The sequence below is a fragment of the Struthio camelus genome, chromosome 6, assembly GCF_040807025.1.
Source record: "Struthio camelus isolate bStrCam1 chromosome 6, bStrCam1.hap1, whole genome shotgun sequence".
Lineage (NCBI taxonomy): Eukaryota > Metazoa > Chordata > Aves > Struthioniformes > Struthionidae > Struthio > Struthio camelus.
In genome coordinates this window covers 42,230,577-42,302,665 of record NC_090947.1, presented here as the reverse complement: position 1 = coordinate 42,302,665, position 72,089 = coordinate 42,230,577, and the positions used below count along the sequence as shown (strand labels likewise).

General features: G+C 39.9%; 1 long non-coding RNA gene across 1 annotated transcript; it reads left to right on the top strand.

Annotated features, from left to right (window-relative positions):
- The first annotated feature begins 29,063 nt into the window (after positions 1-29,063).
- On the top strand, positions 29,064-44,995 carry LOC138067677 (uncharacterized). Its single transcript, XR_011141995.1, has 3 exons — positions 29,064-31,221; positions 43,992-44,060; positions 44,858-44,995. It is a non-coding gene; the product is annotated as an uncharacterized lncRNA (long non-coding RNA).
- Positions 44,996-72,089: the final 27,094 nt, after the last annotated feature.

Sequence of the window (72,089 nt, the reverse complement as noted above, 5' to 3'; positions counted from 1 at the left end):
AACGCGGGTGGGAAGAAAGGGTTGGTTTGGATTTCCAAATCCCCAGCCGTATAGCTTAGGTTTTCCAAAAACCAAAGGAAGTAGTGAGTCAGACCCTTATCCCATTTTATCTGGGATTTAGCAAACCTTTCTGGATTTGGTCCACCTCTGATCAACACCAGTTCCTCTCTGGAACGTGCTCATACAAGGTAGCTGTAAAATGGGTGGGTTTTGTTTTTGTTTTCTTTTTTTCCCCTCTCCTTGTTATTTCTTGCAGCTTCACTTCCTTCCTATTTGCTGCAGAAGACCGTGATAATGGTCTCTTTTAACTTTTGCAAAAATGTGCCTTCTGTAGAGGCAGCATAACTGAGGAGATTGGGATCTGGGGAACAGCTTGAGGAGAAACCTCAGATGGGCTCCCCTAGCCAGAGTGGCTTGTCATCTCCAAGCTAATCTTCTCTGCTCCTGCCTCAGCCTCTGAAACACCAGCTCTCCTTTCTTACGTTTCCAGCAGCAATCAAACTTGACATTTCTCCTCTATATTGTACTACATTTCAGCCTGCACTTCCAAATATGCGATCCAAAATTCATTTAGGTCAATAGAAGGACTCTCATTGCCTTGAACGTACTGGAGATCCGGCATCCTCTTTGCACTGGATCACAAATGCCTACTTTATATTTGCTAAGCTAGGGAGAACATACAGACTTCTGCTTTCTCTGGTGCTATTTCCAGGACAATGGAACAACTCTCGCTGAAAAAGATCACTGGTAAAGACAATAATTATATTTGGGGCCATTCTGGGAACTTACTTTCTCTTTGGTGTTCTTTTATCCTTGTTTCGCTTTCAAAGGCTGAGACAGCTGAGCCGGCTGCTCTAGTTGAAGGTGCAACGGCGCAGCCATTTCTCCTGCCACATGGAGAGCTGCGGCTCTGGTGAGCCGTCGGGCACTCCAGGACCATGGGCAGGTGTAGTGTAATTACCTTACTTGAAGTGGCACTCATTGACACATGATATTTTGTCTAATCCTCTATTGTGCCTCACTGCTTCCACGTCTCATAGCTACCCCTGTGCTTCAGCCTATTCTTGACTGTCAAACCCTGGACTTTTCTGTATAAACTGATTCTCTAAAACTATCAGAAAGTAATTGTCACTGCTGTACAGAACTAAGGTAGGTTTTTCTTACAGTAGTGGCATGGCAAAAGAAAGGGAAAAGAAGTGCGGAGCGCTTGTTTTATTTTCAGAATTGTTTTACTGAGAAGGATAGCGGCTCCAGAATTGCTCTAAACACACTGGAAAGCCTCACAGTCATGGCAACGTCACAAGCCTGAATGCTTGAACCCATCTCTAAACAGAAGTGACTCTTCAAATCCTCTGTTGAACGAATCATGTAGTTTCTGTATTTTTTTAATGTTGGGGTCATACTAAAGATAGGGAGTAATTCCCCCCAAAACAATGGCTGGACTGGGTATAGCTAGGTGGACAGACATGTATGATTTAGGTCTATGAACAAAAAATGCTGCATTAACTTTGAAATTATGTAACACCATGGTTGTGAACTTATTACAGAATTAATTACCTTACTTGAAGTGGCACTCATTGACACATGATATTTTGTCTAATCCTCTATTGTGTAGAAAAATGCAATATACTGCAATATAAATCTTAGTTGTATTATTACTTTAAACAGCATTTTAATCAAAGGTTTTTGACAAATGTAACTACAGACTGATAACCGCTTTTGTGCCAATATTTTTATTAGGAGTTTGTCAATTTCACTATCGTTTCGCTCTCATAGTGAAAGAGCAAATTATCGCCATAAAAATCCTTCGGTCCTGAATCCGTGCAGTTAATACTACAGATGTCTAATCCTCCCTGGCTATTGCCACATTAGGCACAAAAACATAATTTAGAATTAAACGCGGTGAAAATCAAGATGTTGTGATGTCAACACAAACACATGGGTCAAGCAGCAGAGTTAATGTAAGGTTACATTTCACTAGCCTCTGCTATCGGTGCCCAAAACATCTTCAGCAGCTGCCGGACCTCTCTTCGGGGTGTACTTGAAAGTACTCTTTGAGGAAAGGGGTTTCTAAACAAACACCCGGGGTGAACTCCAAAAGGGACCCGTCAGTGAGGGCAATGAAGCAGCAGAAGCCAGACTGAAGTGAACAGAGGCATATAATTAACATAGTATTGTCAAAGAGATCTTATAGTTTAATTTTAGTGGGGAAAACGTGGTATCCCAGATACCATGATATGGGTGTTTGTTCACAGCTACTGTACCTGTCAACTATTATTATACTGAAGCTGCCCTGTTCCCTGAGCTGTTTTGATTCCTTAACAAGCAGAGAATTTTCTCTGATGTGCCATCTGTATGGTACAGTTTACCAAAACAAAAATTTCTCTCAAATTTTTAATATTTTTCAGTCAATTCCAGTAAAATCCTATATATTTTTGTAATGCTTACAAAATAATAGCAACTATGATTTACCACATGTGCCACTATTTCATTTGACACTCCTCTTCTCCCACTGATTTTTCTTTCCAGCACAAAACACAATTTAAATGTCAACTTGAACTAAAAAAGTTACATTCCTGTGGAGATTGCTAATATCTCACACAATCTCAAATAATTCAAACGCTTTCCACTTCTTTAACCATTTTATTCTGCTTTAGTATCCCATTGTGCAGGTTCTAAAAATAAAAAATGGTGTTAGGGATAGAGAAATGTGCAGTTTGTTTACATGTAAGTGGCAGGACAAAATGTCCTTTTAGTTTAAAAAAGAGATAGTCACAATGCATCACAGAATTCAAAAGTCATATACTCAGCACACCAGTGCACACTGAAAGACTGTGATGGCTTTAGCAAGGTCACAGATAGCTGCATAAAATGAGTGACAAAAGTCAAGGGAAAACATGGTAGGAATAGAAAAATAGGGAAAATACTCATCTTATGATTCGTATCTGCTTGCTGATCCACAGACACCGGGGAGGTCCATGGCACAGCATGTGTGCGTCTACTTCTTTGTTTTTTCAGGAGACTTCATGCTTAGGCTGCTCACTAACGATTAAACCCATGAGGGTATTTTGAGTCTTATATTTTAGATTTAGGTCTCACTTAGATTTTCAGCACCCCCTAGCAAAGTCATCACCCACATCTGGTGATGTTTAAAGTTTTGATAAGCTTGTCTGTCTCCAGGTCAGAACTGATGGTGGCGAGCATGGACACGGCCAGCACCAAGGTGCTCAGGTCATGCCGCAGTTGGGCTCTCCCTCCTGGGAGGTGACACGGGAGACGTTCTCAGATCGAGCTCACTGGCCAGCTCCTCATGTGGAGTCACCAGGAAGCAGTGACGCTATCCAACAGCCCAGCCTCCACGTAGGAGTCCAAATCCCTTCTTTTACTACAAAATTTGTAGCTACCTTTTCCACTTTAAAATGCCCTGTTTACAAAGCCAGAGAGTTTTCATCGTCTTTCTCACCTAAAGACCACTTTTTCCCTTCGTTTCCTATTTAGGCAGCTCTCCCTCATCTTCCTGGCTTTCTAAATGACATTCTTCACTCCCTGCAAGGTTGCACGACAGCCATGGAAAACCTAGGGAAAACAGCCATGTGCTCTCCATTCAGGTAGACTCTTGATATAAGTTAGATATCAAAAAGTTTAGCATTGTAAAGACTGAGCCCTGAGATTTAATCCTAACCTCTGTGTCTCAGTTCCCTAAATACAACACTACTATTATACCAGCGCTCACCAGTTTGTAAGGATATACACGCTAAAGATTGAGGCAATCAATATCTCCACAATTAGTGTTATAGAAATAACTTAGACTATGCTGTTTAAGAAGAAATAAAGCAAAAACAACTTTGGTATTATAATAAACCAAGGATTCACTTCTGCTTGACTTAGAAAGCATGGGATTGTCAGAAAGCCAAACGTGCCTCCCTTAGTCTAAACGCAAATTTGATGTGCAATGCAAGAAAGACACTGAAAAACACAATGAAATGTAAGAAAGAGTCTAGAGTTCAAAAGGAACTCCAAACTAGCCTAGAATTATCATGGGGACTAGCTGCTGGGAGTGCAGTGCCAAAAAGCCGTTTGAAAAAGTGTCTGTGACAGAGGAGTGCTCAACCAGCCTGTGTGGGCCTTTCCTACCTTCTGAATAGAGAATTTCATTATAGGTAGAAAAAAAGCCAGCTGTGCAACAGAAGTCTCGATGGTATCTGCAAGGATGGAAAAAACCTGCCATGAAGAAAATGTGCCACGGGAGATTTGCAGAAGATATTGATTTGTGAAAATATTGAAAACATGGACTGAAGTCAAGTTCTATAAACTCACACTGACTTCATGGAGTACTTGCACAACTGAAAATTAACTCTTCCTTTCTCTCTCTGGAAATCTCTGCATTATACAACTACATAAGACATGTTTAAGGAGTTGCAGTTCTGCTTGGATCAAGAGCCCAGCAAATAGGCTCCATTACAGTCTTATAAGACTCTGGATTCTGATTAGAATTCTTCAATTATTTAAGTTACTGCAGTTTGGTGAAACATCAGGAGAGAGTGTGTGTTTGACTTCCTAGACTGCACAGTTTGTATACTGATAAAGAACTTGTTTCCTTTTTCAAGATATTCAGGATGATTTCTGTTCTGGCTTACTATCCTGTCTTGCCCCAAGTTACTGCTACTAGACATGGCAAAAAACGTGCAAGTACGCACGGGAACAAAAAACTCTGGATCAGTAGCGGTCATAAGAGATTCTGCAGTGCTGCTTGAAGGAGTAAAGGTTTAAAATCCAAAAGAAGAGATAAATAGCACAATTTCATCTATGTTAAGTGGATTTCTTCCACCTCACTGTAAAAAAAAAGTCACAAACCCCATCATCAACTGGATACTATGTTGGTGGGAGAGAGCAGGAGGGACTCACTAATGCATTACTTCCAGCTTAACAGCTCTGCTATTCTGTTGACCTCTGTGGATATAAACCAGCAAAATCAGATAACCAGCAGTAAATCAAACCCAATATCTAATTATTAGGTATAGATCTTAGGTACCATCACTGCCTGTTCAAAACTCACTGGAAGAGGGAAGCTCTTCTCCAGCCCCTACAGACTTCCAAGAGCCTTGGGTCAGGTCTTTCTAGAGCTGCTCCTTCCTACTCTATAAACGGATGACAATAACTTCACACAGCTTGTTTTTACCTAGGCGAGGTGTTGGAGGCAGTAATTAATTACTGTTTGTAGAACTCATTGAGACTGTTAGAAAAAGGCACTAGAGAGAAAGTGGTGTTATAAATTATTACACTTGAGAACGCTCAAACTCTTCAGCATTCCTTCGCTTGCTTTCTCACAAACTTGAAGCATTTTCTTTCCCTCTTCTGAAACAAAATTTGCCCTCTTGACATGCACAAACCATTAGAGAGGCTGCATTTACAAGCACCTAACTATTTTCTCAAGTTTATTTTGACATTGACTTTTAATCAACTTGATGATGATTGAAGAAGGCAGTCCAATGTTTCACTAAAAAGGAATATTAAAAGTACATTGATTGTGTGTACAAAGATATGCAATTAAAAAGTATAAGCCAAGTGCTGTTATTTAACACTCGACTTTACTTATTTTCAACTCCTGTCACCCTGTTGTGTACACGGTTAAATATGCAATACTGTATTTTTCAAGTAAATCGGCTGTAAGCAATTTTATATTTTAATGAAAATAATTACAGTTTGAGTAATATGAAGTGTATCTGAAGTATAACCCCCAATGCTACTTCCCCAGAATTAGCTGTGATATAAATTATCATGATTTATTATGGTTACTCTATGCTTTATATGTTTGTAGGGGATCCTGGCTAGCAATGATGATTCTTAACTAACAAAGAATTGCATTTCAAAAGCAATTTTTTCTTGGATCTCTTCTGTAATTCTTCCACAAAAGTGATATGATTTAACTATGCTGCAGTATGTGATATTGCAAAGATGGCATTATTGTGCTGTCATTTTGACAGCTTACTTTAATTTACACCATTTAATGGATGAATACTTTTTTTTTTTAAAAATCTGGTGTTATTCTTTCTTAATATACCATATGCCATCGATCCCATGTGCACTTCTTTGCATAAGCATAACAAATTGTATAGTGGTATAAAACAATGTATGTGTCATATACAACCTATCTTCTAAGTGACACATCAGAATCTGAGGCCCTTTTTGTTCTTCAAGGATACTGTGAATCTTATGGCATTTCTGAGCTCTGAGTTGAAATATGTTACACAATACATCATATAGCAATTGGCATCTGTCCACCTCAGAGATGGGCACGTTTCAGATATACTGCATAAAAATAAATTTATTTAAGTCGTTTGCCTTGGTACAGGCAGCACTATAGAAAGTGTAAAGAATATAATAATTACATTTCTGCAAAAGCTAATATCTGCAGTAGCTGGTTTCAATTGTAATCACTATTTAAAAATATTTAGTCAAATCTCTCAAAATCTTTTTCAGTTCCCAAACATGTTTTGCCAGCTAATAGTAAGTAACTGCTCATCAATATGAATAAAGCTCGGACGATCACTCCCTCTGTCTTCTTTTGGGGAACGCAGACTGATCATTCCACTTTCAGTGGAGTTAGGAGGTGACCTCCAAAGGAAACCAGAGGATATACCAGTTTGATCCAGGCCTGTCACTACTTCAGTCTTGAATGACCACAGCAAATCTCAGCTTAACAGAACTTCCACATCCAAAATCCTCCTCCTCTGTTTTGGCAGTCTTCCTAAAGAAGACAGAAGCTCGCTCTATCCATGTTACAAAGCGGTCAGAAGTTTTGTAGCTGCACAGGATGCCACTCAGCTCAGGAGAGAAAGTCCTCCTTCTTGGGAGGATGGATTAGCTTGAGCTCAAGTACCACGTGAAAACATTTACATAGCTTCTATGTCAGTGCTGGCTTTTATCTACCTTGCTTAGGCCTGTCTGCAAAAACTGTGTTGACATGTCTACCAGAGCCTGCAGCTCTGGCATGGAAATAGTTGCCAATGGAGCCTTCAGCAAATACACTGTGGGATATCCTGTCAGTAGGGGAAAATTTCACAGTGCCTTTGGGGAATGGTCTGATTTAAGCAAAAAGCTAATGATTATTTAGTAACAGGGTGAAGAGCTAGCTGACAATACTTTAAGAAATTAGCTTTATTTGGTAGATCATTGTCTACGTTCCAAGGACACTTGAAGGTTAAATAATTTTTTAAAAATAACAAAACAGAAATGAGAGTCTAGTCATTCTGTTCTATTACAAAGTATTATTTCCGGACAGAATTACTGCAAACAAAAATGCAGCAACAGCTAAAGATTTTAAGAAGGATGTATCCAAGGTTGAAAGCAATTTTATTGATGTGAATTGAAGAAATACAGCATACCTTTGTACTCAGCTCTTAGATGTTAGATGTTATATGTGACACCCAGTATGACATTATAACCAACTGTATATGTCACAAAAATACAAATATTCCATGTGGAGTAAAGCTGAAATGAATTAATACCTCTGTCAAGGTGTACCCTGATATGTATTAAGCCATCATTACTTCAGATTCCAATGCACACATTTCTACACTTCACATGACAGAGAACGTGCAAATGTTCCAGCTAAACCAGGAAATAATTTATTTTAAATTGCATCAGACTGACTACCAAAACATTTGGAATAAGAAAACAGTAGCATATTTATAAAACTATGTGCTTATTCGTAAATGTTAATTTTTATGGAAAAATAAATAATTCATATTGTATGTTTTGTATTTTTTAAGCCAAAGCAGCAAGGAGTTCATCTATGACTAACCTGTGAAATTTTCAGAAGTTTTATGTGACAAGAAATTAGGTATTTGCCTGCAGTTACAGCTGAAAACCGGATATGGACAACTGATACATTTCTATTGTGCTTACAAAACATAATTAAGATTTTAAATTATCTTCAGATACAGATTAAGCAACCTACAGGACATTGAACAGAAGATGAAACAACTGACATGAACAGATCATTTTTCTACATATTACTTTGAGAGGCCATATCAGGTAGAAAATATTGGAGCTAAACAACAATGTATAAAAGGCAGCAGATGCTATTGCATGTTAGGCAGCTGCTTTCATCTGTAACAGATTTCTGGTTGTTATATGTATATTTTGAAAAAGATATCTTTGATATTGGATTTAGCATTTGCAATGGGCTTCACTGTAGGGATAGAGAAGTTGCATCTTTTAAATCTCTGGTAGAAATTCTACAATTTACAAGGGGCAGTGAGGTGCCAGATCTCTCCCTCTCCAATAGTAGGAATAAGTGGAGAGAGTTCACACGTTAGAAACACGGCCCTTTGACCTCTCTGATACTGCATAACCCTCCTCAGTACCAAGCAAGGGATCATCTTGCCTGCCACCTGTAAGATGGACCTTCCTTATGTGCGTGAAAAAGGCACTTGTGTATCTCTGAGGTAGACCTCCTCCTTCCCTACTGAAGAAAATAAAAACAGACTAAGGAAAAAGTTTATAGAAAACTAATGAATTTGAAGGCAAAAAAATATATTTTCCCTATCCGCCTTGACAATTTAAATTTCTGTACACTTCTACTCATTTCACTTCCTTTCTGGGTAGAAATAGAGCTCTAGAAAAATGTAACAGGCTTAGCGCACCTAACAGAAAGGAGAGGACTTCCAAACACTGAGAAAAGCACAGAAACAGACTGACATAATATCATATTCATTTCTGCTAGATTTAGTTGGTCAGCCCTTTTCCTCGAGTATACAATAGGTATACACACAACAATCTATAATATGTACGTATGGACACCAGCATATTCACAGCAAATGACAGACCAGATATAGTAAGAGTAAATTTAAGAAGTTATAAATGTTTTTTCATAATAGAATGTATTCAATATTATTGCTAGTGTAAGAGTCCACAGACAAAATTTGAAAGCTTCTCTCTTCTGTCATGTGACCATAAAGCAATGCCAGTAGGAAAGTCATTTCAGTTCAGCTTAGCAATGACTGTGTTGCATTGTCATTAGAAGGTGATTAAAAAGGCAAAACAAGTTTCATTATGAACCTATAGGGAGAACCACTGCCATCGTGAAAATCAGTCAAAAAAGCTCATTCCTGTCAGTAGGCCATAAGGAAGGTAAAACGTTTGCAATAGAGGAAGGACATGGGAGGGGGAATGAAGATGACCGTGACGTTGTCAGCACAATACATCCTGCCTGTCACATTGAGTGGGAGACTGAGGTCTTGCAAAGCCAATACTGTACCACCACTGCAGCTGCGCACAGTCCCTTCTTCACGGTTATAAAATACAAATATAGCATTACATTTCTGCAAGGAGCCTACCACAGAAACAGTTTGTTCAAAGACATGATGAGATTTACTTTTCAGATAGTCCTACAATCTTATCTAACGCGGCACATGAGAAAAAATGTATCCCTAAAAACATTCAAAATTAGTTTTTATACCACCCTCACAGTCATTACTCAGCCATTCTGAAAGATAAAAACGTGCTGAAGAACATCACTATGCGTCACAGCGCTGGTGAAAGCCTGTGCAGGAATAACACTGCTAGCTAACCGTTTATCAAACGCTGCAAGGCCTGCCAAATGCACAAAGCCAGATTTGCCAATGGTCTCCGTTCCCTCTTCAGCACTGAGCCAAAAGTGCAGCGCACTGAGTGTGCTCTGGGTGTTTCAACTCGGTCAAAAACCTGGCCACAAGATTTTGAATCAAAGCGTTAAGTTTTAAGCCATTCTGAAAATCTGGCACTTACTGAGATGTGTAAGTACTTATGGCCAAAATATGGCCATAACCACTAAAATATACAATTGCTGTTCATAATCAGTAGTACTTACTCACACAAAGTTTCAGTGGCTTCAGTCATAGGAAACACTAATTTGATCTGACACTGGAAAGCATTTCTAAGACCTAGGAGACAACAATAACATAAATATTATTAAGACAGAGCTTTCTTTCTCCAGCAATTGAGACTGTATCACTACAACTTCAGCAGATACAAACCAGAACCCATGTTACTTCTATAAATATTTCTGCACCACCTCACAAGTGTGGGCGAGTGAGAGAGAGGCTTCTTTTATTCCCCGCAAAGAATGAAAATGTAACGCAATGGTGAAAGCAAAGATGGCAGAATTCTCAGTCAGAATATAGTAGTGTATTTGCAAAACACGAAACAGTCGCACAGTGCCTGATATAGTACAAATGAATTTTGGCTTTATGAGATGTGACTTTGCTCAATCTCAAAAAGCAGTCGCACAATTGCAATACTCAACGCCCCAGTTTCAGAACGACTGCTATGGACTCAGTAAAGGATCAGTTCTGTAACATGTCAGCTAATTAATCGGTGTGCATCCACTGGGTGATAGTTATACTCGAAATTAAGCATATCTTCAAATACTTGCTTATAAAGGTCTTTTGAGCGTAGGCTCAGGGTCCTGGGTTAGACCAGACATAGCAGAGTCTTACAATATTTTCTTAAAGTATTGCCCAGCCTTGGAAACATAGCTTAGTGTCTTGGACTCTTCTCATAAAGTGAAAAGGGCCATGTGTCTTGTAAAGACTAGCCCCAAGGGAACTGAGGTAAAGTATTTTTGTAGTCCTAACACAAATTTTCCTTGTGTTTATGGCTTCATTATTTTAGTGGGTGTGTTATTTCAGTGTGTTTTTCTGCTACTTATTTTTTATCTTTTTTACTGCTCTTTATTCTACCCTTTTCAAATCAGGAAAATGGACTCAACAGATGATGCAGAAGCCTTTAGAGCAAAGCTACTGTTTTTCATTTCTGTTTCCCGAAGCTTGAATAGTTACATGCTTAATGTGCTCAAAGAATATTTCTGTAACATTATAGTATTAAAGTTACTGTTAATGATGTCCGGTCACTGCAAAAGCTTCCCTTACCAAAAGAGGTGAACGTTTCTAGTTATGTAACTCAGTTTTGCACTAAATGTAGTTAAAGAGTTAAGACAAAAGGAATCAAAATAATAGAACTGGCAACAGAAAGATTGTTTCTGATTAGAGGGAAAACCCAGGCTTAGGTTGTGGTTATTTTGCAATTGCAAAATTTGATCTTCAGTAATATCTGGCCATGTGGAAGCAAAAAAAGAAGAGACAGCCTTGAAAATTAACACTTAGCTCTTTTAAGGTAACTTCTTCTAAGTAGTGGTCTCTACAACTATGTAGTTGATCTCTACATTGGTAGAGACCTACCTACCTACCTACCTAGCGACCAGTTGAAACTGGTATAATACATACTGTCTAGGGAGTCCATCTAGCCTTGTTTTTTTTTTTTTAACATAGAGTGACATTTTTGCTTGATGCCAAAGGTGTCTGAATTCATACAGCTTTAACTAGAATGCACAAGATAGCAGCTACTGGTCAAGCATAGCTAAAAAGAAGTATTTTCTATTCTGATAGCCCATCCAAATTTCCAGTTTATTAATTATCACATTTACTTTACCTAATGTCAACTCACTTGCCAGATCTGCTTTACTGGTTGCTTATTTGCCTAATTAGAAGTAATTTGCTTATTAACTGAGCCTGGAAGTTGCCCATACGGTCTGTGCTTAGGGACTCCAGTGATCAACCCAGTTGCTGGTCAAAGTTTTGCTAAGAAGGAACACTTAAGCAAATTCCATGAGCCACTGCCCGAAGGCAAAATGAGTTGACAGTAGGGATGACTAGGTAAAGCAATAGGAAGCCCTAAGCTTTTCTCAAATGTCAACCAAAACCTTGAGCCAAATCTTTTATAAGATGTGAAGTTCTCTTTTTTTTTTTTTTAAATTTGTCATAGTCCTTTTTTTCTGCTTTTTTTCTGTGCCAGAAAAAAGAAATACCAAAATATCAGGACAAAAGGCTATTTTTGGACTTACGACATGAGAAAATCCAGGAAGGAAAGGAGACCTCATGAGAAAGCCTGTTTTCACAACATTTTTATATAGCGTTCAAAGAGCGTGTGTATGCAAGGGCAGAACACGGTGCATCAAGCTAACAAAACATAAGTGAGGAAACAAAATGTACCATAACATGATGAGTAACTTTGCTTACCAAGTCAAAATAGTTGGTATGTTGCATTAAAACCTGGCAGATCTGTTGCGTTCTTGTCTCATGATGCGCAGATTACATCTTCGCTGAGAACCACTGCCCTCGCACAGCAGCAAGAGCCTGTTAACATCGAGTTGTCCAGTGTTCAGCGGGAGCTCGCCTGCCTGCAGGAGCTCAGCAAAAGCCATGGCTTTGCATGGAGACAAAACACCAACTCGGCAGCTCCTGAAAGAGGAGCTGAGCTCCTGTGCGTGCCACGAGGCGCTGGGAAGCCAGCTGCCTTCTGCTCCCACACAGCACCGGCACCCAGCCCAAGCAGCACCAAACGCAGACATTTGGGGAAAAGACAGACAAGATATTACAACTAGTCTCTGACAAGACAAATTACAAGTAGTGATGCAACCTGTTTGCTAAAAGAAAGTGGTGCAAAACTGGTACAAAACTCTCCTCTTTAAGATATATCTCAATATCTCTCTTATTGAAGTATTTAGAAAATCAGATGGATAGGTATGCATATGGTATAATCATAGGAAAAATTCAAGGTGAAGGAAGAGAGAAGTATGCTCAAAGCAGAGCAGATTAGCAGGTTGCAGCAGTTGTGTTCTACTGTTTCAAACAAAGCAAGAAATGCAACAAAAGTATTTACAATAGATTTAACACAGATAACAATTAGGTAGGAAATAAGATAATGTGATTGACACCACAACTGAAAGCAGCCTGGCATCAAAGAATATCCCTTTGTTGAATTATTACAAAGGGCGACTGATGCCCCTTCTTCCTCTACTCAAACTAATGCAATGTGATTGAATTTGCCATAGATGTGATCGGACTCAGCATGGACCAAAAAAGGTACCCAAAGCACATCACAAAAATTAATGACAAATATAAATATAAAGTCTATCACTCACTGTTTTTCTGTAGTTTTGCTTTGTTTTCCTTTTGTTTTCCTTTAGTTTTGGAGATTTAGAGATTTAGAGAATGCCTGAGATTAAAATTCTCCTGTGCACAGGACTATACTTTGCACTGAACCTATGTCACATTATTTCTACTGAAATAACTCAGCCTTTATGAAATAACCTAACTCTGCCTCCAGGCCCATTTGATTAGGCAATCTTTGTAGAGCGAACATCAGCTAGTGGAAAACTAAGGAGTATTTACAAAAAGACAAATTTGAAATGGCGACCAAAGGTACCTCCTTACAAATGCTTTGTACTATTCTCCTAATTCTTTCATTCTGCAGAGACTAGCCCTGAGAGCTGACCCAAAGTTTGGGCAAGAGCGCTTAGGATGGGCCATAAATGAGGTAATACTGGGAATCGGGATCCAGCCATGCAACCAGACAGACCTTACCGTACAACATCAACAGACAGGTAGGCAGGTAGCTCCCTTCTCCTACCAAGGGAGCTTCTGAGCCTGAGTTTTCATACCCAGCGCAGGGCTGAGGGAGCTGTTGCAATCTAGTCATGTAGGAGGACAGCAGCCTCATAAAAGGGAATCTTGGTGTCCTTTCCACCTACTCATCTAATAATTTTCCTAGAAAAACACCCCTTGTGGGAATCCACGCCGCACTGTTGCCTAACAATCTGAGAGTTAAAATACTGATTTTACCAATGATAACATAGCTTGAGACATTTCATCAAGCATGCGGTTTTTACTTCAGCTCCAAAGGACTTCTCTGAAAAGTAAAAGCAGATCAAAATACTAAGATCACTACAGGCCTGTTTTTGAGTAAAGTAAAATAGTAGAGCAAAGAAAGTTTTTTTATTGTTAGCACAATAGAAAATTTAACACCAAACTTTAAACAAATTGTGCCGTTTGCTTTTGCAGCAGCAAAGGAGTTTATTATTTCACTATTTCATCTCACCTTGTGTCATTAAAATATAGGACACAAGTAGTAAAACACAAAGTAAATATGCACATATCTTTACACCATGTAGTGTAGCTATAAATCTTACTCTTTGATAACAGCTGTACTATAGCAATCATTTGAGTAGTGCAGCTGCCACAACAATATCAAATTTTATAGTTAAAAAGCAGTCAAAACTTTAATGGTACAGTGGAGGTAGATATATATTGTGCTATAAATAAACATTATCTAATGAAGAAATGAAGCATGTTTATTTTTCCTTGACATATCGTTCAATATCGTATATCTTTGCTCCTGCAAGCTGCTATAATAGCAGCCATTATACTTCAGCATGTATAAAAAAAGTCTACAGTTTGTACTAATTATGTTAGATTTAAATGAGGGATGGGAGAACTTCAGACAGTGTGGCCTTATAAGCAAGGCCTTCATCTCGTTAAAGCAATATCTTAAAATGTTATCAGAGCTAACATGTGCTGGCAGAGGTTCTGAAGTGTTTGGGAATGCAGTGAGAAAAGAGTGGGTTTTCCCCTTAGACGAGTACTTTTGCTGTGTTTGTCTGACATGGTGTAATTGATCTGGTGAGTAGGAGACCATGAGAACTGACGTATCAGTTCAGATGAGGAGCTGCTGCCACAATTATTCAAAGCTATGAAAAGCTTTTAAATGGATACGAACAAGAGAGCAGGTCTAGCAGAAGCAGCCTCGTGTCCCTCCCAAGGCAATATGTGCCTTGAATACCAGTTTCCACTGATTTACTCAGTTGCTGGGATTACTAGCATGCTCATGTTGAGACAGAGAGACAGAGCTTCTGTCGCGTTTCTGGAGACGGTCACCTACCTGCTGAAGAAAAGGTGTATGAGAGCATAGAAGCATGGAAGGGACCTTCAGCAGACATGCTAAAGATATCCAGTTTTGAAGAGTACACAGAAAGTGAACTCATCATGCTACATAAGAAAGGTCCATAAAATATTGCCTAATGCTCTGGTGTTTGTTGCTGTAAGTATTTGCACTTGAGCCTGCAGTGAACTGCCTAAACAAATCTCCCAGTTGCTTCCAGTGACCACATTGTGAGTCACTTCCACGAGCTGTCTGGAAACCCAAGAACCAGATTCCCTTCAGCTAGCACTAAATTGAGGGTGCGCACCTAATGCATTCCCACCTCTAACGGGGGTTCAGTCCAAGGCACACACTAGTCTTAGTCCAAGGCTAACGCTGAGATGCAGGCAGATGTCAGAGCCCCAATACCAGCTGTTTTGCTCTGCGGATCCACCCCTACTGCGCTGCACCAGTTGCTGACATAGACATAGCCTAAGACCACTAAAAAAGACCAAGGACCTCAACTATAATGTCACAAGAAGAGGATGACAGAGCGGGGAGAAAGGGGAAGAAACATCCTGGGTTCCTGTAACACTAGGGAATTGGGTAAATAAAATTAGTGAACTCCATTCTCCTAAAAATCTTCCTGGGGATGTGATATAGGGGAAGCTGGGCTTCTCCTCTTTCTGTCGGGCCCTAGAAGCATCATTTCCAAGAAGGATGATTATGACCTTGCAAGGAGTTTGTCTCCTTTTCAGTATGGGTTACTGTGAAGGTGACACACTGACACACAACGGGAGCCACAGAGATCCAGGGGCTGCTGATACACTGGAGATCAAACGCCCGACAAACAGCTCACCGCAGTTAAACTTTGTGTGCGCCCACCATCAGAGATCCTCAGGGTGCTTCTGCTCGCCCTCAACAACGCATTTATCTGAAAAACCCCATGAGATGCTATGAAATAAACCCAACAGATGTTAGCAGAAGATGACAAATCCTAGATACCTTTTTGTCACGTTGCAACCTATGCAATTTGCTCCATGTTTACAAACAAATTGTTACTGCAAAAGATTAAGTCCTGGCATTTAGAGAAGCTCTAGAAATTACTCACTCCCCTGGAATTCTGCATGACAAATTAAGACTATGCTTCAACTCCTAATAAATGTAGCTAGAGCAGAGTTTCATAAACATTCTTGAGATTTCTTCTGTAGCAGCTTTATTTTGGCTCCCCACTTTTCCTGCTTAAACAAATGGAAAGGTTGGCTGATATTGTCAAAATACAGCACTTCTCGTGAACCAGGAGTCATTTATTAATGTAATTTATTGAGCCTGCATTGTAAAACATAAAATCATATTTCTACAGGAAAAAAACCTCATTACCCTAAGCTAAGATTATTTTCTTTTAAAAGACAAATTATTGCAGTTGTGGATTCTGTAAGTAAGATTATGTGCTTCCAGAACTGGCCTTTCAGAGGCCAACAGGGTAAGTTTTAATGAACCGTGCAATGTTGGGTAAGAGCAGAACAGATGTTTGCACAACCATCAGGTAGACCTTTGTTTATATAAATACACTGTGGTAGATAATATCTAATACCTTTCTCATGGTTTAAAATAACCTTCTCACTAAAAATACAAACAGGCCTTTTCCCAGTTGTGAACATGCTTAAAATCTAATTAATACACAGCCGATTGCAAACCCACCAAACCACTCGCACCGGGTCGGGCCTGTCATCCAGCGTCACCTCTTTCCTGACACAGTCTTAATCTCCTCCTTTGTCGTTATATTGCAGTTTTTGCTCTAAAGGTTTCTGCACTAAAAAGTGGGAAGGTGAAGCCATAGTTCAATTCAATTTATTTTTATATTGCCTCTCATACAAAGTCTTTCGAAACGCTTTATAGCGAGAGATAAAATAATCATATAACACTCGCCGGAATTCAGCAGAGTGACTTTCATATAGTCATTCAGGGTGAAGCTATCTACCAGGAAAGGGCTGGGAAAATGAAGAACCGCAGCAAATTTAGAAACAGAGAGTATATTAATAAATACGTATTTGTTCTGCACTGTAGAGTAGCGAGATGAGGGAAGCACACCCCCATTAAGCCTCTCTCATAGAAGGAGGAGGAACCCTTACCTTAGGTAGGATAGCCTCTCCCAGCCTTGAAAATACAAAACGGAGGCACATGCAATGAAGGAAACACGGGGAGCAGAGCTGCTTGTGTTGTTAAGAGAGGCATCATCCAACGGAGTGCTCTACAACTGTTTTGGACACAGAAATGTGAGTCAGTTATGTTTTTCCCCCATTTGTAAGGTGAAATTTCCATTCAGAAAAAGAGAAGAAAAATATAGTCTGTTTTGAGAAAAGAGAGGTAGAAGTGCACTGAGTCACTGCCATTTGTCATCTGCAAACACAAAGCAGGAGTATCCCCGCAACCGAGGAGGGAAACGTTTCTGCAAAAGATAAGGATTCTCTGAAACTTATAGTAGGCAGGGAAGCAAAAAAATGGTTATGGCAACCCCATTATTGTATTTAACTTAAATAATTTATAAACATCTAGTGCCCAAAAAATCACCATACGTTGGTAAATACAATGATTTATAATGACAAGCTGGAACCAACAGGCCAAGTACACGTGATGCAATGGCATTACAGTGCAAACACCAACCCGTGGGCAAGGCTGACACAGAAATTAATGGGTGCAATGTATTTACTCGGGTAAACTTATTCTCATTGAGTCTAGAAAAAAGGCACAGAAAAACTGCCTTTCAGACAGGCTCCTAAAATAGCTCTATCCGTATCCAAACTGAACCTGCATGTCAGAACACTTATCCCAGTTTACTCCTATGCAACCTCAGACAGCACAAGAGAAGGATTTTCCAGAAAGCACCTTGATCATTAAACAAAGGCTATACACTGCTATAAATGTTATAAATTCTCTGATAGAGTCTTAAGTCGTCTCTCTAAGTGGACTTGGAAGTTTACTACATCTGTGAGGCCCATCATTTTCAGAAGCCCACACATAAGGAAGCCTGGTAAAAGAGCATTTAAGCAAATACACGGGCAAAAGTTAATAATTCTTCATACCTATCTTCTTGCCTACACTGCTCAACACAAGCCACATCTTTATAATGCACAATAAGAAAACACAATATATAGTAACTCATTTTCTGACCTTTTAATATTTCTGTCATTGATTGTCAGAACTGAGGACTGCTCTCTATCCTGAGGTGATGGATTATTTAATTAACTATTGACCTTTTCTGTATCAGATGTTGACAATGAATGCACTCCTACATAAGCTGTCTCCTTTAGATGCTGTTTAGTTCTATGCTGTTCACTGATTTGTTCTATATTTGTTTTTAATCTCAATATTTCTATCATGTTCGTTGAAAAAGAAGTCAGAGTCTCGTACTTAGTTAGGAATACTTTTATTTCCTTTATTACCTAACTGTTTGGAATTTTCTTTTGAACATCAGCTCTGTTTATTATAATTTATATGACTATTAACCTACTAAAGTCTTTAACAGATAAAACAATTTCTGTCGCTTACCTATTATGTAGGTTTTTTGGCCTGCTTTCAGGACAACTTCCTTTACACCAAGAGGAGAAAGAACAAACACAGAATAAGGAAGAGCTGATCATCTCTGCATGCGGGTCAACAGGCTTTCTAACTTGGATTTTGCATCCTGGACTAAAAATTATTAGAGTCACTTGATATCGTTATTTCCATCTGGCTCCAGCAAATGTTCCAGGCAGGAACAAGACGTTTATGCTGAGCACCTTTAAAAAGCAAGCGTTTCTCTACTCTCTAGCATGTTAGGCAATGTAAACCCTTGTTTATACATGGGCAAACTGAGGCTTAAGAATTTTTCCCCCCAAAATAAAAAGAAAGGATTCAGATCTTCATCCTGGAGCCCTGGGATCCCAGTCCTCTGTTCTCAGCAATTACATATACTGCTACAATCTTTTCATAAGTGAACAAGGTCTTTTCCTCCATAAGCTTGCTATTGGAACCAAATACTGAACAAATGATCCATGCCTCCAGGTTGTCAGCGAGATTTACATGTGACTCACACAGTGGTTTGGGTATTCCGCTGTGATTTTTCTCCAGAGCTCCGAGAGCTGATTAATCTAACATATTCCTGTTAGAAACTGTCCAGCATTTCTCCAGAAAAACAGCTTGCAGTCTCACACACCTTCACAATAAATATTATCTATGAATTTCATCCACTCACATAGAAAAAAACTTTTTTTTTTAAACCAAACACAGTACCAGATAGATTTTTTATTTTTTTTGGTTAACCAGTCACTAACATATTTTAAAGTGTTCCATTTCCCTAATTATTTTGGTAATTATAAAGCCCTACAAGCACTTCATAGGAATAGAGGAATTCCATAATGCATGCCTGCACCAGCAGAGGAATTAAAGATTAATAAATTTCCAGAAAGACTGTTTACAACAAATCATCATACTCCCCCCCTCATTTTTTTTTTCTGTGAAATTAGCAGTAGCACGTAAAGCAGTAAATATTCCTACCAGTGACTGATTCTGTAAGTGGTTTTAATCAGAAGCTTTCTTTTTGCATCAATCAGCTTTCCTCGTAACCTAAGCAAGACCCCTACATATGTCATCAATATACCCAGAGAGCGAAGTTATAAGTCTGATTTTTTGTGATGTTAATGTAATATTATGATAGATATCTATTAGCGGATAGAGCGGAGTAACAGATACACTCGAACATCTTTGACAGCGGATGCTCTTTCTTTGTCAGTGTCAATCCGCACCGGAATCACGGGGAATGAACAAATGTGACAGGAGAGGACTGCACCAATTATGGATGAAGGGATACTATCTACTCCCACTGTTTGATGTGATTTATTCGACGGTCCTTCTGCATTTATAGAACAGCAGATTGTAGCTGCTTATGAAGTGACAAATAGTGCTCAATGACATTGACTGACTTGTCTGATCAATTTAGCTCGTCTCAAAAGTAGCCATGAATTGCTGTCCCTGTTGAGTGACGGTACATACGGTCCTGATTCAACTTTACCAACACGCAGTCTCAAACGTCAAAGGAAAACTGATAAAAATGACTCCTTTTAAACAAATAATGCTACGGTCCTGTACAAGAAATGAAAAATAGTAACCTTTCCTATAGCTTTCCTTCGAAATACATCTTATTTAAAGAATGTTTTGTCTTTGAGACAGTGTCAGTGGAACATTTTTATTCTCTTATAAGTTCTTGAATATTTGTTATATTTTGCTGTAGAAGCAATGTATCCGACTGAAGGGGAAAAAAAAAAACTGCAGTTTTTCTGCAGGAAGCTACAAAGCAACTTTTCATGTTTTCTAGTAAAGTTGCCAGCTCTCATGATTTTATTGAGTCTTGAGTCTTTAGATTATTTTTTCAAAGGCGGAGCTCCCGGAATCTGGTGATGATGTAATTCAGCTTTCATGTAAAAATAAAAATAAAAATAAAAATAAAAATAAAAATAAAAATAAAAATAAAAATAAAAATGGAAAGGAAATTCCTGGCTGTGTGGTCAGAGAACAACTTGAAAACGTGATTTCAATGAGCCCAGTAGGCTCCAAACCCAAAAGAAACTGTAAATTGACTTATAAATGATGAGGGTTTTGTTCTTTGTGGGTTTCTAAAAGTCATCTTAGGACTATAGGAGTCTGACAGGACTTTTTAACGCTTGGGGTTGACAGCACAGGAATTTCTTAGAAGTCTCGCTCATTTTGATAGAGCCATTGCATTAATAACCTAATATTGAAATCTGTTGACCTTTCAGAAAGTGGCAGGCCTTCTGGTAAAAGGAGTTACTAACCGTGTAAAGGTGGCAGAAAAAGGCTGTTGGGTACTGTATAATTCCTGCTGCTGTTATTGAGCATTGACACAGCTGTTCTGATAATAATGGAATTATACGATAAGGTGTTACTAGGCATGAGTAAAGACTGCACACTACGGCCTTTAAATAAACATTGCATCAAAAACTATTGAGGAACTGTTAACAAATTGCATTTTATCTAGCACTAGATCAGTATTTTATAAAGTCATAATTTCATGCTACACCTTATAAATAATATTCAGGCTATTCCTCATATAAAGCAGGCGCATGAGTTGCCTGCAAATGGTAATTGCATGTATAAATATATACAAACTTGTGAGTGGGTCTACACCCACATATCAATATATATGGACGTACATACGTATAAATCAACGTCTGCATGTGGGGGGTGCATGTGTGCAGTTCAATATATATTACAATATTAAACTGTTATCCATGCGCAAGTATATTTATGTATATATTTCAATTTATTAGAGCTAGGCAGTCCTTTACAGACTTAATAAAGAGCACCAGCATTATAAGCCAAGAACCATTTTTCCCTTTCCCTGTATTATTCAAATTTATTAAACAATATTTCACATTTGTTTGACACAATGTCAAACTCGGGACTCCTAAAGAACTGCTGCAGCTTTGGAACTGTTATGCTTTCTTGGACTTTAATCATTTTTGGCACGGCTCCATTTCCTGTCAGAAAGTGAAACAGCTTAGGAATGTCATTTTCACGAAAGAAAACAGAGAGAATCCGAGAGGAAGTTCTCCTCCACTCCAGAGCCCCTAAGATACTCAAACACACTCGCAGGAGGGCTGGAATACATCAAACATTAGCAGAGGGAAAAGGACACACTTTTCCCACATTAAAATACATGGATAAAGTTGAACTTTTGCTAAAAATAGTTCCCATGACTAATCCTATTAAGTTTTTAAAAAATTGGGCCGTATCTCCCTTGAAGTCAAATTATTTTTTAACTTCAGAATGACATTAGAAAAAGACTCTAAAGTGCCTTTGCTTAAGTCAAAGTCCCTGGAAGATTTTTTTTTTTTTTTTTAAGTGAGATATGAAAAATGAGGGCAGGAGCATGGATCACAGTACTGAAAGGGCAATTTACCTATTGAAGAGGTGGGGAGTATCAGTCTCTCCCAGATCATCGCTTGTGATTTACTTCTGAAAAGAAAGGCTCCCTAAGGAGGGAGGAGGTTAAAGGGAGCAAAGGCAGACCACCGCTGGGCTGTGCCAGCTCCGTGCCTGCAGAACGCCGAGCGCCGGTCCTGGGGCGGCGGCGGGGGAGACATGGCTAAAGCCCGGCAACGTTTTTGGACAAGAGCCATCTATTTTCTCCATTCAGAAGGCTGTTGATGTCAAGCCATTTTGAATACTTGTTGTGATGGGGAAACATGCAATGGCCAGAGAAATTCAGAGAAAAACACTCCACTAGCAAAGTTACCAGTTCCCACTGTATCTGTCCACCCTGGCAGTAAATATAACTAAGGACTAAGGACAGCCAGAAGATCTATGTACAAATGATGAATTCTATTTGAGGATCATCTGGGTGGTGTTGTTTTCTTTTTTATATCAGTCTGAACACTCCATTTCTGTTCTGAGGCTTATGCCTTCTTCGTTTATGCTCACATATTGGACGGAAGTCCCAAGCTGTGGTAACAACACAGTTATTTCAGCAGGAGAGCAGGAGGAAGCTAGTTGGAAAGGAGGGAAACACCCCGTGTGCTAAAGGAAAAGCCACTTGCAGCAGGACACCGAGAGGAAAAGGATATTTAGCTCCTTTGAGGAATGTGACCTTAGTCCAAACAACACTCTCATGTGCCCAGGAAAGGCAGGTAGGTTCATCTGATTCTGTTGAGCTTTTTGTAGAATTTGTATTGGTTAAATAAGGAGTGACTGGATTTTTGGAGCCTTACAAAAGTTCTGCCTCAGTTCACTTTGGCTGCGATGTGTCTTCACATCCGTGTCTGACCCGAGCCCAGAGGGCCGCAGTGCACTCCTGTTGGGAACGGCGTGCAGGGCAGCAGTGGTCCACGGAGGTCCAGACAGCTGGGCCCTAGGAGCCTCTCCTGGGAAGGCACAGCAGACAAAGCTCTTGGTCCAGAGTTGTGCACTGGAGAGAGCAAGCCTTAACGACAGGACAGAGATCCCAGAGTTTTACGGTGCTTGGTCCAGCATGCCGGGACCCAAACAGAGAAGCTCCAGAAGCGAGCATCCAGCTGGGGAAAGCTTACCAGAGTGCGCGGCATGTCTTCAAGGAAAAAATGAAATTCCAAAGGGAAACCAGTATGACAAATACTTGTGCTACGAATGTGTGCATGCTGCTAGGTCAGGCGTGAGAAACGGCAGTATTCAGCATTAATGAAACCATTCTCCAGCTGAAGCACTGGTGAAGAAGGTTAGAGAAGGGAAAGTAACAGGAAAATAAGTTAATGAACTCAGTTAGAAATAAATCTGCACTTCCTACAGTTTGCTCTGATATTTTTCTATGAATAGATTAGTGCTGAGCATGAGAGGGTGAGGAACGGAAGGGTCACAGGAGTTGTCTACTTTCATAAACCTTCTCAGCTCACAGTTTAAATGCATCCTCCACCTACCTTCTCAGTACTAAATATGAATGCACGCAAATCTAATAAACACGCATTCAAATTTACACACGTATACGCACACGCATGCCCTCAGTAAAGGGAAAGAGCAGAGTACGTTGCAGATGAATACTCTCACATGTGCTTTTCCTCTCTCACACACAGAGCGAGTCAGGTACAAATGGGTGGTCTGAACATGTTACACACGCACTAGGGGACTGTAAAAACTCTCAGCGTCGGCCTACATCTGCTTGCATTGAAGTCTCCCCTCCCGTCACTTCAATGGAAGCAGAGTTAGGTCAATACCGAAACACTTGCGAACATTTCTCTCACTGCGTCGCTCCTTCCTCCCGCCTCCCTCTCCCCAAAAATCTCCCCCTCTGCATTGTTTTTCTTTCTGAACCCAGCTGAGCTTTCATGGTGTTCTCTGATGTTGCAGCTAGGCATAACTAATTTCTCCTTCCCAAATATGCACAATAGGTACCTTAGTTCTGCTAACTCCAGTTGCCAGCACTGCTTCCAGTTATCTAGACATTACCTTGCACCTTGAAAGACCTGGCCGCATTATCTGGCTTCGCTGCTAAAGAAAGAATCTTTAATTCAAAACTAGGACAAGACATTTGTTTGTTGTTAGAAGTACAGCTTTGTGTTTGCACTTACAATAACGACTTGTAGCAAGTTAGTCACCGAGGAACATTTCTAGTCATTTATTTTCCAGCACAGACTACAGGTTTCCATGGCTATATTCCACAGGAAAAAAAAAAAATTCCAATTTTATGTGTAGACGAAATACTTCAAAGTCTCAGCCACTCCAACCATCACTAACACATGCAATAATATAAACTGGAATGAATTTTCAGGATGTAGTAGGCTAAAACTCAACATTCAGAGCGGCATGGTTGAACTGCACTTTGACATTGTCCCTCCCTGCCTCCTTCACCCCACACCCTCCAACTTTTTCTTACCTCATATTCTTTTCATACTTGGCCCTGTCTGAAAGCAGTTGGCAAACACTGATTGACGCAAGAGCCTATGAGTTAATGCGAACTACATTTAGTCTGAGCTTCCGTTCAATCCAACCTTGCAGCCATGCTCTTAATGTTTTAGCATCAATTTATACTGCACTCCCTGGAAGTGAATTTGTTGAATATTCCTCCAAAAAGCTCACTATATCCCTCATTCCTCAGCACCCGTTCTTCACATACTTTTCTTCTATACTGCTCTGGCCTGTGATTTAGAGGGTGATCGTTATTTCCCTTCCCCACGCTGAAATGGCTAGGTTTTGCCTAAATCTCTCCAATTTCTCCTTCATGGTTTGAAAGATCTGAAAACTGTCCACGTGGCTCAAACTCTCACCAAGCTGTGATTATTGTTTCTTTTTATGAGGATGACACGGAACATTTTCTTCAGCCTCTTTCAAATCATACAAAACAGCAGCTCACAGCACATTTTTTCATCTCTCGTGCTTGCCACCTTACTCACTTCTTTGGCTCTGTGTACTAATTTCCCTTACTACACCAAATCAAGCTGAATGTTTTGGGGCTTGTATTCAAGGATCTGCCTAACTCTGTCTTCATTTCATTCAAATACATTTTTAACTTCATGGCACCGTACAAACTTCCCTGGCGACTTTAAGATAAACTCCAACACACTCTCAAAGCCATCAACATCCCTCACCTTCAAGAGCTGCTTTGCAAAGCCACTGTTCACGCACCACGACAATACACCGAACATCCATTTCTCCAACAAAGTCTACAAAAAGCTGTTTGATAAAATCGTTTTTTAGAAGTTTTGTCCAGGAGTATTATGAGAAGATTCTTCTTTCTTATGGAAGGAAGGCAATTTATGTTGATTTAAGAGAGTGAAAACTAAACTTCCTATTTTTCTGTACTGTTGAATACAGGTAAGGAATGTCCTGAACTTAGTGTGTTTAATATTTAAAAAAAAAAAACCCTCGTCCCTCAAACACTATTAGTAAGATGGTAAGCAACCATCACTTAATATGCTGCATCCCTACGCTTCAATCAGCAAAATTATTTTTTCCAGGATTAAAAAAGTGGGGTACGTTCACCAATTTCCAACTCAACTTCCTCGGCAATGACATTGGCCTGTGGTGAGATCAGAGCTCCGAAGGAGATCTCTGCCCTACGGTCCCTCGCTGGCTGCCAGCAGCTTTGCCAGACCCCATAGCCAGCCTGGCCCCAGCCTCTGTCTGAAACAGTAGTTTGCACGCTACCCTTAGCCTTTCTCCTTTTGTCCCAGCCTCTTACCTCCTCGAGGCCACCACGTGCAGCCATCAATTTATCTTCCTTTTTTTTTATCATCTCACTGAGACCCTCAAAGATGGTCAGAACTTCTTGTCCCCCCCTCCCCACCCATTCCCATTTATATCTAGATCTTTGCAAGCCCAACACAAATCTAATGGGCAAAAGAAGGCCTGGGCCCAGATTGTTTAACAATGCCTTGAGGGGCTTATTCACCAAAGTTCGATGCTCTGACGAACAGCTTGCCGCAGCTCTAATGGTAAGGCATATAAAATGCATCATACATTAAATTTAATGTTGCCTCATTAGTCTTAATTAGATTCCTACATTACACCAGGATTATAGTTTCTTCGTGTTTATGTGTGCTCCTAAAACAAAGTCTACACTAGACAACAGTTCAGTGCACCTTCTAACCTTTGAATAAATATGCCCCGAGTTGATACCTATCCATATTCTTAACCTTAAAGGCCTCCAAACTGATGATACTAGAATTACGTTTCAGACAGAGAGGCTATGGAATCAGTCACAAAGGAGTAAATTTAAAGGGAAAAATATAGTATGCAAACATTAGTAATTACTCATTTTGTCTTTTAAAGAGGTTTGAACAGTGAAGGGAAAGGAAAAGGACTGTTTGTTTCAAAGAAGTGGATGGCTTTTATGTTTCTATAGAATATACCTGAAGAGGAGTTTTCTCTCATGCTAAGTGGTGTCTCCTACTTTAGCTAACAAGGGAAAAACCACCTTGGGTTAGGTTTTTCACAATTTCAGCAGCAAAATTTGTTTTTAAGATGATGCCACCAATTCAGCTTTGGAGCTCAGCTGTAGGATGATATAAAGGTAAAATCTTGACTAGACATAATCACTTAGGCCAGTATCTTGGCATGTCAAAGGCCAATAATGAAGGGAAAAGGAGATGAACTGATTCATAATTTTCATTATTGACAAAGTTACCTATTTGACAGGTCCAGAAATGGAACTCCCGTAGCAAACGCTCTTTAGCCAGAAGGAGCAGCTGAGAGGTCCCCGGGCACTGTGTCCCAATGCCCCTGCCTGAGCTAGTGGCTGTTTTGTGTCACCCTCCAGTCACTACCAGACTGATCCTGCTCAACATGCTATACTCCAAATGTCTGGTCTGGTATTACAGTCACACCTGAAACGGCATTGATGTTTAAAATAAATATCTTTGAATATGAGGGATCTGTTTTATGATAAAGCAGTATGACTTAGAAGATAAAACCAAATGGATTTTTCTTTTTTTTGTCCAAGAAACTCTTTTTTAAATTAGGAAAAGGTCTAATCAGTACCAGGATTCTTTGAGTAATGACAGTGGTTGTGCTAAAGGTTTCTTTTCAAGACTGTTTTTCCTAAGCTTTTTAAAACTTGCTGGAGCACCCCATTCTTCTTCTAGCAGCTAATTTTAACAAGCAATTTAAAACTCTACACAACTGAAAAAATAGCAAAATATTTTTTAAAATGTCAGGCTGAAGCTTTTCTGATTATGTTAAACACAGAAAGGATGATAGTTGGTTTATAAAATATTCTCATTCTTAGCATTTGGCCTAAATCTTGCCATGAAAGTAGTTCAGACTTTTCAAACTATTTCTCACCCAGAAATAGCGTGCAATTCATACCTATTTATCTACTTCTTTCCAGCTGACTTCTCTGAGCACCCACAGTAGTTTGGGAGCAAAGAGAGGCCAATTAGCCTTATTGCTATTTACTATTCTGTTGTTAAGATTATTTCTTTTCATGGCACATACCATTAATTTGATAAAACTCAATAAAATTTCATTTGAATTTACATGTGGCTAGTCTTAATTAGAATTTGAAGAATTTTATTAAAAAAAAACAACACAACTATATTAATTTCATTTGTCTAGTGGATTAACTGAAGTTCTTTCCTCCTGCTTGGATTTTCCTTTTTCAGGAATGCTTGCGAAACTGAGCATCTGAGTTATACTTACATAGAAATTCATTTATTCCAGTGGTCTCACCAGGTACACTGAAAAAATATTATTTCCTCTGAGATAAAACAAGCTGACTTAGGCTTTGGAAAATCCTTTCTTCTGTTCAGCAAATGGGGAAATACTTATGAAAATTTTAAAAAACAATTTGGCTCTTTAAGTAAAGTCTAAATTATTATACTGTAGACAATTCTGAAGCAGTCATTTAAATAAGAAATTTGATAGCATCCATCCCAACACTTTAGGATGCACTTGTGACTATATTCAAACTCAGATTTTAACATTGCGTCTAGCTACATTACAGTAGCATATTTTTCTTAGGACTGATGTCTTGGGAAAGGTCTATGCAGCCCAAAAAGGAAAAGGTTTACATTTCCTGAAATCTCCTAATCCTGCCTTTCTGCAGTCTCTTCATAAAATGCTACCTTTTCCTTAGAGGATAAAAAGCTCAGTGGTTTCTTCTGTTCTTTGAGGGCTTTGTCATATTTGACAATAAAAGTTCTAGTTACCAGTGAGGAAAGAAAACAAAAGGATCATGTGACACTTGTGGCAAAATACAGCTATGGAACAGCTTGAATTCAAAAAAAAATAATAATCCAAACAAACAAACAAAAAACTAGAATCATCCCCAAATCCTACCACTCTTCATCATAAATTCAGAGAATACTAATATCTTTCAGTAAATACGGATGGGGGGACGTATGAACAGACTAGTGACAGATTCACAGAAAGAAGATGGACTGAATTCATCAAGTTAGTAACACCGCATACCTTTCAAGTACAGTATAAAGCCCCTGAAAAATAGTTGGGAAGGGAGATGAGAGTGATAACTGGATGATGAGCTGATAGTTACAAAAAATAAAACGTTACTGCCCAGGAATAAACCCTTTATATCTTAAAACTATACAAAAGCATCTCTAAAACAGACAGAGCTGCTTCATTCACCCAAGAAAAGCTAACTTCCTCTCCTGGGGAGATTTCTGCAAGGCAGAGCACAGACAGGTAGACCGCCTCCACCTGTCTAGACTCAGGCTAACGTTATCTCAAGCAAAAATAATGCATGTTGTGGTAATAGAGGGATCCTCTCTCTTGTCTTGTTCTTGGTTCTCTGATGTGCCTGGCTTGCGACGACGGCCAGCAAGCCTGAGAGGTGCTCGTGGCACAGATGGCCGGAAAGCCTGCCCCCTGGGCTTGAGCTGGAGACCAAGGAGAAAAGAGAAGCATGAACCCCAGCCACTGCAGCCATACTCTCCAGCTGCTGCAAGGGAGGTGGCAGATCAATCAATCAATTTATTCTGCTCTTCCAAGGAAGGCTTGAATGCTTCCAAGATCAGCACTTCTCCTTGCACGTGCACTAACCGCTCTGGCAAAAGTGCCTCAGCCCAATTTGGTTTGAGTGAGGAAAGCTAATTTTATTGATGCACAGCTTTCTGCGATCTTAGGTAGGAGGTCCGACGATACACATCAAATGGCTTCTCCAAAAATATCACTGTGATTGATAATGAGGCAGTGATGCAGTTTTTTGACACTTTTGATCCTACCACAAGCAAATGCTAAATTTAGACAGGAGAATTTTAAAATCAGTCCCACATTGCTTTAAAAGTTATCATGGAAAGATACACATAGTTTAATGAAGATTAGTGTTACTCAATGAAGTTTATTTTAAACTCAAAAGAAAGCAGGAGGAAAAAAAAGCAGCTAAACAAACTGATGCATAGCAACGTGTCAAATATGTTATTAATTTTGCTTTCAATTGAGAGGTCATACACTGCAATTTGATTCCACTACTATATGTTACTATATATACATTAGGCATTAAGTTAGGTGTATAAGGAACCTATCTGGAAGAACCTGAACAAGGAAGATGCCTGACAGTTACAAGAAAGGCCTTTATTATACGTCTATATTTTGTTTCATTAATCATGTATGTTCATTAACCAATCACAGCAGTTTATTATGCACCGTTTCAAGACATCTTATGTTCCAATGGTGTCATTTTCACTTTGATCATCTAAAGATCTCGCAAGATGACATTTACAACTAAAGGACATGGCTGCTCTGCATATGCTGCATGAATGTGTAGCAGAGATTTTGCAGTGCTAAAAAAAAAAAAAAACCACCTTACAGTGCAACACAGTTTGCAAGATACAGAAATTAATTATGTAGCTCAAAGATAACAAGCCAAAATTAGATAGAAATATTCTGGTGAAGCGATTTGCACATGACTTTAATAGTGGATAAGCAACAAAAGGAGATAGCGCTCATTTTCTCATGTAATATTTGATCATTAAATGTTATGCTAGGTAGTATCACACTTGACAACAGTCTGAAAAAGGTACTCTTTAAAAAACAATCTAAAAATGTCTGTAAAAGTCTTGTTTTTTTCTCATTACCTGCTATTGTGCTTATATCATGAGAAACTAAATATCCGTTTAGCAAAAGATAGTTAGGAGTATATTACCATAATGCAGGACTTCCTTTCCTCTTAATCTAAAGGGCGCTGCAAGAAATTTTGTGAACCTAAGTATTAGATACAGTCTAATTTTATGCAACCAAGGTTTACAACTTCTTTGCTGTTCATTTCTGCCTTCTATTGCACCTTTCATAAACCTGCTGATTAATATCAAACAGTGAACAACTCTGACAAGCAGGATTACTAATCCAACATAACTGTTTATAGTATGAATGAAAAAAGTGCTCCATTTCCAGCCACTGCACTTAATAACAAATTCCTGTTGTACTTAAACGTTGAAGGGATTACATAACTGTCAAAGTTCCTTTAAATGTTAAGGGTAGTAATCATATTAAAGACACACTATACAGAAGCAAAAGCAAATGTCAGTTTCGTTATTATTACCATATTTGCATGGAGTTTTAAAATATAAGGCAAGATTCCTAAAACCGTCAAATTTGTACTCGTTGCTCCTGAGGAGAGCAACGAGGAAAAGTAGCTGCAAGCTCCACCATTCATGCCGCAATCGCGTGCCATATAAGGGTCAGAAAAAGGAGCTTCACGTGCTTTAGCGTAGCCACAGGGCTGTTCTCGATTACACCAGCTGCAACCGTACCACCAGGACAATTGTGCCAGAAAGACACAGAAGAATACCACACATTCCTCTTCTCTCTCTCCCTCTTTCGCTGTGCATACTTCACGCAAGAAAGTAGCTGTTAGATTGGCCTAATACCGCTATAGAACAATTTTGAAGTACCCGTTCAAGATGTGATTATGACAACTGTGGCCCTATCTGAAAGCAGTGACAGCCAGGAACCGGGTGTAAAAAATCAGTTGTGAAGATGCTTACACATGTGGTCTTTGGTACTTTTCCTCCAATGAACACAACTGGCTTTAGCACATCATATTAAAAACCCTGGAGTCGATGCTTTATTATCAAGCAATATTATAAATTTTCTAACGTTTCCAGAGATAATTCTAGTAAATTAATCAAACATTTTATCCAAAAAGAAAAAAGAAATTCAGGCCTTGAGCTTGGACTCTATATTTGACTCCCTCACTGTATCAGTCATCTGCACAATTAAAAGTTAAGACTAGTCTTCCCTAATTATGGTTATTGGCAAAGAAACAATTATTTGACTGTCTTTCAATATTCTTTTCAAGGGCCGGGGTTATTCACACGGATCCACACCCCTCGTCCACCAAGACAAGAGGAATGCTTACCGATGAAAGTTATGCGCACGCAATGAAACTCCTGTTCCCAACTTAGAAATGGGACCCCATCATCAGCATTCCTGATATTCATAGCACTGCTCACGTTCCATGGCATTCAGCACCGCTGAGCCAGAAGGCTTGATCAAAACCATGTAAGTATGATTTTTATATACCTCTTTAAATCTTTGAATCATTTTTAGATTTAGATCTCACCTTCAGAGACCTGCTGCAGTGCTTGCTTTAGGAGGTAAGGCTTTGGGCACGTTCTCCTCTGAAAAATGAATGCCAGTGTTGCTGATCTGCGTTAACAACCTGGAGGAGCATCAGCTCTACGATGGTGTCCGAGTCCCTTCCTCCTATGCTCTCCAAAGTCACCCGATTAAATACCGCTGGAATTATCATTTGCCTTATAATAAACAGAGCAATAGAAAGGCAATGAGGAGGAGCGTTACTAACTCGTATGAGTTAAGGTCCAGAGATAATTACATATTTGCCACCTAAAAGTTAGGTATTGTACAGTAACATACTTACAGCAGGATGGAAAGCATTCTCCATGGCTTGAGAATCCCTGAGATCTTGAACATTTTCCTGTACAAATTCAAGACAAAAATTCAAAACATTTGCCAATAATATGCATGTAAGAATAGACATGGGTCTGGATAGGGTCCACAGAAGGTCAGATTGCTTTGAAACCTTTTATCTTTTTTTAGGTTAGTTATCACTATGGCAGTAGTTATAAATATTTTGTGAAAAACATAAATAAAGCTGGCTGGATGTTGCATACTCTGAATGGGTGTCACTTAAGAACATAAAATATTTGTCCTTTCTTCTTCTTTTTAGTCAAATCTCTAGCAAAGATTTTGGCAAAAGTGTAGTGAGACACAACTCCTTCTCTTAGTGTGGAAAGCCCTATGAGTAGGGAGTCAGTCCTAGCACGTACAACCAAGCTACGGCAAGTTCCCTGTCGTCGTGGTTCTGAGTCCCATTCCTCTCCCTGACGTCTGGCCTGCTCTTTGTGTCAAGCTCTTCCTTTATGGGAATTTTGAGGGGGGAAAATTGGCCACGTTCTTATTTCTCAACATTCTTTGACCAACTGTCCAAACAAACTGCCTTTTTCAAATTAAGCTTCTATTTAGTGACTCTTTTTTTAATCTCTAGTTTGGTGTCTGTCCATAAACAGAGGAAAGACCTTGTGACCCAGCAGATGGTTACCTTAGATAGTTCTTCGTGTTAAGGTTGGAACGGGGAATGCTATGCTCTTTTACTGCATCTTGAGATCTCCCTATTCCAATGACTTTTATTGTCTAATGCCTGATGACAGGGCAGTGGAGACGGTATATCTTTCAACTCCATTTCTAACATTCTCACAGTCCCTTTCCATTGTAAATGAACTGTTCTAATTATGCACATTTCCCTTTGCTGTATTCCTCCAGGTCTTGTCTCACCAAATGATGTAAGTCTTGATTACAGTTCTTGTATTCAGCTTGTACAACGAGGCTGAAATACTCTTGAACACCTTGATGACAAGTACATGGATTTGCCTGGCAAAACAATAACCATGCTAAAGCTCTTTTAACATCCTGGTTTCTTTGCTGAAAGCATCTGCCTATACTGTCAATTCAGCCTGTGCCTCTTGGGTGTCTGATTTAAGCATAAGTATGCAAGTCCTATAAATGAATACATGCCGCTGGGGGTAGCACTTACAGTAGAAGAGTATCGTCTCATGAGTGATAAGGGTGACAGAAGTGCAAAGCAGAGCTGAGTGGATCTGGCACTCACATTGTGAACAACACAGCATTCGTACTGTAAGATTTTCCCACAGAATGACATGCAATAATTTATTCTAAGCCCTTCCAACTTGTGTGTGCATTTTTTTTTTTCTCTGTGAAGTTGCTATCTTCTGCAGCTTTTCTCTAAATAACTATTTAAGGGAAGATGCCGCTGCTAAAATGAAGTACCTCATTTGAGGAAAAATAACCAGTCTAAGTAAATAATTACTAGTCAAAAGTACTCCCACACAACTGCATTCTACAAAAGTATGGCATTGACGGGAAAAAAAGGTGTTTTTTAATACTAAAATATTGGTGTATCAGGTTTAAAAAATATTCCATTTTTAAACACCAGTTATAATAAGTATACAAGCAAAATCAAAATGCTACTATCATGTCTCCTACACTAGCCACTACCAGATGTTTCAGCAGATGCAACAGTTAGTGCGATGGAGGCAGCCATGGACACTCCAGGTCTGAAGGAGACCAAACATTTTCTGACTACACTGGACTCCAAAACGGCTAGATATAGGCAGTATCCTGTCACTGTTGATACCTCTAGGCCTCTGTGGGACACGTTCCCATACACTGCTGCCCAACGTGGCATGTCTGCTGAAAAGGAGGATTTCAGAACTGAATGATCCCAGGGTCTGAGGCCACAGCAGAGTGTCTAAAACCAAGTACCTCCTTTCTCTTCACCCATCTTTCCTATCCCCCCACCTAGGTCCTCTTCTATAGTGGTAGCTTTTCAGCTATAGTAGAGCAATGCCTTGCTGCATTGTTCAAATCTTTGGTTAAAAAAAAAAAAAGGCTATAAAGTAAAGAACGTGAGCTTTGTACAAGCCCTTAAAAATTAGCATTCCCTGTACTTATAGAAATTCCAGTAAAGATAGTAAGCACCTATATATTCCCCCTGGAGCCTTTGCTCAGTCTCAAGGCTATACACAGCTGTGCATGAAACAAGCTCCTCTTAGCTGTGCGTGAAACAAGCTCCTCTTGCCTTTCTGCTGCCTGTTGTCCGGCTGTCGTTGGTTAGTAGAAAAGAGATGGGGAGACAGATACCACTCTTCAAAACATTTCTGCTCCTCTGTTAGTGACTTGCTGTCTTCAGCAATCTGGTCAGAGAGCAACCCTTAAGCAGACATCTTCCTTTAGACTAAAAAACTTATAGCAAAACCACCAGGAAAACATGGCAAGTATTCAGCATTATGGTCAGTTCAGCTAGTCTTTCTTTGACTTCCATAGCTGGCAACCTCAAAATACAAGTAGAGCCTTCAGAATGCAAGTTTATAAAGTCAATAAGGTGAAAATTTTATTAATTTAAACCTAGCTAACTAATAGTCTTAAAATGTCCAAATGGAAAAGAAAGAGTAATAATATTCCAGGAGTGATATATTCATTGAAGTTAATGGGAAGGTGGATGAAAATCACCACTTTTCTTCATGGTTCAGCAATATGCAACAGTTTCCAATTAAAAAAAGAAAGATCCTTTTGAACTGTCTAACAAGACTGAAATATTGCAGTCATTTAGATGTGGGAAATCCACATAATGAACAACCAGCTCTCGCCTTTCTCTCCAGGGGACTGGAGCATCTCTCATATGAGGAAAGGCTGAGAGCGCTGGGACTGTTCAACCTGGAGAAGAAAAGACTGGGGTGCGGGGGTGGGAATCTGATCAATGTCTACAAGTATCTGACGGGAAGGTGTCAAGAGGATGGGGCCAGAGAAGCAACGGGCACAAACTGAAACACAGGAAGTTCCATCTGAACATGAGGAAAAACTTTCCTGTGAGGGTGACTGAGCACTGGAGCAGGTTGCCCAGAGAATTGTGGAGTCTCCTTCCTTGGAGATATTCAAAACCCGCCTGGATGCGATCCTAGACAATGTGCTCTAGGTGACAGGAGGGCTGGACTAGATGATCTCCAGAGGCCCCTTCCAACGTCAACCATTCTGTGATAGTATTGTAGTTTTCATAAGAGTTATCTACAATAATTGGTATTTTTGGTTTTGAAAGGCTTGCTGACTAGTCCAGCACAGAGAGCTGCTGTGAATTTAGCTTGCAGCTTCTCCAGCTGGTAATCCTCACAAATCACAACTGAATTACGGTAAAAATTACATATAATTATAGCAATACAGGAAACAAAGATTAATAAAATACCAGAATTAACAAAGTAGGGGGAGCAGAGGGGGAGACACAGCAGAAATGATTTGAAAAATAGTCTGTGAGATGACAAACAGGTCTTTTCTCTGATAACTATAATACTCCCAGGGAGCCACTGAAGGAGCACATGATTCACTGCTCTAACCATATGCAGGTCTTTGTGAGACTGAGCCTTAATAGATTTTTGTAATACATACATCATTTAAAAACATACTTTCATTTAAAAGTTCTTTTTTTTAAGTACATCAAAGCTTTGAAAATGTAGATTTATTTCTTTTAATAGTGCATATTAATAATATTGATATAACTATCACTATTCATATTTGAAGACTCCTGAACACAGATTTTTCAAAGGTTACTTGAAATTCAGAATTGGGAGTAAAGAGATCCATAATTTAGTGGGTAGAAGTAGGAGTCAAGAATTCTGGAGCCTAATTTTCCCAGTATTTAAATACTGCAGAGAATCAATGCAAAGCTCTAAAATGAACTTTGGAGAAATTGCTTCATTCTCAATGCTACACAAACCCGATATATAAACTCAATAGACTAAAATTCATACACTTTACAAAGATATGCTGTGGTTTAATTGAACACTTTGAGATCCCATGATGAAAGAATGAACACAAGTACAAAGTAATATAATAAAAATATCACCATTAATTAGAATTATTAAAATTCATATACTAAAATCTATAATCCAAGCAGCAGAGACCAAGTTATTCACAGGTGTTTAATATAAGGATGAACAGTAAAAATACTAAGCTGCACAACCGCACCTGGCATACCAGAATTTGTCTTTTTGTTTTGTCCATTCTTTGGAGAGCAATAGACATGTTCCCTGAAAATAAGAACAATATAGTGTTGCGCCTATATACTTAGAAATGCTGTTTAGGATGGTCACTTAACAAATACCATTACCATAATATTTAACTGGCAATCCCAGGGCGCTGTCCCGGCCTCCCGTGGTGCAGGCGCGCAGGAGGTGCTATCCTCCTGTTCAGAGCAAAGACACGGTGCTATGTAAAGCCCTGTTTAAAGATAAGATAATCCAGCAGCTGAAGCATCCAAACTAACCACCACCAATGGCCACATCAGCTATGTGCCGGCAGCCTGAGGACTGTGACTAAGTTGCACATACATTTGCATAAGTTATATAAAAACGAATGTATAAAGTTATATTTATCTGTACTTGTATCTTCTTGGATATGAGTAGATGTTGCTTGTCCACCCACAGTAAAAACTTACAATGTTGTAGGCTCATAAATACAGAAAGGAGGAGAGCAAATTACAACAGATTTCTCCCAGGCACTACGTTAAATAACGTTCAGAGGAGCAGAGCTGCGGACAGCAGCAAAGTCTCATAACGCACTGGCACGTTGGCCGGCGATACGACACCGTTTCCAGTGCTGTGACATCGCCACAAGCAAGGCATACGTACAGGAAGTAGGTCTGATCCCGTGTGATACCTAACCTCACTTCTCCACCTTCACTGCCCCGTGCGTCGGGGCTCATTGGAACGACCCCGACGGTGACGGTTCCCCGCCTGGCAGCACGTCTCACCCTCGACGGGGCTCAGACGCGAGCCGTAAGGGTCTGAGCCAGCTCCCACCCCAAGCTGGCGGGAGTCTGCCCACCAGCTCCAAAGAGCTCCACCAGGTCCTCACTGAATAGCAAGGAAGATGTTCATCAAGGTTTATGAACACGATTATCTGTTCTTCTTTCTGCTTCCTAACTCCATAACCTCGCTTTCCTGGCCTAATGCCATGGGTTGCTGTTCTGCAGTTGATTTACAATAAACAGAAGAAAAACTCTGTAAACTTGTATTTTACTGCCAGTGACACACACTTCAAATTCCCTCTGTATTCTCAATGAGAGAGAGAGGAGGAAAAAAAAATTACTGTATTTCCTCCAGATCTTTGCAGTATCTGGCTTAATCCCTAATTGAAAAAGAGTAGATTGTTATGGAGACAGAAATTATACTGTACATAATGAATTTCCTCAGAATACAAATATAACAATATTGATTTTTGCCTTTCAACTAGGGAACATCATATTTTAAACTTGGGAACCATTTAGCTTTCAGTTTTCTCAGAGTAGTTGTGAGGAGACTTAGAAATTCAGAGTAATTGCGAGGATCTGTGAAGCTCAAATCCAGCTTAATGACAAAGGGGAAGAGAAACTAAGAAATCTCAATTAGTGTAACCGGTGATAACTACATTCAGTTTCTGAGTGAAGAGTATCAAATTAGTGCGATGAAACAAAACACTCATATAGGAAATATCAAGGTTTTGCGGGAAGAAGTGACAAAGCCCTGGAAATCTCATGTTGGAGTTGACACATTGCCCTCTGGAAGATCACAGCCCAAAGAGGGCCAAATTGCACAAGATTAAAAAAATTGTCAGCCTGAACTTTTAACTTCCTCTTTGGGTTAGTTTTACTCATCATTAAACTCTCGTTTAAGTATTCCAGTGGGCAAGGCTAGCACATTTAGTTACAGGAAAAAATATAAACAAACAAACAAAAAACTAAAAACGTAACTCATTCCCACCTATATTTTACAAATATAGCAGTATTGAATTTCCAGTGAATATAACCTATTAGGTAATCTAGCAGGTAACTGCAGACTATAGCATGTGGAGATATATTTATAGTCGTCGTTATTTTGTACTCAATGCACTGATCTACTCTGTAACTACAAGATTAACAAGATTTCTTGAAACTTTTATTGTGTATCCAATTGAATAGAACATCTCTGGATGACACAAAATAAATTACCTAATTAAGACACATGATCTGCGCAATAAACCCATATATATAAAACATGTGCAGCAAACAGTTTTTCAGCCCAAATGTGTCATTGGATTGTTTTTTTTTTATTTTCAACTTAGAAAAAAAGTATGCCACATGTAGACTAATCGTCTCCCAAATTTCCTTTTTCTTTTTCTTTCAATTACAAAGGCATTGTCATTACACAAGTCTAAAACCGAGCTTCTCATGCTGGTAAATTTGCGATTTATTTTCTGACTTTAACTTAAAAAAAAAAAAAAAAGTTGAAATATACATCTTCGAAAGTGGACTTATATCTATGATGTTAAAGTTATATATTGTAGCAATATAGGTAATTCTATACCACTGTTACAACTTTTGCCAATTAAAAAATTAGTATGACATAGAATGAACATAGCACATATAATCCTACCAGATGAAGTCCCAAAGGGTAAATTTGATCCTTGAGTACATAAGATGGAGAATAGGACGTAGCAGTAGAGAATTGCTCTCATCTCTGTGCATAGCAATGGGAAAGTCATTACCAAAAAGCAATGCCCAGTTCTGGCATTCACACATTACAGAGAATGGCACAATCCCTAGAACTGACTTCGGAAAGAACCACTTAAATGATTTATTCAAAACACACCTCACAAATTTAAACTCCATCTGTTTCTTTTATAAAAGAGAAGGTTTTAGATATTAGAGAACTTTCATTCAAGCATAAAAACATAAACAAAATCCAAAGGTTGGAAGTTAAAGCTAAACAAATTCAGAAGAGAAACATTTAAAATACTGATAAAAATTGGGCATCAGAAGAAAATATTAAAACTTATTCTTTCATGAAAAGGAATATTTCTGGAGTTGAGGCTTCAAGAACTACATAAGTTAAAGCATAAATTAGAAATCGCATGATAGCACTGCTGGATGAAGTCCTATGGCCTATAGATCAAGAGGTCAGAGTAGTCCCTTCTGATCTTTAAATATAAAAGCAACATTTTTATTTAGCACTGCTATTATGTGAAGTCTGTTAGTCCTGAGAGTTCCCAGCCACAATCAAACTCCGCACTGTGGAAGTGAACGCAGAGATTTCATGAGCTGTCCCCAAGAGCTCACAGTTTTAAAGCTCAGTTTGGCAACTTGCAGTGAATACAGTTCCACATAAGTAGGATCATTTTCCCCAAATTCAATGATAACACAATACCAAAGATTTATTATAAAGGCATTTCTTTCACTTTGCCATCATAGTACTTGGGAGTTTGACTGCATTTCTTGTTAGCAGCCTATTCTGTTTTGCTCGTATAAGGCTCTGAACTGCCACTGAAGATCCCTAAGTTCATTAACGTTAGACTCCTCGTGCAGGCTATTATATATGGCAAGCCAAAAGGCAGGAAGGGGCTTGTGACGTACACGACACGTACGCGTTCCTAGAGAATACACTGGAGATTTCTTTCTTTGATCTGAACCTCTCTAATACAGAAAGACTCATTGCATTGGCTAGACAGGCTCTATTTTCACATTTTAAGGCCTTAAAGTTCTCCAAGTTATCCAGAGAAAGATTCATTAATCCCAATTTCAGAATAGCCTAGCTAATGGGGTGTCCCATTTTCAAAGTAATCTGTTGAAATATCCATACTTTCAAGGTCTCTCCTGTTTGTCTGAGGTCTAGTGCTGATGTCCTTACTTTTGGATACTAGTGCCAAGAAATTACACATATAACGTTTAAATAGTGCAGTTCATGTCCCCAGAACTGTTATAGTGCTCATCGCCACAATAGTTACTAAAAGCATGTGCTCCAGACTGGTGGGATTTGGTTTCAATTTTTAGCATACTATTTTCACTGCATCCTACACCCAGCCGTAGCTTATCTATCATTTGATTCTGACAGATACATATTTTATATTTTGACAAGCAACCCACTTGACTGCTTTCCTGTGACATCATCTTATCTCTGAATGTACCAACCTGTTAATAACTTCATTTTCTGGTTGAATTTTTCCAAATTAAATTAAGCAGGCGAAACATGTTAAGCTCACCAAGTCCTCTTAACACTTCTGCTGAAGGGCATCTTCTGATAGCTTGATTTTGAAAAGGGCAGCATGCAACCTGTTCAGAGAGGGATTTGGTCCAAGATACTAGGTTTATGGAAGGTAGTAGATTTTTTCCTTAGGAGAGAAAAAAAAAAGGACAAAACACAACAGCAAACAACTAAAATTAAATATTTATCATCTAACTGCTAACTAATATTCCAGAGATTATATCGTTATTTAATGGTACTTGAAGGAAACCCTTATAAGATAAAAAGGAGCAATACAATCTAACATAAACTAATTTTCTATTTTTCTTCTGTAGATAGAGAGATGGAAGCTAAATATAGCGCAATGTTAGCATGAAATAATTTTCTCTCTATCCTGGAACAATAAAAAGTCAGCAGAAGCTTTTCTTTCATGTTAATTAAAACAATTCTAGGGAAAAAATATTTTTCCTGGCTATACTATATGATATAGTTAATTAAATATGGGCACTTTTGTACTCATCTTAGTCCATAATTAGCTCAACTACAGAAGTAAGACTGCACTGCACACGAAATCACAGGACAGTGACAAAATTTAATCGGATAACATGGACACAAAATCAGAAAATCAGGCTCCTTTCCCAGCTGTGTAGCTTACAACATTTTTTCCCATCCTATGCCTCAGTCTTCTGCCATTTAAACTAAAAACACTGCTCTGAAGAAGAGGAAAATCACCGCGAAAAAAATAGCACAACATTTCTTTTTTCGCAACAGTTGCGTTACGCGTTAAAACGTAACGCTCTTACTTCCCCGCGTTTTCCCACGCACCCAGGTCGTTTCAAAAAGAAAGTCGTCACTGGCGGCACCCACGCACGGCGACGACATCAGGCTGGGTATCAGGGCTCGAGCAAGAGGCCCGAAGCGCCGGTGGCTGCACCCAGGGACGGCTGCGCGCCCGCGCCGGACCAGCGGGTGAGGCAGCAGCTCTCACCACCAACCACCACGGCCCCCAGGGCCTCCTCAACCCTACGCAAACCATCCAGATGAGATGAAAAGAAAGTTCAGCAAGTGCTTCGGGCTGGAAGGAGCTTACATGCAAGTTTATGTCAGCTGGAACGTATTTTGGTAAGAGCAAGAGATGCAAGGGGGCATAGGAAGAGGAAACGCATCCCTTCCCACGTGGCAGGGACGTCCTACCTGGGACGGGGTGGTCTTGGCACATGCCCAGACAGAGCTGCGAGGACGGTAAGAAAGCCCAGCAGAACGGCTGGCCTCGAGGGAGGAGCCGGAAGGGTCCGACCGCTTTGCTTTCGCTTTACACCTATGGTCTGCTCCGAAGCGAGAGGACAGACGAGGAGCTGAAAGAGAAGTTGATATTATTCCCCTGGAGTTAACGCCTTTGAAACTCAGTTCAGAGACCTGAACTGCATAAAATGTCACTGCACAACTGGGACTTCATTAGCATATGCATTTTGCATTGCTTCATATATATCAAAACATCCATTTAGGGCCAAATCCTCATCCCATTTAATTCAAGGAGGGTATAACTTTCAACTCTAACAGGGTGTTAGACTCAAGCAGGGAGATTTGAAAACATAGCGTATCTTGTTGGGCTTTATACCAGCAATCTTCAAAGATCCCTAGTGTGAGAAACGCCACCCAGCACCAGCGAAAGCTGTGAGAATGTGCTAGGGATTGCCAAAGCTCCCTGCGCCCCATCCGAGCTCTCTGTACTTCCAACTTTTAAGCCAGCCTTCCATTTATTAGAAAGCAGATTAAGACCAATAATGAAAGACCCTGAACTATGATAAATCCTTCCATTTTCCTTGCCGATGCTAAAAACATATTTTTTCTGGCAATGCTAACAGTGGCCTGATCCCATCTATCTTATTGTTGTAATAGTCTTATTTCAAATCATCGCAGGGTTTCCCTAGAAAAGAAATCCAGACCTGAGACAGAAGATCTAAGTAAGCTGGAATCAGAGACCTGCTACAGAAAGGCTTAGCCTTTTAAACAGAGATATGCACTATTTGGGAGCTACGTGGAGTAGCTGAAATACATGTCATTGTATACAGCACTAAAAACAATCTGTAACTTTGACTTGCTTAAAACAGATTTAATTAGAAGTAATACAAATGCATCTTTCCTACATGGTTGATCTAATCAACTTTGGCAGTTTTAATTACAAGCTTATTTAAGGTGAACATATTGCATTACTGTGAAAAAAGATGCATTATTTTACATTGTAGGTGTACCTCCTACTTCTCTATCTGTCACACAAGCAGTGTCTTTAATAGCTGTTAATGTTATGTCTCATTTCTAAGTTCAATTTTCTAAGTTTCTAGGCACAATCTGATGGAATCCAACCCAAATCTAATAATTGCAATCTATTTTATTTTTTCCTCACTGTTTAGTTTTCACCACAAAGAAAATGACAGGTCTAATATGAGACTCCTGAAATGTAGTTACATCTAAGCTTCAGCGCTCCAGAGCACATAAAATAAATATATGATCAATGAAATGAAACATGACAAAATGTTTCATATTGATGTTATTTTTCTTTTCAAAACGTCTTTTATGGTTAATGCCCTCAGTCACTTTTTCCATACATTTTCCTTTTTGTAATATATAGCTTTCCTAGTTCTGATTTCAAGTTCAGGGTGCCTGGGGAGAATTGGAAGATTTCTTCAAACCAAGACTGTTCCTTCAGCCTTTCACATGAGAAAATTGTTAGGCGCATTAAAGTATTCCTGACTATGTTGCATTCCTTTGTTCAGAGAGAGTTTTGGGAACACATCCTTTTCTCATTATATTTCCATAAAATATATTTGATCTATTCTATTCTTAGAATACCTCTGATGTGGTCTGTGAATGGAGCACAGTATAAAAATATTTCTTTTTTTTTTTTTTATATGAGACAAAATGTTTCCATTTCTTCGACACATAAAAAGTCACTATATAGCACTCCATGAAAGTAAAACTTTACAGAAAGTTTTGGTATAACTCAGCACAGATCACAAAAGGAATCCATCCTTATAGTATTCAGTTGTAGCTCAGAGCCTCATCAAACACGCAGACAGGGAGAGAGGGAGAAGAGAAAGAGGAGAGGAACAGAAAAAAAGGAAAGAGAAATAGAGAAAGAATGAGACCTGGATAATACTACTGGGAAGCGAGTTTATATTTAGAAGCACAGAAAGATGTTAACCATGTGCCTCCTAGAAAAAAAAAATAAATCTGCCGTAATAGTAGTTGACAATAAAATCACCTTTGGAAAAAGTCTTAATACTTTCAGAGCACAATTCAGGATATTTCCAAACGCAGACAGATGTTTGAAATGTTTACGCAGGCAGAGCGTTGCAGCCATTTAAGCACTTTCCCCCCCCTCACTTCCCTATCTTCTTGTTGTCTTCTTTAGGATCTTGAGAAACACTAAGTAGGAGCCACTTCTAGCAGCTCTTTTCTACGCACAGCTCAGGCTTGGCTTGCCTGCTCATTGCTACACCCATAAAATTATGGTTTTGATCAACTTCTTCAGAACCCTTTTTTCTCTCTGAAGTTTTTCCGTTTCCCCAAGAAGCGCTGCTCTAATCACACGAGGACCAAGAACGCAAGGTTTTCTCTACCCTGGATTAATCCCGACGCAGCTATCGTGCTGGCAATAAGTGAAACTACCCTGGTGCAAACAGCAGCTGCAGCAAGGGGAGAAATCACAGTTTCCATCAGCTGAGTGTGCCCCTGATTTTGACTCAAGTAATGTCATCTAATGTGAAGTAGGAGCCTGCATCAGCCCAGCTGCATCGGTTACTGACCACAAATGACTTAATCCCCAGTATAAACAAGGCCTAACGCTAAAACTCATTTGCCTATTCCCTCACAGCTTCCTACTCACAGTTCACGGAAGATCACTGCTCCTGGTTCCCACGACTGGAGAGTCAGGATCAAAGGCTTACAGAGAAAAAATATAAAGCTTTTTTAAATAAAAAATAAAAAATCAGGTTACAAATGCCTTTGCTTCACTGTGTTGAACTGTTGAGAAAACAAAACAAAACCAAAACCCAAAAAACAAAACCAAAGCAGATATAGGAAAATATTTTTGAGTCTCCAAGCAGTAACAGGCTTGCTTAGGTACAGACAGCAGCAGATGAACAGGGCACCGTTTGTGCTTCTCGTTATTCTCATCAATACATTTATTTATTGTTGATTGTTTAACAGGCAAACTGGTATTCTCTCCAGATGCTGCTTGAACAGCCTTGGAAAGGGTCGAGTCAGCTAAGCTATGAAGTAGGTGAAGTAGTTCTTTTCTTTTCTTTCTTTCTTTTTTTTTTTTTAATCTCTTAGGAGCTGAAAAATATTAGGGAAAATCGTGTAAACTGAAAAGTAAAGTCTGTGGAGAACGATACCTTTTTTTTGCATCAGTCTTTCACTTTAGATGACTGAAATATAGCTTATGATCTCAAAGTCAGACTGGTGGTGTCTGTCTAGGAGCACTCTGCTTCTCCAGCACAAAACAACCGACTGCTTCTGTACCAACGGCAGAGCCTGGAAACGTGGGCAGTATTCACGTAGGTGTGTTGGCAGAGTTGTGTCATCTAGCCCATAATGCACCTGGTTGCTATCACTTTTACTTTAAAGAGCACTAAAACGCAGCTAATAAAATTTAAAAAGAAAATCATATAAAGTGACAGATCAGCAGGCTTCACATATGAGTAAAAAAGCTTTAGCATGTTCTTTGACACAGAATGTGCACATGAAGCGTACATTCTCTCTTATCAGGCTTTTCCTGATTAAAGTAATGAGAAACATGCACCACATTTAAAAAAAAAAAAGAAAAGGAAAAAAACCCCACGCACCCACATTAATAAGTACTGCATGAGTAACAGGATCATTCCAGCAAAGAAAATTTCCTCCCCCCCAACCCCATGAAATATTTTTTGGTAACATAGAGCAATGCATTTTCATCACACTGTTCACAGATTTGTACACATAAAGGGACTTACATGAAGGCAGGCTATTTTCCCCTGGGAACTCTCCATTTCCAGCAGTTATTTTAATTGTCACGTGGCCCTTCTCTCCCATAGGGTGACAGTGCAAGAACCAAGTACACCAAAAGCGTAGTTCAACCAGAAGATCTCTTCTCCCCATACCCAAAGGCGAGCTGCAGCCCAGGCCCCGGGTACGCAGACCAGCCCCATCCCAGGAGACACCAGCGTTTAGAGGACACCACGTCTCACGGAGCGGCTGCACTGTTATGCCCAGCGGCGAGGATACGCGACCGTGCCAAACCCAGGCTGGCCCCGCACGGAGATGCCACGAGCTCTGTTTGTGGGGCACCACTCTCCCGCAGAGCTCCTTGGTGGGTCCAGCTCTCCCCACGCCACCGAAAAGCGCTCAACGGCTCGCCCAGAGAAAAAAGGAAAGAACAGTTTGCTTGGCTTCCCAACTAGATAGGAAATCCAAAATGCCCAGGTCCTTTACTGTTTCCATTTCCTCCATGCTCTGTACATCTACTTAAGCGCTGGGAACAGCCCAGCGACATAGCGAGCACTTTGTTTATTGACATTTCCTCATATCAGCTCAGCGATCTACAGGATCGATCCCTTAATTTGCAACATCTTTTAAGCATGTCAGAGATCAGAAATGAGCCATATCTTGCTTCTTAATAAGTTTCTATATAAATCACTGCCTTATTAAAAGCAAAATATAGTACCCTTGGCTAATGATCAAATTCTACAGTTTAGCAATGTTAATGACCCTCTACTGTGGAGCACTGACCTATTTTTATAATAAAGGTTATGACTTGCATTGTATTTATTGTAAGCACGGGTTTCATACTTAAAAAAAAAATCAATGTTTTAATATATAACACCTAAATATATGACCTTCCTATGGCTACATTTCAAAGGCAACGCGTGTGTTCTACTTAACATTTTTTTAAACCTCACTCTTCAGAAAATTGTAAATATTCTAGAAAGCTTGTTAATCATTACATCTCGTAAACTGAAATTTGTCCAGGGCAAGGGGAAGCTATAGGATTTTCAGCAAATTGCCTTTGTTTCAGATGCGCTGGTTCATGTGTCAGCACGCCAATGTGTCATGCCTGGTTACATTTGTCTTGTTGTGTTAAAATTATGTTCCTGACATAACCAGGCTCAATGCCCCATCTCCATTATGTATCAAGCTGGCCATTTTAAGAGCGTTAGCTTTTAACTTCTTTACATAACGTCTCCTTACTTTTTCAGTTGCAAAATCAGTAGGTGAGGAGCTGCTAGTGCTACCGGGCAGTATCTCTTCAAAAGTGCCCTATGAGAGAGCAGGTAACTGTCATGTAATAGTAATGCATATAATTGAGCAGCAAGCGGGAGCATCAGTTCATCAAGCAGAGCGCAGGACGAGATGCCTGGTTCAGCCACCGGTCCCGGCAGGGACTGCCTGGCAAGAGGCTTACACCCACCAGGACTCCAAACCTGCCTAAATCGTATGTGGCCACTGTACAGGCACAAAGGAGAGGCAGCCCAAGAAACACCTGCATCGGCTGAATATGCCAGTACGGCTCAATTTGTATGTCTCTCCCAGAGTCCTCCTTGAAAGCCTCGTCCCTCACTGTCGTGTGAGCTTAATGCTCGATAGCAATCTACATCTTGATTCAGCATGTGCTTGATAGCAGTCAACATCCTGCTATAAGACACGTGGAGGTGTTTCAGCCTCCAGCACTGACCTTAAGTTCAGTTGAATTCACCCAAATACTTCCCCTCTCTCTTCCTCTGAAAGACTGCATAATAATGGGCCCAGTACACAGAACTTACTATGGGATAGCTAGAAGCCATCGATAAAGAGAAGTTTCCTGGCAAGCACCTTTTGAATGTCTTTTCCTTCATTTTTCTCAGTGTTGAAATGTCAAAACTCTCCTTGCAAGGGTCAAGGCTTAAATGCATATATTGGTAAACTGATAACATGCTTTATTATGGATAGGGAACAGTTCAGAATTGCAGTATCAATATTTATGGGGCTACAGACAATAATATGATGGGTGTCAAACATTTTGTGAAATAGCTATCGATTTTCACAGCTCCGTTTTGAAGTAGGAACACAAGGCATAGGCCCACGGCACAGTGCTTCACCGCAGCAATGTGAATAGCTCCCATAAACACCCAGCTTTCAATTTATCGCACACAAGTCCTCTCCCCACATCGAAAGCCATAAACTGAAAGTCTCCTCCAGTGTGATAGTCTAGAGAGAGGTCACCTAAAAAAAGTATTTTTTCTATAATATTCATTGCCATTATTGATCTCCCCAAGCAAAAAGCAAACATGCTATCATTTAATATCATAACATATCCTATAAAGCTGCACAGCCTTGACTAGAAGCAGCAATATAATAATTTTTTTGAATTCCTCTATCAAGAGTAACTTTTCTCTGGGAAAGGGACTCTGGACTTCAAAAATTTATATTTAAATTATTTATACAAGCAGAAAAGTAAAGTAAATATGTCCTTTAAGAATATGTCCTTTAAGATTTTGCACATTAATTGACTTTGCAAGCATCTACCCATGCTAGGGTCTCGAATTAACAAAACAATGATTAATTACGCTATCAAGAGTGATCATGTCAGAAGTCAATCTTTTTTCAACAACAGTAATTGATGTGCACTATGTTATGTCATACACCCATAAAAACAGATACTACCTTTTGGTGCAAAAATTGTAACAGTGGCACCTGACTTTGTAAACTAACATAAAATAGATATAAAATAGGTGCTCACAAGGTACTTGGGCATTTAAATATGAGTTGGCTTAAGAATTTCACCTAGTGACACCAGGCAGACTAGGCTAAAATATATTTAATATTTCATAATTCAAACTATAACTTTTCCTTATTATAAGGCTCAAACTCATATGTTATATGTTAATGACTTCAAAGTAGCCCACTATCCCCATTTTCAGCTACTTTCAAGTCACTAAGCAGTTTATGATCCAGATGTGGTAACGTCCCGAGATACTGTGGGGTTCTAGTTTGGAACTTTTTGAAAGGCACTAGAACTTTTACGAAAAATAAAATAATATAAAATAAAATAAAACATAAAATAACACATAAAATAAAATATAAAATAAAATAAAATAAAAGGCAAATTTGTTAGGCTGAGACTAAACATATTTTTTTAATGAAATTGACTGGTTTACATCTTGCAGTGTTCCAAAAAATTAAAAATAATAAACATCTCAGACTTGCTGCGTCTTTAGCTGGACAGGTTTCCCACAGCTGAATCCTTTGATGATACTCTTTAGACTTTCTATTTTAAGAAATTATCCCTTTCTGCTTCTCTCTGGAGGCAAACTCTCTTGCTCTCCTGCCAATCATCTTCTTGACCTTTCTGTCCTGTGTACTTGGCCATTCCATCTCTTTCCCAAAAGTCCTCTCTCTCCTTCCACATTGCTAGACCAGCTTCATTTCCATTGCCAATAATTCCCTCTCAGTTGCCAGGAGTCTTCTTCTTCGGTCCTGACTGCCAAACTATCTAATCTTCTAGGCCTTCTTCTTCACTTTTGCCAGACGTTTTCTCCAACTTCCAGAGAAAAGTGCATTGCCAAGACCACCCCATGTACTTGCACTGGTGTAACAGCCAATATTGATACAACTGGATATATTAACTGCAGGAACCACATATAGTAATAAAACCTACATTATTATGACATTGAACTTATATGTAAACATTGACCATAATTGCACATCAAGAGGAAATTACTTTTCAAATGCTATAGGCAATAATTTTAACTCAATCTCTAATTTCCAAAACAAAATATTATGTTAAAGAACATGTAAAGATATATTGGAGACCACTGCCTATCTTATGTGGAGAACAAAGGCCTCCTTAGTAAACACCTCTTTCCATGAATAAAAAGTCATGTGATTATATCAGCTGCTTTGTTAAAATTTCACGTAAACTGCTTAAAAGGGTATTGTTTGTTGCAATAACTGCAGCACAGTGCCTAACCTCCTGCTCTTGAGCAAACTCTGACATAAGTCACTAACAAAAGGTAACTCCAGTTCTCACTCAAGACTGCGTATTAGACCCCTCCACGCCGTGGCCCAGACCAAGTCCTCGCCTCGGGACTAAAGGAGGTTATTCTCTCTAGCCTTAGACAAAGACCCTATTTTCAGGACTGTTGCTCTTTTCAGCTACAGCTTGCAGTACGTTTCTATCTACTCCAGCAATACTTCACATTTAAACATGCTGATACTGTCGTTCATAACCTCCAGGCTTGATTACTATAGTTCTCATAATCACAGTAGGAAACCACTAACTTTAAGAGAATTTCAAATCTTTTAGAGTACAGTAAACCAGAAGCAGAGGCCTCCAGCCCATCCATCCTTACACTCAGCCCTCCTCCCATTAAATATCAAGTAAGGTCCTTTATTCTATTCTGAGTCTTCAAAAGCTTCCAAAAGATAGACCAACTCTGTGGGCTCCAACACCCAGCGTGAACGCACTCACACTTGAGAATTGCCTTCAAATACGAACATCACCAAGAATCAGACTCACGGAGACAGATGAAGTGGTTCAGGCAACCAAAAGAGACTGGCTCCTAAAAATACTGCAGTGATGAGAATACCAGCATCTCTAAAAACCACTGACAAATATTGCTTTTTTGACCTACAGCAGCCCCACAAGAATAACACGATAAAATAAAAGACCATTCCAAAAACCCCTCTTTGTAGGTTAGGGGTAAGGAAAAAAATAATACATCCATTGCAACATTTTGAGACCAGAGATGAACGCTGCCTAAATTCCCACTTATACAAAAGCAGATCGATAGAAACAGTTGTGGACTTAGCCAAAACTTCTTCATCTTACTCCATCTGGTATAAACTCTCCTCAGCAAAAGTATATCATTTGCTCGTGTCAGGATGCTGAAGTCTACAAAACCATCCTCAGCTTCAGACCTGTAAAGTCTTATTTTGGTTTTGAGGGCCTTCAAAGCTCTCCCTGTGTCAGTTTTACCTGCAAAGGTAGCCAGCATCCTAATCTTTATGTTCATATTTTATAAAGTAAAAGAGAACAGCTTTCAATTTAGGGACTACAACAGTCTCCAGCTGAAGAAAATTCTCACATTACAGTATGTTAAGAAGAATCTACTTCAATTGTGGTCAGTTGTCATGGAGAAAGAAGGAGGAGAGGGGGAAAAAGTATATTCCCATGAGAAAACCTTTCTCGTTTAAACATACACACACGCATGCGTGCACGCACGCACGCACAGTGCCAACTCCCCTCCTTCCTGCGCTTGACATTTTATGCAAAGTAGGTGAATCTGGAATGAGAGGTCATTTTAAAAAATATATTCATTATGCTATTTATGTACATAAACGCGGTTGTGTAAAAGTATAACAGGAATGCATTCACAATTGGTTTAAGTAATTTTCTCTTGGCAAACCACCATAAAAAACAGGGGCGTCATGGCGCCACCAGAATCCTAAATTGTGGTGGAGAATCATCAGTACACATGGCATTAATCTTTGTTTCATTGCAGGAGACACCCTTGCTTGCATTACTGGCCTGTCTCTTAAATCTAAGATGTTGTAACTTGAGTTTAAAATGACACCATAAATAAGATATACCCTTCCCCCCTCCTTCAGACAAAAAATTACCCACTTTATTAAAAAGACACATATTTCAGACAGTTTATTCCTGTTAGCATTCTTTATTGCCAAAGCACAAGGAAAGCGTAATACTAATGGGTTAATAATAGACCATGTAATCTTCAGTGTTCATGTTGGACATGATTCAGACTACTGAGAGACTTTTTAAATATATACATATAATTAGTTAACCCATTGGTATTACGTTCTTGTTACTTTGAATTGATCACAAGACTTTAGGGATCTCATTATACCATACCAGTTTAATATCTCTAGTGACTGAGGATGCTTAGCTGTCTTTTAATATCTTACTATTAAATGCTACTGAGTTTTTGTATCGTCTTTTACCTTTTCCCAAAATTTGCAGAAGCAGAGTTTTGTTAATGCAGTAGTTTAAAACTCTTTGCAAATATCTCTATAACCTGTGAACATTTTTAAAAATGTTCTACCAGATGAAATTCATGTCTTCCAAAGGAAGACTGTCTCTCTATTTTGGTGGAAAAATAAAAGACTGATAGCTTGGTAACACCCACTCAAGATAAAATAAGGATCCTGGAAGATTTCCTGTGGGGGTTAATGGAGGCCAGGCCAATGGTAACTGACCTTGAAGTCCCCAGATGAAGCTTCTTGTTTGTCCTCAGATTATTTATGTATTTTTTTTAAGGATTCTTTTTTTATGCAAACTTAACTTTGCCAACCCTGATGTGGTGAGAGTCCAAAAATGTCACTAATAAGAGCCACCTCTATATGTACTTAAAAAAAAAAAATCCAAAAACTAAATACGGAATTACATTTAGTTACTTTTCTTATATTCTATTTAGTACAGCTTTGCCAAAAACATGCTGACATTATTCAGAGATAGTACAGCAGCATAGCATTAGCATATTAAATAATTATCAGATACAAGTATTTTAAATGAAACTTACCCACAATGACACATGTTTAATTCAGATTGAGCCATGGTGTGCTTTTCCCAAAAAGTTATGTGGCTGTAACACTGTCTTAAAAGGCTATTATTCAAGGTACTTCAGAAAAAAAAGGGGAAAAAAAAGTGTTAAAGATCCATATACAGGGTTTCTGCAAATGAATATGATGTATTCCAGAAACAACATGCATTCACACAGACACTCAATAAGAAAGGGACTGTTTACTCAGTTTATAGCTTGAAAAACCACGAGGGACTGTGTTCCAGTATGGGAAATTTTAGTACAGTGCATTGTTAATACAAAATAAAAAGCAAGCCTGGGAAGTTCGGATTATATTTTTTGAAAACGCTTGTTTGGACCACTAAAAAAAATATTGCCTTCTAATGTCAAAGTATGAACAAATACTTTTTCAGACGAATAAAATCTGTAATCAGTTAGATAAGAGCAATATGCCTTTTTTTGGCATTTAATCAAACAATGAAATCACATACACATTTCCTGACACAAAAGACAAATGATGTAATAATCTGAAGGAGTTTCTCTATCTCCTTGGAACTTTGCATACTTGACTTGTTTTCCATATTTTGTGACTTTAAATGGTGGGAAAATTATATTAAAATGCTTGTAGCAGTTCCTCTAAACTAGCATCCTTTTTGTTTTATTGTATTTAATATAAAAGCAGCAATTATTTGATTTCAAAGTTATGAAAATATGTACCTTATGAGAAAACAAGCAATTTAAGCTTTAATTGGTGTCATTTTTCACAGAACTGGCAAGATTCTTGCATCCCTGGCATGTTGTTTTCTATAAAACTGCAGAGCTGCTTTCAATGAATGTTTTACGAATGTATAAGTTGTTACATGAAGGTATGTGAGTGGATGCCTGGAAATATAAGATTTCTGGGGGGATTTATTCACAAAAGATGCATTTCATTTCGTAGTGTATATACTGTAATTTTTCCTGAATATTCCTAATGTGCTTTGCTTCCCATTAAGCATTTCTTCCATTCTTGTATGGGAAGAAAGGGGAGGTATGTTAGAAGGATATTTTGCACAGGAGAAATAAAGATGGGGGAAACAATAGGAAAAAACGCTCTGAAAAAATTATTTTAACTATAGGCTTTATGTAAAATCAGACACTTAAATCTTTTTTTTTTTTTTTTTAAGAGAAAAGCTCAAATCATAATTTAACTTTCTTACATGAAGTGTATAATATTCACCTTCTTAGCTGGTGAGGGCATGTGTGTAGATGCATGATTTTCTTCTTTTATTTATTTATTTATTTTAACGGTACCTATAGGCCATGAATTGGAGGCATGTGACACTAGTTCCTGTACAGGTGCACCACAAGAGATAGTCCCAGCTCACCCGGCCTGCACGTGTCGTTCTCCAACCCCCTTGAGCAGGTCGAGGTATTACTGAAAACCTGAGATACGGCAGTAGCTTTTGTCAGAGGCAGGTCCTTATGGGAGCACGCCCATGGACTCTGCACCCCAAGGCTTTGCTGCTCTTATCGGTACCACCTTGCTGGCTCGTGGACCACCAGGCACCTCCGTCAGGATAGCGATCTGCTGGCCGGTCCCTCGAGGAATGCCCCCGTGGGTGGAAGCACCTGAGGAACGGCATCACGGCAGCCCGACCTGCAGCCCTGGCACCAGGGACTGGACCTCTCCTTGAGACGGTCCCTCATTTAGCGCGGAGACAGTGCCCACTATGGAACAAAAGTCTACAACACAAGGATGTCAGTGCTTTCTTTTAGCAATCAAACTCTCAGAAATGATATTAGCCCAAGAGAATTTTAACAAACAGGCCTTCAGTCCAGCCCATGGGACAAACTGGTCAATTCATTTACTCGAACAGGAAATTATTTCTTCCAGAATAATTACATTCCAGTAAAAATATATGAAAACCTCACTGTTGCCACTGGATTGGGACCCTGCCCTGTGCAATCGGTCATGCTTAAGGCTGTCAGTGTCTTGAAGACTGAGCATCTAGGAGACTGAAATACTTTTTCCTCTTAAAAACCGGAAACATCATGAGCTGAAGCATCACAAGCTACCGCATTTGGAATATCGGCACATCTCAGCCTCAGCCAGGAGGGCCCAGTTAGTGCTAAGCAGTTACTTAAGTGTTCATACCCGTTTTGCCTGTCATTTCTCTGTTCTAGATTATATTAGGTAGACACGAACACCTTTGGGTGACAAACATTTCTGCTTACCTACAAGCTTGTTGAAACTGGCAGTGAAATACCCAAATATAGTGGCAGACTCTTCCTCCTTTCATCTTCCTATCTACCTTCTACTATAATCCTTCTTATATCAAAACACCTAGTACTATGATTGTTTGTGACCGTTCCCTCTTCACACTTCAACATTTTAATTAAAAAGTAATAAAATACTTTAATTTGAGGTTTGTACATAAAAATACAAGTGAAAATACAAGTACATTGGGCAAATACTATTGAAATCTGAGCTGAAAGGCAGTTAGAGTAACTTTAACCACCTGAGAAACGCAATAATCACCCTGAAATGCACAGCCTGGAGTGTTTTATTGCCATTATAAACTGCAATTTATACATTAAAATAAGGAAAACAGTCAGACCCATCCATTTATGAGCTATAATAAATATGGTTATGACATCACCGACAACCAGTCACAAACTTCCAAATACATCCAGAGCTCTAAAGCAACTTCACGATTACCTTTTAAATCTGTTTTCTATCAGCACGTGTGTGTTTCTTGGGTGTGCATGCACACAACCACAGACCTGATTCAGCAATGGTGTCTTCGCGGGTGCAAAGGTCTGAGAGCAGCTCGCAACAGGCTTTGATTCTGCAGGCTCTTGGCCTAACTTCATTCAAAGACAAACCAAGACAAAACAAAAAATCCAGTCTTTAAAAGGTCCAGGGAACCATTCCTAAATATCTTATGTACTGCTTTTCTGTAACATCACCTTAGGAGTGATGTATTGGGGAAATGTTTAAAATGGCCAGTTATGGCTCTTCTGAAACCCTTCTGTTTGAGGGTCAATCCTTCTTTAGCTATTTACACTAAGGGGTCATACCCCCAAAAATTTAGCCTTTGCATGCTGCTTTGACCACAGTCACTTGGTTACTTTTGCCAGATTTCTCCTTCAAATACAGCCCCAACTTTTGTTCTTTCCACTGTTGCAAGTTTCTTAGGGGAGGAGAGTTTCTAAAATGGATAAATCATACCTCAGGGAATAAATCTTCTCTAAGAACAAACTAACAGGATAAGCCTGTAATAGAAATATAAATCAACCACAAAACTTTTTTTTTTTTTTAAGTGATTTTCTCTCAAAACCAGCAGTGGAAACCTTTCCTTCTGCAATGTTAAACCCCTTTCCTGACATAACTTGTCATGGTAACTCTGCCTTCTGGCTGCTGATTCATCTGTCACACGCACGGCAGCTTCATCTGAATCAAAGATCTTTTATTTCATCCTGGGACACCAATAACTTGGAGCAAAAATGTAGAAGACAAGATATGGTAGCAGTCACACACGGGCCTGATCCAGCAGTAGCTGCCAAACAAGGCCTCTAACAGCTGAAGAGGTTAAGATCAGAGGAAAACTGCTGGGTAAAAGCGGAAGGGAGCTGGGAGTCGCAGAGTGAAGAGCATCCATCAGTTTGGTCCCATGCTGTGTGGAAGACTGGCTGGAGGAAAACACTAGGGCTGACCTGTCTGGGTTACCATTGAGAGCAAAAGCCAAATACTGGGGGAGAAAAGGAAAGGCGCACATTGTGCTGGAGAAGACAAAGCCTTTGATATGCCTAGTTAAACATAAGGCTCTGAGATTTATTGGTACTGATCCTGCTATTTTATTTAATCAGTCCCCACTCAATCTATCTTGTTCTCCCTCTGTCCTATCCTTATGGTCCCGTGGTGACTGCTTTTCTTCTCCCCATGTTTTCCCTTAAACCAGTCAAATATCTTTTCTGCTGAAGGTATTCCTGAGTTTTCACACATCTATTCACAGGGACATGATCTAACCAAGAACTTATGTTCCGATCTCTTACCTTCCCTTATACAAGGATTGAATCTCAACCCTTTTAAGGCACTGGCTAAGCAGACAAACAGACTTAATAAAACACTGAAGTACATTGCGGTCAGCAAAGGTAGGATAGGATAAGGTCCTTTCACAGGCCTTCACAGAAGTTTCTTTTGCAGATACTTCTGAGTGCAAATAACAAGCATATCCTAGCAATCGGCAAGCCTCGAGACATTTGTCTTTACAATACTCCTTCAAAGTCGGTGAAAAGAGGACCATTTTTACCACTTTCTGGATGGAAAACTGAAAAATAGGGATATCGTAGTTTTTCCATGGTTGTAGAAGACATTTATGGCAAACAATTTTCAGGTGACTTATTCTATACTGCCTATAGCCAAACCTCAGAGCAGTGCATTAACAGCAAGATACACTTTCGGTCTGTTTTGTCTCTTGTCTCTTCTTCTTTCAAAGGAACATCTTGTTTGTTTATCCTTTGAGCACAGAGTGCTTTGTAAAACCTGAAATGTAAGAGCTGAGAGTTCCACCTTGAATTTGAGCCATGAAAGAAAAGCATAGAGCTCTTAAACTTGCCTCAGTGTTTTAAGGTAAGCCAGCAGAGAGAGCGAAGTCCAGATCCAACATGCTTATGGTTTTAATGTATCATATTACTCTCACAGCAACAGCCAGGGAAGAAATAAAAGGAAGTGTAACCAAGATCAAGTTTATCAGCCATTCCTATAAGAAGCAAATCTTTTAATTAACCAGAAACAATAGAAAAGGTTACTTGTCTTCACCACTGGAGTATCATCTCTTCAGTTCAGTCTGGTTCATCCAAATATCTGAGCCAAAGCTGAGGTTATGACTTATATCTCTGTGACTTTGCCTGCCCATCATTACAGGATATGTTCTCTCTTGGCAGTATTTGCAATTTTATGTTATCTTGAGCACCTTTGCCAGAAGCGCATTTCATTCCATTAACGTTTGCTTTCAATCAAGGAAGACATCAGTCAATCATTAGCCTCTACTGAAACACAAAACAAAGAAAAATTCCATGCCTGAAATGGCTCCTTTTTTCAGCTGTACGACCCTACACTACATCATGTCACTAATGTCCCATGAAAGCGCAGAGAAGCCTTCAGAGCTTGGCAGCAAACCCCGTGGCAGATGAAAAGGTTTTGTAGACAAAGGATTTGCTCGATTACAGAGGAGGGACTGGGGTAGGCTACTGGGGCTCACGTCCATTGCAAGGGTCACCATGAAACAAAGCTCAGCACAGAAGGATCACCAGGAGATATCAACCTCTACAAAACTCTTCCTGGCATAGGATTTTGCCAGTTGGATAAACTTGGGCCAGATACTAAGGAATTTTTTTTCTTTCATTTTAAACATATGTTAATATTTGAATGTGTTCATTTTGGATAAGTCGAAAGGATTTGGATGACATACTGCTGATGGGGGAAAGGAGAGAGAAGCAAATATTTTAAAATAATTAATCAACATCGGTAGTTAGTAAAATTCTTCTGGGAAGATGGTGAGAGGAAAGGACAACACAGAAGATTTTTCATTTAATATTATACTTTCTCTAGCCTTCATTGTGTTTCGAAACAGAATGAAAAATACGTACATTTTAAATGTCAGCAACTTAGTGTCTCCTGGTGTTTATAACTGAGCTAAGGCAGAGAGAGGACCAGCCAAGCGAGTGTTGCTCTTTATGTGACACTGTATGTACATATATGTACATACACACATACATACACACACACCAAAAGGCTTCTGAAACTTATTTTTGTCATCTCTGTGCTCCCACCTTTTTTCAGACAAAAAAAAGGTCATTTAAATAATGTCCTATTTCTAAAAAAACTCATAATACAAATGGGAAATTTGAAGAATGATTATAAATATTGATATCTGTTTGTGTCTACAGGTATATATATTCTCCCAGGAAAATAAATCTTATTCTATAAAGTGGAAATTTACTTACCATTATGAACTGGCATAAGCACGTACAAATCTAATATAAAATAATTGTTCTCACTTTCATCAGAAAATGATTTGTTAGGTGGAAAGAACTTTTTATTGCTGCTTACTAACATTTTCATAATTAAATTATTTATCAATTCAATGTATGCTAGATATCTAAGCATTTGTAGACCTTCACTTACGTATCAGTAACACACATTCTCTTGCCTCATTTGTTTTTGAGAAAATCATTAATTTACAATAAATGCAGTGTGTGATCTAAAATTCAGAATATTTGAACATTTCATGATAAACAGTTGATAAACAGGGATTAGTCTCTCTCAAAACACTGAGATACTGAACATCTCAATATTTGTTATGTTATTTGCTATTTGAACTGCGTGTTCCACCACTGTAGTGCTCTTGTTCTTTGATTAGATGATCTAAGCTTTATAAGCAGGTGGCTACTCTGATTAATTTGCTTTGGCTTTGCTTTTCTCTAAGGGATAGTGGAAATACTTTAGCTAGTGCAAATGACAAGCTATGAGAGGGTGGAAATCAGGCCTACAGATTGACAAGAAATTTAAGCCTTTTCTCGTGCCCAAGAGCAAGCACTCTATATAGTTTAGCATATGGAGCAACAAGTTAAAATGTCTAGCCTTTTTCTTAATAAGGGGGCAATAAAACAGTGAAAGCAAAATGTATTTATTTTTAACTCTGAATTCAAGCCTCCCTTTTCAAGACCTCCAATGAAAATGAATCTGCACAATTGTAAACCAAGCTCTAATTGTGCAAAGACTTATTTATCTGCTTAGCTATACCCTGCACAATTTTCATCAATAGGATTCATCATGGGGCTACTTGGAGACATTAACGCTAATTAAACACAAGCTTAAAACTCTTTGCAGGATTGAGACCTAAATGACTTCAATTTCCACGAGAAATTATTTTCATTTCATAACTAAAGCAAATTTTTGCTACTGGCTTGGAATCTGATCTCCACTTAAACGTATGAAGATAAAAACTTCACCAGTGCAAGTGTTTCCAAAAAGCCAACAGCAACAGTGAAAACATTTGGATTTGAATTTCTAGGTAAGATTTGGTTTCTGATTTGCTGTTTTCACTAATGTTGTTCACCATTCTTCATTATTGCTCTGACTCCACTCTTAGCTGTAGATGTGGTTTGACTAACGCTTGTCTTGGTTCTGTGTCTTATGGTCTGCTAGGAACCTGTCCAAAATGCCAACAATCACCTGTGCTGCAAAGGTACCTCTTGGATCTGAGTCCTTGCATGGCAGTAGGTCTAGTGCAGCGTGTGTGTCCCCGGTTCTTACTTGTTTCCCCAAGATCCTGCATGGAATGGGATCTATCACTCCACCTTCCCTAGCAGGTGTAGGCCATGCTTGCACGCTTCAGAGAGCCCACCTGACCCAGCAGCTCCTAACCACCAGCACAGTCCTTTCCGAGGCACCCTTCCAGCACTGACGAGGGAGGATGAAATGGCTCAAGGGAAGGCCACTACCTTGCACAGAGCGATTGAATCCCAACGGGAATTCAGAAAAAAACTTATATGCTACAAACTCCTAATAATTAGCATCTCTACAGTGAGGCAGTGTATCCTATTTAAGCAAAGTTGGGGTTTGCTCTCCATTATGCACATATATTTTGTTTACCATGGGCAGTCCCAGAGCTCGTTCTGGAAAGTTACCAGTTTTGGTCCATGACCAGCAAGTGTTGAAAAAGTCAAGAAGAAGAGAGAAAAAGATTCAATACTACACACACACACACACACACACACTACTGTATTCCCACGGGGTCTCCCTTAAAGAAAAATACAAAAATCTGTATGAGGATGTTCCTGAGTGTAGGCATTGTGCCTTTTTTGAGGTCAAATTCATGTTTCTCACAAGTTTGAGGAGGAGATACTGGACTCATTATCAGTTTTCTGCGGTTTAAAATCCAAGAATCACTTAGCCAGCTATTTCCCTGGGACTGTCAACCACAGCAGAGAAACACATCTTTGGACTGAAGCAATTATACTACTCACAACAGTAATGTGGGATTTTTTTGGAGAGTAGGGAAGGAGACTAGTAATCCCCTTACTAAAGAAGTACTGCGGGGTTCAATAGTAACAGCCAAAGATCTTACGTGATTATAACATATTTCAGACCATTAGTGTAAACAATTTTATTTTTTAACATTTTTTTTTCCCTCAGAATATACGCACTTCCAGCGGGCCTTTTCCAAGGACTTTTCTAAAATGGCATTGTCAAGCCAAGGCCAAAAACTTGATATATCTACTGAGATTGAATATAAAAATACTGCTGTTTATACTGACAACACGTCTAGGACGTCTAACCATGCCCGGAGCTGCTGGTGCCCCAACGAGCTTGCGGCCCCGAACGCGATCAGGAGCCCAACGAAACCGTATGGCTTTAATGGCGAACGGAGGAGGCTCGAGCCCTGCCGCCAGCGCAGCCCCACCGTTGCCGGCCTCTGCGCAGAAACAACAAGCGCGGGCTGTTTGTGCACCCTTATTCGAACACCGTTTGTACTACTGCAGTACTATTTTGAGTATTTTGAGTTCTATTTTGAGTATGTGAATACTCTGCTGCATACATAATCCAGGAAGTGCAACATGAACCAAAATATCCCTTCAAAGAGGTTTCTTTAGCCTCTTTTCTGAAGCTGGATTTAGATGATCAGACGGCTCCCCTGCCATGCCCTTCCACAGTGCACCCTGTTACCTCTGCATCGCCACCAGCTCTGGGCTCTAAAGCCTTCTGGCAGGCCTCAAAATACAAGAGTTGCTCAAAAATACTTTTTTTTTTTTGGTAATCAAAAGTAATTGAGAGAGTGGGAGCGTTTGCTTGCTCTTTGTTGTGATTGTGCTTCATATATATGTTTTTTAATTTCTCTACATGGGGAGTCCGTGAGGAATAATAAATGTTTACATTTTAAAAAATGGAGAGCTGAAAATTTCATGCTGCAAGAGTTTTAAGGAATGCAAGGGTGTTGCTCTTGTTACAGAAGATGACAACCTCATCCTTTTCCAAGGACTGCCTAAAAAGAAGGAAGGGGCCTGAAGGACATTTGAGCTAGAGACAGGAAAGGACAGAGGATGCCCATCGTGTCTGAATTTGATCTTTCTAAGGCATAATTACAAGGTAAGTTTCTGCAGCAATAACCAATAAAGCACAGCACCAATTTCCTCTTCTCTCTACTTAGTCTATATTCCTGTATCAGTGAGGCCTAGTGTTCGTGCGTGCAACCTTATTATAGCATTTAACTACAGTGCCTGCCTTGCATTTCCAAAAAGGAAATTGGTCTTCAAAAATTTACACAGCAGCCAGAAACTCCAAATAGCATTCTTATAGTAACATGCAGTAGCATATTTCAGGCCAACTAAACTTACTCAGCCTTCCTCTTTATGTTTACAGCATGCTTCAAATAGTTTTCTAAGAGCCCAGAAAGTAAGCAGCAGACGTAGTTTGTTTATTGAAAATTCACCCTTTTAAATCTTAGAGTTAATGGACATATTTTATGTGGTTGATACTCCATGTACGATACATACGTTAACAGACAAAATTACCAATATTAAGTCAAAGAGGTATGAAAATAAAATATATACACTGATAAAATAAAAGCAAACGTGAAAGGCTATTCAATTCATTTTGTTTTCTTCTGCTAATTCTAGGCTACTTTGTTACTTCTATAAAAGACAAAAAGTAAAAAGCACCTCCAAAACTGTTTTAGAAGTTATAAACAGAGCCATGCAAAATGTCTTGTCCTGCTCACGGGCAGCACGGCACATCTTTGCCTTGGCACCTTATAGCACCTTGCCTACGTTCTCCCTTTTAAGTAGAGGCTGCAGATGGGCTACACCGCTATTTCAACGGTGAGCAGAAAACCAGCATTCAAACCAAAAATACCAGCCTACAAACCCATGCAGGTGCCTACCTTCACCTCGGGATGAACGCATTGCAGATCTAGAGTTGTCACCACACCACTCGCTCTGCTCACGTTTCACAGCACACGTGTTTCGGTGGTGGGACGTCTGGTGGCAACATACGATACCGTAATGTCAGTCTTTACTTTTGCTAGCATCCAAGGACCTTGCGATCAGGCTGAACACAGCAACACTGATGGCTTAGTGCAACAGAGCAAAACTGTTTTAAAATCTATTTGTACACACAGAAAATAAACATAAAATGGCAACAAAGCTGAGAAATAGCATGCATTACCAGAGAGATCTTCCAGGTTATGACCAGGTTTTCATAAAAGGTCCCCCCATATTGCATGGAGACGAGCCACTAAGTTCATACCTTAAGGAAGCTGTACTGTTTTAATTCACGTTACAGTCGGTTACCTTCCCACACCTAGGACAGTGTTTGAACCAAGATCTAACAGGAAACAGAAGATATCTGCACATCACACACTGCTAAAATTCTGGATTGATTTTGTTACATTTCTAAAACCTGAGGGGAGTTTTCCAACCTTTGAGTCTCAACAACTTTTAACGGCATTATAAGTCCATCTACAGTTACATAAAATAGCATATATAGCTTCTATGATTTGTGGACATGCCATACTTGACCAGCTTCAATATAAAGTAACCTTTTTAGAATAGACAATCATATTTTCCCTTTTTTTTTTTTTTTTTTTTTTTTTACTAAGATAACTGTTCCTTAGTCATGATATAACCATGATGACTGTGAAGCCAAAAAACTAGGAGAGCAACAGCAAGATGTTTGTAAAGTAAGCTACTTTTTGAAGATAATTTTTACTTAGACAAGGAGAAAAAAGTCTGAACGAAGTAAACAATTTAGTTCTTAATCATCGGCATAAGGGCACTTTGCATAGACATTTTCTGTCACAGGTCACCACATTCATTGGATTTGAATTGGTTATAGGGTTTTAGATTGAATTTCCCCAATGAAAACAGTAACTGGCAAACAGTACTGGTAGAGCCTATGAAGAATACAGCCAGCTGAGGTGAGAATTAGCATTATTCTGAAGCTACTCCTATACCCAATCTATAGGTCAAGATCCGGTTTGCATACGTACAGCTAGCTGTAGTAAAGCATAAGTTTTACTAAGGATTTCAGCTGATGAGAAATGATTTAGCTTGTGGAATTTCTACAAGAAAAAGCAGCAAATTTTTGTACATTAGGTCAAAGGATTTTTTTTGTTTTGTTGTTGGTAGTTTTTTTTTTTTTTTATCACCCTCCTCATAGCTTTGATTCTAGATAATACAGCATAATGCACCAATACACTATAACAAATTTTCTCTGCTTTAAATATCGCTCTCATTCATACCGTGATTCAATTTAAAGAATCATTCAAAGATAAATCTAAATAAATAACAAGCTAGCTTTCAGGCAAACAAATGAATTTGCATTGTTTTATATTCACCATAAATATTTCACTTAATTACTGAGGTACTATGTTCAGAAACACAAAACAACATTATAAATTTATTAGCACTGTCCCTGCTGATTTTACAGAAGTTCTGTGGAATGCAAAAGCCAAAAGTAGAAACAGGCTCCAGAGCACAACCAGAGCAACGCACGCTCGATGCAAACGCTAAACTGGATTGACACACTCTGTTTTGCTCTCTGTGTAATTTCCACAACTAAAGCTTTCCGCCTCCAATCAGGTGTTATCCCCGTCAGTCTCAAAATCAAGGTCAACTAAATCCTTTGCCTTCCGCTGATTTTCAAAACCTAACTTCGGCTAATTCGGTATCACCCTGCAAATTACCACAGGCGTTATTTCCCCCCCTCGGTGCAAAACTGTTAAAACGTGAAAGGATGTAACGACGTTTTTCAAAGGTTTAGCAAGGTCAGCTCTGGGGGGGAGTGGGCGTGAGCATGGGGGGAAGAGAAGAAAAGAAGTGCTACCAAAACATAACAGCTCCAGTATGTAGCACTTATCATCAAAATTATTTAAGTTCTTTTAATGGTGCTAAAGGCTAGGAAAAATATTTTTAAAATGTAAATATGTGGGCCTTCTAGAAGAAGTTATTCTTCTTTGCAGACCACAGTATTTATAATTTTCAGAAAATCTTAATCCCACAGGAAACATATACTAGTTCATCTTATTTTTAACCTAGCACTGGATTTAACATGAAATGCAGGGTTTTTTTACTAGCAAAAAGCCTATTTTTATTTGCTTATAATAAATTAAGATTAAATCTGAAACAGTATGAGCAAACTGATTTAAAAACAGTTGTTTTTTTTTTTAAACCTTTGAAACAACTTCAGATGTAAATAAAATTGTGGATATCACATTTCCCTGGGGATTAAGCACTCTTACTGTTCAAATGTCATTAATTACCCTTAATGCTGTTATGAACTATTTGGAGATTACCATTATTAAACTGTAGGAGTATTTCTTAATTCTTCACCAGAAAGCCACAGAGTAAGCAGAGTCTATCCTCCCCCTGCCCACCCCCTCGCTGAAATAACAACAGCCTAGAGGAATTGCATCTAAAAAAGAAAAAGTCAAGAGAAACAGCGGCAAAAGTACTGTGCTTGACTAAGCGGGATGCACAGAGAACAGCTCGGGTTTAAATCATATTCCGTTTTATAAATGCAGTATCTAGGTCTGGTGCAGCCCGATTCAAGCAGCCGGGTTTCCCCGAGCAGCCGGGGAGTCGACACAAATCCCTCTAACACAAGTTGGTCGTCTTTAACACGCCTGTTTTGGCAACGCTGGAGAACAGCTAAGATCCCCCCGCCTCCCCAAAACGAGAACGTCACTCGTACATCACTACGAGGGACAAGGAGGCATGGAGACCGCGGGCGAGCACCTGCCTGCGTCCCCTGCAGCGCTGAGCTGCCCCAGCTGCAAGGCAGCTACGACTGCTAGGCAAGCACCCACCAAGCGCCCAAACTGCCCGCGCAAACCGCAGGGACCTCCTCCAGGCTGAGGACTAGACAGCCGGGTGTTATGAACTGCGGCTGGCGTTTGCAAGCGGCAAATACAGGGTTTTTTTTTTTAAATAGAACTTTAAAAAACAAAACAAAACAAAAAACCTCAAGCAGCCACGCGTGGCCCAAACCTGCGGCCGACGAGCGAACCGCAAAGTCCTCCCTGCTTTTAGAAAAAGTGATTTTAGAGCTTTTTTCAATGCTTCAAAAAACATTCACTAAGACGCAATATCGATGGTATACACTGGATTTGGTATCAATATATTTGACACTTAAAACTTAAGCAGCATACGCGTTTTGCCCTTTCCTCACCCTACTTTTACAATACATTAACCCAATAAGAATTTTATCATACCCAACGTATGTCCCCCGACTTTTCCTCTGAATAACCCCTGAGCGAGGAGGTGCGTTTGTTCCATTATAGAGGTCACGTGCTACTATTACAAGTCAAATGCTCATCTCCTCTTCCAAGAGGAATGATAATGCTTAGATTCATGTTTTGAAGCATACATTTTGCATTTTTGTTATTATTCGAGACGTATTTTTGTATTTAAATACAGGCCATCCTTTTTACAAGTATATATTTAAAATCTCACGCAATAAATTTTGCTACTGGTAAATTCAGCACTGTCAAACAACAGAAAGACGGAGCGTAGCTGAAGGGAGACTTTCTAACGAACACTTGAAAAGAGGAGAGCGGACAAACCTTCCGTGTTCAGGCACTTCTGCTACTGAAGGAACAACTTAAAAGCTTTAAGGCACCCTTAACACGCTCTCTACCCATTGCTTATGTGTTAGCCAAGCTACTCAGGGGTTGCCCAATCGCAGTTTTATTAAGCAAAGGAAGAAGGGTGCTTCTCCAGAGAAACCGGCTCTTGAAACAGCAGCAGATCTCCGCTGGCCCATCTTGTTGGCTTGCCTTTCTAGCTCGCCCTGCCTCTTCCCTAGGGGAGTCCCCCACCTACGCCCCAGCCGGGAGCCCCGCAGGTCTCCTTCGGTGCTTTAAGGGGCCAGAAGAGTTGTGAGGTGGGACGGCCGTTGCGAGTCACCTCCAAGAGCGTCAATAAGGGTCATACTCTGGGACCATCTGCCACGAGGCTGGGGGAGGGGGACGCCGGCAAAGGGAGAGCCAAAAAGCCGCGGCCGGGTTCGCGGAGGTGGGAGCCGAGTCCCAGAACGGCCGTGGCAAGCGCGAACGGCCCCAGCTGGAGGAGGGAGCGCGCTGCGCAAGAGACGACGGGGCAAGAGCCCTTCCCTTCGCCCGTCAGACCGGCGCATTGCAACCGCCCCACAGCACGCGGCTGGCTCTCGGCACGCCGCTGAAAGGTAGCGCGGCGCTTGGGCTCCGTTACGAGTTATTTCGGTACGGAACGTCTGGCTTTTTTATGGTTATTTTAATTGGTGACAGCGCTCACTGCTTAACGCGCTCGGTCTGGCGCTGATGCTCTCTCGGGCCCTGCATCCCCATCCTGTGGCACGGCTGCTTTCTCGGTCTCCTCAGACGTTGCTGCCCTGTTGCAGGCGTTGTCTGCCCCTCTCCGGGCAGCGCCAATCCGGGGGCTAACACCGCCACACTTCGTACGCCGCTGCCTGTCCAGAGACCATGACAAGTCGGTAAATGCAGAAAGCTTTAGAACTAGACTATATTCAAAAGGCTTTTTATTGTTTTGTTCAAAACCAAGATTATTGCAAAACAGTCACTAGCAGCTCGGTTCCTTTGTGTATAAAACTGGTATTGCATCAAAGAGCTTTTGGACGTCTAAGTCTGACGAGAGACTGTAAGTTACATACCTTTAAACCATATTTCTTTCAAGCACCTCAGAGAATTTTACTACCATTAGCTATCTTTAATTTGCAATACTTCTAGGAGAAGGTAATTATCATTCTAATTTTATAAGCGAGGCAAGGAGACTTCAGTGTTTTGCCAAAAAATAAACAGAACAACAGCGGTAACAAAAGCAACATCTCTTGCCCAGTGACTTAAGCGCAACTCTTCCCAGTCCGCCACGCAACCGAAGTCTAAGTACGCTTCAGATCCAGGGCTGGCTTGCTTTGCTGTGCATGCGGCACGCAAGACAGAGCCTCTACACGATTCTTGTCATTTTTCCCTCATTCATCCAGAGGACCAGCTGCCAAGCTCACCGGTGCTTACCAGAAGACTTGTCTTCCCCCTCTCTGTAATTCGGATGGAAGAGCAGTCGTGGGTTAGTAAAGAGAGCAACTTCTCTCCCTTAAACTTAGCAAAGGAGGAGGTCAGCTGAGCAGCTACCTCTTCCCAAGGTGGTAAATAGGAGACATCTATTTTGCCTGCTGACTCCGGAGAGCAGGGGTAGCTTGCAGGTTAAGCCCTGCAGCCAGGTGGCTTGCAGGGTTAGGAACATACCACTTCATATGAAAGTCTGTCTTATACCCACTTCACTGGTGACCGACTTTAAGATTTATCGGAACCCAATCCTGATAGCCAAGAAAAAGCCAGACTGCCTTCTTCCTCCAGGCTCTTCACAGCAACAACCTGGTTCTTCCACCACTCCCACATGAGGCCACCTCCTTGGTCCACTCCCACCTCTTTCCCACAAGCAGTACTGTTATTCAGCTGCCCTAGCACACTACATTTAAAAAAAAAAAAAAAAGTATTTCTCTTCCCCCAGATTAGAGTTTAAACACACCAGGAAACATTGCAAGCCAAGAGACACTACCTGTGGGGGAGATAACAGGCTATCAATCATCTGCCTATCTTGGGGCCAGGTTTTGGAAAAACTGAGGGATCCTGAAGCTGGGAGCCACTGTCTCTCCTAGATGTGTCCTTCAAGATACTGGGGCTCACAGCCATCAGCCCTGCTTCACGCTACTCAAAATCAGTGCACATGCTATGCTTTGCAGGAGCGTTTTAGGTTGCTAACCTCCAGCGTCAGTCATGGAGAAAGGGCTTTCCTTTCATCCCTGCAGGCAGCCTTTTGAAAAAAGGCCAAGGAATAATTGCAGGACACGGGTGACTCACTGTTTCTTTCAGTGGAAAGAACCTCTGCTGTCCAGTGCTCCCCTTCTCCCACCTGGCACCACCGCCGAAACCACCACACCGACGAGTGAGGAGGTTACGCAAGTCTGCCGAGTTCAGCATATTAACTTACAGAAGACAGGAACAGTGGGAAAGTACTGCCAGCTAGACTGCATCAAGCTTCGCTGTCCCGTTGGAAAAATAGGTCAAGCTTTTCCAAGGTGACCGTCAATTTTGGATGTCCAACTTCAGATGTGTTCAAAAAAAAAAAAAACCCTGATTTTTTTGGAAAAATCACTAATTGCCTGTCTTAGGGGGATGTGGGAGAGGGAACAAAGCAAACAGGCAGCTGCATCTTTCAGGTGCTTGCAATTAAGCACTCCAGAAAAAAATGAATTACCTTGAATCATAAGCCACTGAAAAGAAAAAAATCTCAGCCACTTTGTGCAAAAAAACAACTGAGGAAACCCCACGGGTAATAAGGAGTCAGAGCTCACAGGAACACAGCTCTCAGGACGCATGTGCGCTTCCACTGAGGCAGGGAGAACAATTGAATTATGAGGAGCTCTTAAGCAAGTAAAGTAAACATCTTTTGGCAATTTAGTGCTACACTTTGAAGCCGGGCTGTGTCATACAAATGGTGAAATAGCACGGACACCCTTCTGCTGGCTAGTTTGTTTAACATGGTGAGTAGGGAGTTTTCTGAGCGCAGCACTCTTTTATGAGCTCGCTAGCTGGAGGAGGGAAAGTGTGGAAGAAGCAGGAGATGGATGTTTAAGCAAGCTCTAGCAGCTCGGAGACTATTTGAAGCTGCTGCCTCACCGAGCGAGCTGGAAGGGTCTGCTGTGGGAATCCTGCGGCACGTCGCAGGCTGCCATCGCCAGCCACTGCCACCGCGGGAACCCGCGCGGAGGCAGGAGAGGGAGCGAGAGGTATGGGGTGAGGGGACGAGGAGAGGCACATGAGCAGGGTTTAATTGCTATAAATATCAGGAATCAAATCAATATGTCAAGATGTGTGTTCCACTTTTCACATATAGGCAGCGTGTAAATGAGAAACGGGGAGAGAGAGGGAGGAAGAGCTAGAAAGAAAAAGGAGAGACTACTAAAGAAATAAGCCCCCCTGTACAGACAGCCTGACGCCAGATGGCTTCTTCTAATAAATATTCAACCTTAACTCAGTTCCCATGTAACTTTGTTGTAAAGCTGCCAGCACACCCACACAGATCTGGGCCAGCAAAATGATTACAGTAGTACAAACAAAATAGTGCAATAGAGGAAACAGGCAGACAGGGTCCTGTATACAGAAAGACAGAGCTGTAAAGATGTGAGTTGATGAACCTTTAGATTTAATACTGAGAAACTTGAAATAATGGCTTGGGCAGAGGGGAGAAAAACCTTTAGGAAAAGAAAAGCAGACTTATTTTTTCCCCCTCACTGTTGCCTTTGTTGTTGGAAATACACAGAACATCCTTCTGTAAAGACAGCAAACGGGGCACTGTAAATCAACTGCTATTCTGCATATTTTCTGTATTCAGCTGCAGTTCGGATACCTTGACTGAAGCCACAGTCCAGCTTAAATTTCCGTCGTCAGTTGTGCTCTTACAGGCACAAGTTAAAAAGGAAGATTTTCTTTTTTTGTATGACATTTGTTATATTAATTGGGAAGACAGAGGAGATTTGGTAATTTTCTTAAAACCTCTGGCTCAGTGCTCAAAAACATGCAATTCACTTGTGAGAGTGTTTTTTGCCCCAAGCTCTTTAATTTAAAAATTGGATTATGAGATCTGAGTATCAGAACACACCATGTTGGCAACTCCAAAACTATTTACATAGGACCCTGACCAAATTCACAATCTAGTGCTAGTATTAAGAGAAAAAGCAATGAGAAAGGACTCGCTTTTCAGATATGCGTCTATTGATAATTTGAAGCAAGAAAAAAGATCTAGTTTACAAAATTAAAAAATCCTAGGGATTTATAGCGCTAAGTGCTCAGATCTGTTTCATGAGGAATGCCTCACATTTAGAACCAGAAAAAACGTGCGTAGCCTGCTCAAACCTTCTACCTGCAGTTAAGGTGGTTATTTAACAACCCTTTATGTGCCAGCAATAGGTCAGGTAGTGAAGATTACGCATTCACTTTGATTGAAAAAGTGCCAACACGAGGCAAAGCTTTTCTTTTTTGAGAATCCAGCCTTTTGCTGTTATAAACTAACTCGTGGTGCTCCTAGAAGGTAATTATTTTGGGTAATACAGAAGAGTATAAATAGAAGTAATAGGACAGAATTTAAAAAAAAAAAATCAAAAAAGTAGGCTGAACGTCAGAAAACATTTCCTGGTTGCGAGTTTCCCTCTGCAAAGCAGATCGACAAGGAGATGTAGTAGGCTGTAGAGTCAGGCTTTCACCACTTCCCTCAGGAGATTGTCACTGTGGAGGTTTTAAAAACAAAGCTGAACTCAGCACTAGTAAACATGCTGCAGGGAATAACCCTGCATCGGGCAAGAAATGGACAAGATCAATTAACAATCTCTTCTATGCCTAATTTCTATTATTTTTGACTGCTGCAAAGAAAACTTTGCCAGAGAAAAGCCCAAACCTTATTTTCTCCCCTTTCTTTTTAAAACAAAACAGACTATATCACGTTGCAAGCTCATGTCTGAATTTCAGTTCATTACGACTGCTAAGTCTCCTCCACCAGTTTTGCTCGGCTTGCCCTCTATTCCCGCTATGACTGAGAGGTACTGGAAAGAATTTCCTGGAGAGAGGGGCGGGGGGAAAAAAAGAAAAAAAAAAAAGGAAAGAAAGATCTGAATCTCTCATTTCTGATCTTCCTAGGCCCCTTTATAATATTCATCTATTCTGAGTAGTGTTTTACACTTCCTTCCCACCCACCCCCATTATAAATCAGCTGTGAATTGCCTCCTTGTGCTCCAACTTCTGCAGCCTTAAGGTACATATTACAATTCTATTATTATCCAAAGCATGATAGCATCAAACGAGGCGAGCAGCCAGATGATCCCGCGCAGGCATCTCAGTAAGTTCCCTGCCTTAAGAAATACACACCTTTTGTTTACGGCTAGTAGGATGAAAGCAATGTGATCTATCTGGACACAAATCTGTCAGCCTTTGGGAAAACACCACTACTAAAGAACCTAACAACGCGTCTCCTCAGTACTGCTTACCGCAAGCACATCAAACAAGTCCTTCATTGACTATGCTGGCTTGAAGTTCAAGATATTTTATCCTTACCTTAATAAACCAAGCCTACAATGCTGAAAAATCCCCATATAAAGCTTAAGGGTTCAGGGTCACCATTCAGACTCCTCCGGCACTAAGTAGCAGAGCTTGGCTGTGCACACAGATTTGGACCTAGACGAGGGCTAACTTCAGAACCAATTTAAATTTACTCGTGCGCCTTTTGTTACTTTCTTAAATATAGGGGCATCTTGTGAGAATGAAACACATGCATTTCTTCCCCGCGGAGAGGCAGAAAGATCAGCCCATGGCTAACAAATATTTCTCTGTGGGCTTGGGTGCCACAAAGTGGTGAATGTACAGTCATCACACAGAACCCTGTCGGATCAACAGGCAGATTCTGATTTTTAGATCAGCTCTATCCAGTTAAAAAAAATGCTATTATTATATCTATTATTTATATATAAATATATCTATTATTTGGTTCAAGAGAAGAAAGAGGAAAAGGGAAAGAGGGAGAGGAGTAGGGAGAAATTAAATAGCAAAGAGAGGCTGGAAGAAAGAAAGGTAGAGCCAGCAGGCTCTGCCTGCCTGCTCTCCACATCCTGCTCTGCGTCCTCTCCTTCCCTGCTCCCATCCCTCTCTCCAGATGGGACACGGCAGTAGTGGCAGGGCTTCTCTGGTAGGCAGGGCTGGAAGCAAGCTGCGCTTCCTTTTCTTCTCAGCTAAGCAGCAGAATAAATCATGTAGGCAGTTTAGCAAGGAAGGAGGTGATCTGGGGGCCCTGGGAACAAAAGGGAACGAGCAAGGAGCTTTGCTACGCTTGAAGGATCCCAGGTTGTAGGACTGGGTAAGAGAAAGAAGAGAGCATAGTACCCCAAGAATCACCTTGGACTGTACACCTCTAAGTTGGGGGGTATATTCCCCCATGAAGGTCTTGGCCACATCCCTTCCCCTCCTCCTCCTGCTCTGTAGCAGGTAGGTCCGTTTGGCCCATGACCTCCCACTCACTAAAGTTCAACAGTATCACAGTATTCAATGAAAACACCATATTATGTGAAAGCACAAAAAGCAGTAGCGTTACTGCCCCAGCGAGGTGCTGGCTGGTGTCAACTTCTTCGTTTCCTTAAGCAACCTGGGATTAAAACTTTGCTACCGGGGCAGCTTCTGTCCTGCAGCTTCAGGGGACCTGCCTACCCAAGAAAGCACTACACAGCAGTACACGCCAGCGCGCTCAGCCCTCCGCATCAAGCGGTGAGATTTTGTTAGGAAGGTGTGTGGCCAGGTAATTTATGTTTGCACAGTGCAACTCCCATCACACCAGCAATAGGTTTCTTCAGAGCAGAGTATTTAACTGGAATAGCAGCAAATCTCAGTATAAGAGTCAAAGGGAAAAAGTCAAAGATGACAAAATTGATCTTAATTTTTTTTTTTTTTTTAATAAAATTGTGTTGTCTCAGAAATGCGAACAGTGATTTTGGACATGAGACCAAGCAGAACACAGTGTTGATGCTCTCAGCCATTAGTTTATAAATTGAATAAGATAGATGCGTTCATTCATATGAACTAATGTAGTTCTTCTTATGAAGGCTTCATATTATACAAATCCATTAGCATATTTACAAATTAATCTTCCCTTAGGAAGAAAAAAGATCAAA